Source organism: Myotis daubentonii, chromosome 13, assembly GCF_963259705.1.
Source record: "Myotis daubentonii chromosome 13, mMyoDau2.1, whole genome shotgun sequence".
NCBI classification, from domain to species: domain Eukaryota; kingdom Metazoa; phylum Chordata; class Mammalia; order Chiroptera; family Vespertilionidae; genus Myotis; species Myotis daubentonii.
The window spans coordinates 42,251,535-42,320,531 of NC_081852.1; the positions used below are offsets into that span (position 1 = coordinate 42,251,535).

General features: G+C 39.5%; 2 protein-coding genes and 1 pseudogene across 4 annotated transcripts; 2 read left to right on the forward strand and 1 right to left on the reverse strand.

The window, feature by feature from the left end:
- Positions 1 to 10,563: 10,563 nt before the first annotated feature.
- On the forward strand, positions 10,564 to 32,961 carry LOC132214550 (protein CC2D2B-like). 2 transcript variants are annotated; one of them, XM_059661918.1, is made up of 10 exons: positions 10,564 to 10,584; positions 12,146 to 12,244; positions 14,687 to 14,884; positions 17,032 to 17,118; positions 18,805 to 18,918; positions 20,944 to 21,078; positions 21,461 to 21,583; positions 26,368 to 26,426; positions 29,094 to 29,271; positions 31,088 to 32,961. In XM_059661918.1, the coding sequence occupies exons 1-10, from the start codon at positions 10,564 to 10,566 to the stop codon at positions 31,274 to 31,276; spliced, it is 1,203 nt and encodes a 400-aa protein (XP_059517901.1). In that variant the 3' UTR covers positions 31,277 to 32,961. The 2 variants fall into 2 exon arrangements, with proteins under 2 accessions (XP_059517901.1, XP_059517903.1); XM_059661920.1 differs by lacking the exons at positions 26,368 to 26,426; positions 29,094 to 29,271.
- A 3,963-nt stretch (positions 32,962 to 36,924) lies between these two features.
- CCNJ (cyclin J) lies at positions 36,925 to 60,062 on the forward strand. Of its 2 annotated transcripts, none has more exons than XM_059660915.1 (6): positions 36,925 to 37,065; positions 37,662 to 37,771; positions 47,818 to 48,028; positions 55,802 to 56,101; positions 56,189 to 56,348; positions 56,967 to 60,062. In XM_059660915.1, the coding sequence occupies exons 2-6, from the start codon at positions 37,703 to 37,705 to the stop codon at positions 57,376 to 57,378; spliced, it is 1,152 nt and encodes a 383-aa protein (XP_059516898.1). In that variant the 5' UTR covers positions 36,925 to 37,065; positions 37,662 to 37,702; the 3' UTR covers positions 57,379 to 60,062. The 2 variants fall into 2 exon arrangements, with proteins under 2 accessions (XP_059516898.1, XP_059516899.1); XM_059660916.1 differs by having other exon boundaries at positions 56,225 to 56,348.
- Positions 44,460 to 44,581, reverse strand: LOC132215023 (U6 spliceosomal RNA; annotated as a pseudogene).
- Positions 60,063 to 68,997: the final 8,935 nt, after the last annotated feature.

The following is a 68,997-nucleotide window of genomic DNA, read 5'->3' on the forward strand; positions in this document are numbered from 1 at the left end:
CTGAAATACTACTTGAGGCCCAATGGTTGGTACTCTGCCACTAAGCAGCCCACAGCACATCCTACAGGCTGACCTTCAGACTAGCATCTATTGCATGTCTACTGAAGTGCCAGCTGTATTATTAGATGCTAGGTATATAAAGACGGCTTACAGACACATTACTTCCCTCAAAGACTCCATTATATATTCACTTCCCCTACTCTTCCTTATAGCCAACTGAATTGTTCATAGAAATATGAATAGATGTGCCCCAAAATGCTTTCTTCACACCTTTATTCATGTTATTCCCTCTGCCTAGAAGGCCACCCATAGAGGCTATCTTATTCATCCTCCAAATCTGGTAAACATTTCTTTGGTAACCTCAGTTAAACATGTGCTCTTCTTTCCTTGCCCTCTTGTTAACTTTTTTTTAAATGAACTGTTATGGTTCTAATTTCACTCTGCCTTATGCTGTAGTCATTACTGTGTTTTATCCTTCCTTGTGGCACTACAGCAAATAAATATTTATTTCTCTTATGGCAACTAACACTCTTCCTTGCATGTACCCTGTACTCCCATTCTCATTTATTAAATAAAGCAACGCTTAAATAGATTATTGCAATTAAGTGTCCCTAGATCAGAGCCTCTCAACTGATGTGCTGAATTGATCACAGGCATACAGAAATAGTGATTTTCTCTCAGATTCCACATAAAAGTGAAATCATCTGGCATTTGTTTTTCTCTGTCTGCCTTATTTCACTCAGCACAGATCCTATATTCAAGTCTTTAATCCAAATTTGAGTTAATTTTTGTGTATGGTGTCAGAAAGCAGTCTATTTTCATTCTTTTGCATATGGCTTTACAATTATTCCAACAAGATTTATTGAAGAGGCTTCCCTTTCTCCATTGTTTAATTTTTAAAATTTAAATGTAGTTAGTATACAATATTATATTAGTTTCAGTTTACAATATAGTGGTTTGACATTTTTATACATTAAAATGTGTTGAAATAAATTTTTAATTAAAAATTAATATATATTAAGTCAAGACTTTTATTATTTGTGTTTTACAGTACATGAAACATAAAGGGAAGGATATCCCAAAGTATTTTCGTCTTGAACAGTTGCAAGAAGAATCAAGTTTTGTTTCTGAAGAGGAAATGAAAAAGAGTAAACGTTTCCGGCTATTGCAGCTTAGAAATGCAGGACAATTAGGTATTTTCCCTCTGCAGCAAATACCCCTTTATGACAGAGAGATTCCAGACTCAGTCTTCCAGGTACGTGGTTTCTATTTGAGTATAACTTATAAGTTAATGTTTTGCTGCTTTAAATCTGTCTTAATATTTTTTAACTGATAATCAGTAGACAGATCTCCCCCCTTTCTTTAAACCTTAAAAATGTACAGATCTCCTAATTCCAGAAAGTTCTTAGCTTGACTTTGCAACTTAGTTTTTCAAACAACGTATTTCAAAGCCGAAATCCTTTAGGTGTATTCTAAATTTATGTAAATACTGTATTTTTGCTATCGTAAAATGTAACACATTTAAAAGAAACTTTTGGATATAAGGGAAAGAAACACTACCACATTAAATGTATACATTGATTATAAAGTGCACCTCAATTTCAGGAACTTTAAAATGGGGGTGTGGGGACTTAGTCTTAAGCTGTGTGGGGGTGGTGTGCGGGAGCCGGCCATCACCAGCCGTCAGAGCCTAATGTACACCTTTTTCCAACTCCACCTTCAGTGACTTCATGTTGGCTGCTTTAAATTTGTTTAATTTGGTTGCTGGGGAAATATTTACACCATAAATCAACACATGCTACAAATCGGCCCCCCCCCCAACATTTCCAGATAACTGGTTGTTAAACACTTACTGGTACATCACTAGTCTTAAGATAGCGGATTGTAAGAGCTAATTCCTGTAGAAAGAACCAATTGTAATAACCATAGCATATTTATAGAATATTTATTAATCATCTTCACATTTTTACAATGGCAAATTTTTCTCAATCATTACTCTTTTTTAAAAGATGAAGGGACCACATCCTAGAAGCAAACAAAATAGAAACTGATTTTTAGCTAATTATCAGTGGGAGAATCTGAAAGAAATGTTTTCCTCTTTTAATGCCAGAATGTTGCCAATGTCTCCTACACATGAACTGAAATAATTAACATTTTATTGCAGCATGTCATATCTGAACTATGACATCCAAGAAGTGAAACTAACTTAATTCTCTGTTTAGGAATATGAAAGTCAGGTAGAGAAGGATATGTCCTTTTCAGATGTGAATTCTATTACCGCCCAAAGGATTAGTTCTGTCAATTTTCTGAAAAAGGTAACAACTGCAAAATAATATTAGCAATATGTTTGCATTTACTCTTATGAAAACTGGTCTGCTGGATGTTTGGTACTATGGGCTTCCCAGAGAGGCAGACAGACAAATCTACTTACTCATAACCTCTTTCTGATCAGTGGCGGGTTTTCTGTTCTGTTCACTTCCTTTTCAGAGTTAGCTACATACCATCTGTAAATGTACACTGTTGATCTACATTGTTGATGGAGAGGTTACTTCAATGGACAGCAAACTCATTATTAGTGCATATCCTAACTTTTTCTACTGAAACATGAACATTAACAACTTTGCAGTCGTTCTGACCCTGAAAGTTCATTTTGAGAAATACACCAGCATTTTGCCAGAATCTTTACTTTTACTAGTAATGTGGTAGTATCACAGCAGTTCAGGGGACAGAGGGAGGAAGGAGCTTAAATTGGGCTAGGATAGGTGTAAAAAGAGATAAGAACAGAGTTGAAGATGACATGAAAGGGTTATGGAAGGACAAAAAAGTAGAAAAACACACTTGCTTTGGTGTGACATGAATGTGAGAGTAGGAATTATTTTAATAATGGAAACAAGCAGAACCATATTTTCACTTATCTAATCCCCCTTCCCGTTCATTGCTTGCACAAATTAAGGGGTGAAAAAATAGTGGCACCAGTAGTATTGTAAATAGTTTATCTTAAATTATAAACTATGCATTTCTTAAATTCTAAATTTTTTTTGTAGATGAGAAAGATGGTAATGAAAAGAATTGTCAAAGTTAGCAAATTTAACTTATCAGATATTGTAGCTGATTATGAAGAAATTGTATCTACAAGGTACATATAAAAATTATTATTAAGTAAGAAATCTAAAGCTTTAAGTTAATACCTTCAAAATCCTCTAATAAGATCTCTACATTTATACTAATAAGTTACATATCAAAAGATGCAGTTATGCCCTAACTGGTTTGGCTCAGTGGATAGAGCGTCGGCCTGTGGACTGAAGGGTCCCAGGTTCGATTCTGGTCAAGGGCATGTAACTTGGTTGCGGGCACATTCCCAGTAGGGGGTGTGCAGGAGGCAGCTGATCGATGTTTCTCTCTCATTGATGTTTCTAACTCTCTATCCCACTCCCTTCCTCTCTGTAAAAAATCAATAAAATATATTTTTTTAAAAAGATGCAGTTATAAAACATGAAATGAAATATGGTAACTTAAAATATATTTGATCATTTTAATATGGCATTCTTGACATAACGATACGATATGTATTTTCAATTGTATAGTATTTTAGTTTTTTTAATGTTATAGCTTTTTTTAAAAAACATACTTTTATTGATTTCAGAGAGGAAGGAAGAGGGAGAGAGAGATAGAAACATCAACGATAAGAGAGAATCATTGATTGGCTGCCTTCTGCACACCCCCTATTGGGGATTAAGGCCGCAACCCAGGCATGTGCCCTTGACCGTAATCGAACCCAGGACCCTTCAGTCTGCAGGCTGATGCGCCATCCACTGAGCCAAATCGGCCAGGGCAGTATTTTAGTTTTTAATGCTCTCCTTATTGATGGTTTTTAGCTCAAGAAAGAAAAGAAATACTTATGTTTCAAACCTATTTTGCCCTAAGATTTTCCTGTCCTGAGACTGCTAGTGAAAAGTCCTTGCTGGTGGTACCACACACTAAGCTTATAACCTATCCCTTTCAAAACTGTGAGTCTTCAGCCCTACGAGAGCGCTGTGATCCACAGGGGGGGTCTTTGGCTGGAGCAATTCAATCTCATACTGTCCCATCTGTGAAACTCGGGGGCAGCAACAGGAGTAGAAATGCTTCTGGGAAACCACACTGGGGCCACTTGCAGGTTCATGGTATTACCAATAAGGGGTTCATTGGTTTAGGATGCTGAAATCTATTGTGTTTTATTTTCAGTCTTTGGGGAAAATGAGTGTGACCATAGAGCTATAATTTCATGGATTTGTTACCAGGGCTGACAGCATATGTAACTACTCTTTCAGATTCATGTAGAAAAGCTGAGTTTCTAACCACTTTTAAGAGAATGATTCTTTAAAAAAATAATAAAAATAAATTCTGAAAGAATATCATGTTTCATGGAATTACCTATCCTGCCCTTGTCTCTTGTTGGGTCATGTACCCAAAGGGCATGGAGCAATCACATTCCCTCTTAACATAAGAGTGAACATAACATCTCCTCTATGCTCAGAAAATGATTTCTTCCTTGAGTTTAAAACAACTGTCTCCTCTCCGCAATGGAAAAAATATGGCTTACAATAATGGTTTTATTTACAATAATTAATTTTAAAAAATGGATATCTTTTAAAACTAAGTTATCTTGTATATATGTGGCTGATCACGTTTACTCTTTAGCCAGTTGACACATGCAATTTGTAAGCTTGTTGAACGACAAAGAAAGTTAAAGCCTCAGAGGAAAGAAAGGAAAAAAGTGGCAGCACAGACGATCTGTGATGGAGATATTAAGATTCTTGTCAGAATCCTGAGGGCTTATAATATTCCCAGCAGGAAAACAACAGTTCACAGGTAAGGCCATATGCACCAATTTTTAAGATTACAAAAGATCTGTATTAAATGTAAATTTCCACACTGTCCAATTAGTATATCTTTGCACTTTATTAATGCTCCAATACAGAAACTGAGTGAAAGTTTGTCTTCATTTGCATAGGCAAGCTTATTGTCATTGCCATGTATTAATAAGAGTTTTTACAAATTTGAGATGCCCGAAGTATATCTTGCCTTTTATCTCTATTCCCTATTATGAAGAGTTGTGAAGCCACTGTTGCCAACTACACTATTCTCTGCCACTGGCCCCTCTCAGTATTGGAATTAAAACACTGGAGAGAGTAGAGTCTGTTTTAGATTTGTCATATTAGATGACTTCTGCAAAAATCAGGTCTTACCCATCTTCTCTGCAGGTGCTCAGGGGCTTTATTTGTGTTTCTGGTGTGGAGGATATGTGGGGCCAGAGTGGGTATCACAATTGAGCGATACCAAAATAAGGCATTGTGAATATTGATTACTCATGTATATTTAGTGTATCCTGAATATTGAGTGCCTCTTATCTATTTAATCTGGTGTGTGGTTCGTATGTAGCTATTTAGTACCCAGGTACCTCAGGAATATTAAGTATACCTCTCTATCAATATTTCACACATATATGCTCTACACCAAGCATGTCAAACTTGTGGGCCTCATGTGGCCCACAACGAATATTTTTGCGGCCCAGCCAATATAAATGTGTGCAGTTATTCAGTGTCTGGTAAGTTAATGTTCAAGAAAAAAATGTTAATTTTTATTAAAGTGTTCTATTATTTTATGTTAACAATTACTCATCTATTTCAGCCCTTTGTCTTCAGCATATTTTTATCAAAATAAACCTACATTTCTATGAAAATTGAAGCTATTGTTTTTTTGCAGCGTACATAAACTTAAACCTTGTTTATTTGGCCCGTGTTAGCCCTGAGTTTGACATGCTTGCTCTACACTCTACTTGTTTATCTCATGTTTACCCCATCCTATGAATTTTGCATATGAGCAACAAGTATAAATTAACAAGCTACTAATCTATAGTTAAAAGCTTTTTATGTTTTGCCTATTTTTATATTCAACCTTATTTATTTATAGAATTGATATTCTCAAAACAATGCACATTTCAAAGGCTGCTTGTAAAATCACATCATAACATCATCACCATTTCCCATAATCATCAATTCGTAAAAGAAAGAATGTTGCAACACCAAAAATAGGAAGGAGATCATCTCGACGTATCATTTGCCTTATTTTTCTCCTTTTGCTGAGGAAAACTTTATCATAGACTGGATCCAGTCCATATTTCAGCATTTAGGAGCTGCTCCTTTAGAGCAGTCATTATCAGGGATTTAGCTCTAACCACCTATGATCTGAATATCAAAGCAAACTGTCAAATCCAGGTAACTGGATTATATGTGTCCATAAGCATAGGCAAAAATCTGCTACTCCCACCAAAACTAACTGATATCTCTCTATTGTTTTTCTAGAAGGCCCTTGGATATATCTACTTCTCTGATATCCTCCATATCTTGCCTCAGACATAAAGAAACAATCAAATCAGTGGCCTCAGAAGAGATCTTATATGAGTTAAGTATTTAGTACTTTTATAAAGTGTAGTTCCAATGGCTTGCCCTGAATTGCTACTGGTTTCTCTGTCTCTAATCTGTTGGGATTCCAGTTTACTTTCCATAACACAATGAAGATGCTCTTTATAAAATGTAATTCTAACCCTTTCATTCCTTGCTCCCCTGCTCTCAGGGTCTTTAGAATACAGTACAAGCTCCTTAGAATGCCTACAAAAATCTGTAATGATGTGGCCCTTACCTACAAGTTAGCCAAATCCCATCTCTTTCCACCCAACAGCAGTATCAGACTACCACTTGTTCTAGAAAGCCTATGTACATGCCCTTTCCTTAGCCTGCAGTGGCCTCCACCCAGCTCAGTATTATTGGCCACATTACTGCTTAATGTTTCTAAGCTCAGGCTCAAGCAGTGTTTTCTCTGTGAAGCTCCTGTCCTCACCCCCAGAAATTTAATCATGCCCTCTCCTGAGTATTATACCTGGAATATATTTTTATTTTATTTCTCACATTTCATTGCAATTATTTATTTACCTGTTTATTTCCCCTAATCTTATATAATAAAAGCCTAATATGCTAAGTGTCCAGTCGTCCAGTTGGCTGTTCAACCAATCAATGCATAATATGCTAATGATATGCTAAGGCCGCTCAACTGGCCACTATGACATGCACTGACCATCGGGGGCAGATGCTCTGACCAGTAGGTTAACTTGCTGCTGGGGTCCGGCTGATGAGGACTGAGCGAGACAGGCTGGACTGGCCCTCCCGCGGTCCCTCCGCAGCCGGCCAACCTCCCACATCTCCCCAGCCCCGATCATGTACCAGTGAGATCTCTCAGCCTGGCCTGCACCCTCTCACAATATGGGACCCTCGGGGGATGTCAGAGAGCTGGTTTTGGCTTGACGGCGGAACAACCGGTCGCTATGACACACACTGGCTACCAGGGGGCAGACGCTTAATGCAGGAGCTGCCCCCTGGTGGTCAGTGTGCTCCTGCAAGGGGAGCACCATTCAGCCAGAAGCCAGGCTCACGGATGGTAAGTGCAGCGGTGGTGGCGGGAGCCTCTCCCACCTCTGAGGCAGCACTAAGGATGTCCAACTGATGGCTTAGGCCCACTCCCTAACTGTCAGTCGGACATCCCCAGAAGGCTCTCGGACTGCAAGAGGGCGCAGGTCAGGCTGAGGGACCCTCCCCTCCCTAGTGCATGAATTTCATGCACCAGGCCTCTAGTAAGCTATAAAATCTATAAAGCAAAGTTCCATTTATTTTTTTTTGTTAATTCTCACCCGAGGAAATTTTTTCCATTGATTTTTTTTTTAAGAGAGTGGAAGGAAGGGAAGGAGGGAGGAAGGAAGGGAGAGAGAGAGACCATTGTGGGAGAGAGACATTGATTGGTTGCCTTCTACACACACTCTGACTGGGGATGGGGATTGAACCTGCAACTCAGGCATGTGTCCTTGACTGGGAATGGAACCTGAGACCCTCCATGTGTGGGCTGACACTCTAACCACCGAGCCATACTGGCTATTTATCTTAGAAAATATCTATGTTAAATAGGACCAATAAATGATTAGTAAGTGAATAAGTGAATAATAGTTATCTGAAACACTAGAATAAGTAAGCCATCCAGTTTTCAACCAGCAACCAAGTAATTCCTTAGCTTTTTATCTTTTATCAACTATATAAAATATTACAAAAATCTAGTCAGTGTTTATTATGCATTTCAGGATACTGTACACCCTTTTGTGGAAGTTTCTTTTCAACACACTGTATACCAAACCAGTACTGCAAGTGGATCTCATCCATGCTGGAATGAGGAAATTAAAGTAGATTTTGTGTAAGTTGGAGTCCATTTTTTCTTAGCTCCTAAAAAAAGAACAATAAATAATTATTTTTGAGCCATTTATTAAAAATAATGGTTGAGATAAGCTTTGCTTTTTAGGCTTTTAAATAATGAAATATCTCTTACATAGATATTAATATATATGATGTATATACAAATATAAGTTCTCAGGAAAAATGATAAAATGAACACCTGTATATCTACCTTCCATCTTAAAAAGTAGATATTACCAATATTTTTGAAGGCTTCTCTATGCCAATTACTAATTATATCTTCCTTCTCTCCCTCTGGAAGTAAAAACTATAAATTAGGTATTTATGCCTTGTGTCTGATATCTGCTTACCTGATCTTTCTTACTGTTTGAATGTGAAAAGGAGTATTAATTGAAAGGGAAATAAATATATTATATTGTATAATATTATGTTAAGTAATTAGTATATAAAAGTATATTTTGGTTTAAAAGTTTGTAAAGATAAAATTTGGTTGTATGTGTAGAAATATTTGTGTATTAGACATTAGAGTTAGGAGAAATATACTGTATTAAATAAATAGATTTAGGATAACATGAAATAGTCAATAAGATAAACTTATATGTAAATGCTGTAGAGTAGTTGCATTCTTGAAATTATAGCAATGAAATAAGCCAAGAACACATTTAGAGCACAACAAGGTAGATCAGAGGGTTCAGCTAAGCCAAAGTCATTCAACTACCATTTTTCATTGCCTTGGATACTCCATTCTCTTCTCCACATGACATTTTAATGAATAAAAATCATGTACAAATGGGGTAGATAGTAATAATAAATAAATAGTAATTAGCCTTGTGAGATCTACTTTGGAGGAGAAATTGTGAAATTTGAGGAAAGTTTGAATAGAATACAAAATGCAAGATAGTGTAGGATTTGAGTGATTTAAAGGACATACTAAGTTGACACACTCCAAAGTGTCTTGAGGATGACAGTTATCATCTCTTCTGCTAATATCTTATATAATAAAAAGCTAATATGCAAATTGTCCCCTCGGGAGTTTGACCAACGGGAGTTTGACCACTCACTATGATGTGCGCTGACCACCAGGGGGTGGTATGGAATGAAGGAATGCCCCGATCGGCCCTGATCTCCGGCCACGCCTAGGGACCCTACCCATGCACCAATTTCGTGCACTGGGCCTCTAGTAGTATAATAAGTATGCATTGCCTTTTCTACCCTCTCTTAGACGTTGCAACATAAAAGGAAACTCTTGAAGGAGCAGGGTAAGGAAGTCAGCTTATCACTTAGAAATATAAGGAACATTCAACTTTAAAATTATTCTCTAAACTCAATGAACATTTTTCAGTTGTCAGTGTATCTGTAGGTCTCAGAAAGTTATACAAGCTATTGGAGATCCTTTGAAATAGTAGCTGTTTTCTTAAGCAACAAGCTTCAACAAATAATGTCAGTGGCAGTTGGTATAGTGAAAAGATCCTGGTCTTTGAGGCAGTTAATTGGGTTCAGATGAGGGCTCTCTCACTTGCTGATGACATTAGCTTGAGCAAGTTATTTAACTTCTCTGAGCTGTTAGAAGTTTGATTGAGATTTGATGTACAGGCTAGAGCTGATAGTGAAAGTTCAGTGCTTGTGATATACTACATTATTCTTTCAGCTACCTCCAAAAATTTCTCCAATCAAGTAAGCCATCCGCAGACAGTTTGAAAAATTAAATGCACCCCACTATCCCAGTTTCTGGTTGGAGAAAATAAATATGGGAAAGAGAATAAGCTTAGAAGAGAGAGGGGGGTCGGGAGGAGAGGGGAAGAGAGAGAAAGAGATCAGTTGCCTCCTGTACGTGCCCCAATTGGGGATCAAACCTGCAAACTTTTTGGTGTATGAGACAATGCTCCAACTGAGCCACCCCACCGGGGCTAGTTGGAAAATCTTAATGCACCATACTTCAGATAATTTGTTTGCAATGGATGCCTCTACTAGGAAGTCTTTCTGCTTGACATTTCAACATTTTTATTCTTCACTCAGTTACCTTAAGAGATAAAAAAGATAAATAACAAAGCATGTACTGGCTTTAATGAAAGATAGCAGATGTCTTAAAAGCACATAGTTTTTTCTTAGTTTACATGTTATAACAGAAAAGAACACAGGTGATTTAATAGTCCTTTATGAATAATGCTCTTATAAAATAAATTAAGCATCTAAATAAGTTTTTCTTATTTATAGCTCACCAGGACAAGATTATAGCTTCTCAAGTTTATCTAAAATAAAAGATAATATATATATCAACATTTTTGATGAAATGATTTTTGAAAAACATGAGGTAAAGTACAATTATAATTATGCTGAAATAATTCTAAGTTCTGACTGAATGAAGTCTAGTAACATATTTGTAAATTTGCTTTTAGATGCAATATTTATTTCTAACATTTTCTAAAAAGCATTTGGAGCAGCTTGGAATAAAATCAGACATATGACAAGACAGTTCAAAAATAACAGATCACAAACCATATATAGAAGGAAAAGGGATAAATATAACAAGAATTTGGGAGAAGTAGATTTCTGCAATTGAACATTACATTAAAATGTGAGCTTCCTGGTAGCCAAGATAGAAAGATAAGCTAAAAATGGGTTGTATATTTTCCACCGTCTGATCAAAGAAAATATACTCCTTCTATAAAAAATAGCAAATGATTCCTAAAACCCAGTTCTCTTCAATCTGACATTAAAAGTTATGAATGTCTTCCTCATAGATATAAGAAAGTTCCTAACACTGTGCCTAGTACCATAGCAAGCTCTAAAATAAATGTTAATTTCCTTCCTACTGAAGTTGACACTAAAAGTATAAAGATGCATATCCAATATACCTTCTCTCTTGGGGCTCTGATTAAATACTTTGATATAAATGTCTAGCAAATTATATGGCATCACTATTGAAGGAGCAATTAATCCTACATGGAGGGATTGGGGATTAGGCTCAGAGAAGTTGAAGCAGATCTTGATGCAATTCTTATCAAGATGCCAATGGCATATTTCACAGAACTAGAATTAATAGTCCAAAAATTTATATGGAACCACAAAAGACTCAGAATAGCTACAGCAATCTTGAGAAAGAAGAACAAAGTTGGTGGAATCATGCTACCTGATATCAAATTACACTACAAGGCCATAGTAATCAAAACAGCATGGTACTGGCATAAGAACAGACATACAGTATAGATCAATGGAACAGAATAGAGAGCACAGAAATAAACTCAAGCCTTTTTGATCAATTAATATATGACAGCCCAGCCAGTGTGGCTCATTGGTTGAACATTGACCTATGAACCAGGAGGTGATGGTTTGATTCCCAGTCAGGGCATATGCCTGGGTTTCGGGCTCAATCCCCAGTAGGGCATGTGCAGGATGCATCCAATCAATAATTCTCTCTCATCATTGATGTTTCTATCTCTCTCCCTCTCCCTTCATCTCTGAATTCAACTTCAAGTTTAAAAACAGTCCCCTAGATTAAAGAGCAAGTACATGAGGGAGTTGCAGCCTCCCATTCAGTATGAAGATGTTCACACCAATGCCAACCAGGATTGCTGCCTCCTGCAGGTCACCACCCTCAATTTTTTTATTTTCTTTAGTGAATTTTTTTTTAAGTTTGCTGCCCTGAGCATATCTACTATAATAAAAATATTGCATTAAAAATGTAAATAGCCATACATATGTCATAAACTCCACAACAGGTCATTATTTTGCTTTAATTTTTAAAGAATCAAAAAGTGAGAAGAAGATCTTTTCTATTTATCCTTTGTTTTATTTTTAAAAGAGAATAATTTTATACTTACAAGTTTTTGAATTATTCATCACATGATATAAAATATTATTTATTTTAACAGGATCACTGTTTCAGGAGCTGCAGTGGTCATTCATATGTAAGAAAGAATTGGCTTGGATCCATTGTCTTCCCTTTCTCTGCTCTTCTGCAACAATCTGAGGTAATAGAAAATGATAGTTTGCTGATTTTCTAAGTTTTTACCTCTCGCCAATAGAAACATTTACTGATGGGGGGTGGGGAGTGGGAATCACATTCTGTGATTGGCAGGTTGTTTGATCAGTTAAAGTGATCTTGTATTTGAGAGCCATTGGGATGTTGGAGTGTGTGAAAGTTTTAACTGTCTCTAGAACAGAAGACACAAATTTATTTCTTAAAGCTTTAAAGAGTGTATTGATAAAGACTGGGACAGCTAGCCTTAGGTCTTAAAGCAACATTTATATTTGCATGTAATAGTTTTATAGGACCAGATTCACAAATGTTCTGATCAGTGCTGCTGCTTTGTAAGCATGGGTTCCAGGAGCTTCAGCTCCTCAGCATTGTGTATCATTAATGGCGAGACTGATGCTTGGTAGGTGTGTCTGTTATATTCCCAGAGGGCCCTGCTGCTGGATTATGTAGCAAGAATATGCCTACCTGACCAGCAAAATATAAAAACTCCAGCCTAGACTCTGTTTGGAGCTCTGTTACTTACTTACAGAGCTATGTCATATATAGACAATTCAGAAATGATTTCTCTATCTTAGTGGAGTTCACTGTCTATAGAAGAAAACTCACATTTCAGTACAACCTGATACTGCTGTAGGGCTTTGGTAGGGGCATGAGATAGATACAATGAGACAGTAGGGAGCACCTTACTCTTTCTGGTTTGGAGCAGGAAGAAGGGGTTGTTCAGAGGGGTCGGGTGGATAGGAGGGGAATGAGGAGGAGAATGAAAGATCAGGGAAGTATTTACAGAGGAGATAACTTTTGAAGTGAGTCCTAAAAATGAGTTTGTCAAGCAAACAAGGGCATTTGACTCAAGCATTTCTATGTGTATTAATTATGTGTGATCCTATGCCACAGAAAATCTAACAGTGGCTGATGTAACGGGTCTATTTATTTCGCCCAAAAAGAAGTCTAGGTGTCAGAGCAGCAGCTCAAGAATCCAAGTTGCTTTTGTGTTTCTTTTCCACTGTCCTTATCATGTGGCTTGCATCCTTATCACTGCAGATCGTTCACTGCACCTCCAGCCTCATATTCATGATGCAGACAGGAGTCAGGGTGAAGCACGAAGTGGCAGTGCCCGTATTAGTAAAACAGACACTTCATCAGAAAATCCTGGCAGACTTCTTTATTTTGTTGATGCGACTTGACCACTTGTCATGTTGCCACCTAGAAACTGTTGGTAAGAAAGGAGAAGAGAATGGATGTTAGGGAGGAGAGTAGAAATGTCTGCATAATATGAGGGAGCATGCTGCAAATTTATGCTGCAGATAAAGAGCAACAGAGATTAAGTTATTGGGAGGAACATGGCTTCCTGCACTCATAAATCCCTGCAGGTGTTTCTCAGTCTCAGGTCAGACTCCAGGATAGACAGGTGGTTCAGAATGTGAGCGGCAAAGGTGGACAAACCTGAGCTGTATTCCTGGCTCTATTACTCATCAGTTGTGTTGTGATCTTACATAAGCGACGTAAATTCTTTGGGCCTCAGTTTCCTTATCTACAAAATAGAGAGAAGAGCTATATCTATCTCATTGAATGATGTCATCTATATAAAACACTTGGCACAGTGCCTTGCACATAGTCACTAACTATTAACTATGATTATTAGTTATTATGATTGTAAATTAGCTCCTCTACACACACACACACACACCCTCCTCCTGTGGACCTATAGGTTTTTTTCTCTTTCTAGACCCAATGAAAAATGTAACATTCTCTTTTAGCATTTTCTCTGAGCCTGAATTAGATTTTTTTATTTAGAGTTTTTAATACTCTGATACAGTAACTTCCTCATTTCATCCCTTTCTTACTCCTGCCCTCTTTGCATAGTACATACTAGACTGGGACCCAGAATGTCAAGGGTGTCCGTGAACAGATCGCCATGGAGAACTTGATCATCCTTGTACAAGTACATATTAGTAGAACCAGCACATACCCATGCAAGCCTGTTTCCTCCTCTGGAGAAGACTGAGCTGGGCTATAGTATATTTGACTGGTGTTTATTTTCATCGTGCAGAATCTATTATATTGATATATCCTTTCAGATTAATGGAACATTCCAAGTAAACATTCCACCAGTTTTGCTTGGGTATACTTGGAGTAAGACTTCTACATCTCCTAAAGAAGATCATAATGGGCAGAATTTAAAAGAATGTACCTTTTTAAATATTTTTGCTACCATTGAACCTCAAATATCATATGTCACCTGTAATCCAGAACTAGACAAGGTATGTTTTACTTTGAATTATTTTTATATATACTATCAAAGAAGTGTAAAGTATTTTGAAAACCAATAACAATAATTTCAAAGCTAGCAAAAAAACAAATATTGGTTCTTAATATTTCCCTGTGGGAACAATATGTATGGTACAATATTGAAATATTTTAAACTTGATTTTAGTTTTCAGATCAAGTAGATGTTTTGGAGAGAGCACACATTTTTGCAAAAAATTGTAAGGCAGTATTTCCCAACCGAAGAATCACAACAACTGTTTTTAATCATGATGGGATACAAATCTTAGTAACAAGATATATCAAGGCATTAAATCCACCTCAACAACTCCTGGATATATTTCTTCGTGATTCCAATGCAACACTTGTAAGTTATATTTATTTTAGTCGTTTTATTAAGATATAAATCACGTACCATATAATTAACCCATCTAAAGTGTTCAATTCAATGATTTTTAGTATCTTCCCAGAATTGTGCAACCATCTCCAGAGTAAATTTTAGGCATTTTTATCACTCCAAATTTATATTTTTAAACTTGTTTATTTTTTAATATTAATTTTTAGGATAAGTTTGTTACTAAAATTGTTTTGCCTTCAAAGACAGTTTCAGCCCAGCCATTATGGTTCAGTGGTTGAGCATCGACCTATGAACCAGGAGTCAATTCCTGGTCAGGGCACATGTCCGGGTTGCAGGCTCAATTCCCAGTGTGCAGTGTGTAGGAGGCAGCCAATTAATGATTCTCTCACATCATTGATGTTTCTCTCTCTCCCTCTCCCTTTCTTTCTGAAATCAATAAAAATGTACGTAAAAAAAGAACAACACAAAAACCCCATCTATGTTGCAATGTGTCCTCCTGAGCTCCAGATGGAAGACCTCTCTGCCCCCCTTTATTTCTGCCCACTTGGACTAGAGGGGCACTGTTGCTACACCACTTCACGTGACCATACTGGCTTCACAACTTTCCTATCAAACTTGGAAAAATGACACAAAACTTTCTTTGACTTCGAGGCAAAATAAAAAGTTATGTACGGAAAGGGATCGTGTTCTTCTAAGGATTGCTTCTCATTGTTTGTGAGAATGAAGAAAACTATATTATTCTATATAAACTGTGAACATAACACTTTCCACCCCACCCCCTTGTGACTTATGCCCATCTGTTTACCAGCTGACAAAAGAGAAATATATTCAACATTTAATTTTATATAAAATGAAGATTTATTCATTATAGATGTGAAAGAGGATATAGCTTCTTCCACTTTGAGAAAGGAAAATAAGAAGTCAGAAGTATAAGTCTCCCCTTTAAGAAAAAAGTAAGCTTTGATTAAAAGGCATGTATGAAAAATCACACCTTTTGTTTATTCTGGTTGGATTGAGTCAATTGGCTCTCCGCAGAATATTTATTTGACCAGTATAAAACTCCCTTAGCTGGACTCTGTAAGCTAAAATAAAATTTCTAATTTAGGTTGCCTTTTATTACACTCTGCTTTTCCATCCTGAGTTTCTTCCTACCGATGTTTCCTGACACCCAAAGTCCAAAGAGTGCTCTTAGATTTACTGCAAAGACAATATTTGTGTGTGCTTTTATTTATTTATTTTTGTTAATCCTTACTCAAGGATATTTTTTCCATGGATTTTTAGGAGGATGGGAGGGGTAGAGACAGAGAGAAACATCAATGTGAGAGAGACACATTGATTGGTTGCCTCTCTTGCATGTGCCCCTTCCAGGGCCGGGGATGGAGCCTGCAACCCAGGTATGTGCACTTGACTGGAATCAAACCAGAACCCTTCAGTCCTTGGGGCCAACGCTCTAACCAAAGAAAGAGCACTGCTAGGGCATTTGTGTATATTTTTTAAAATATGTAAATCCTAGCTCCTTTGCTTGTCACAGACTATGAAGGAGGTGATAATAGATCATAAATGGTGGCTATTGTAAATTAATGAAAATGTTAGTGAATTTTCTCTGTTAACTCGTTATTTATTTGTATCTTTTTCTCCTCTACAACTTTAAAAGCCTGAATCCTTGTCTCTCTAGTCCGGGTGGGGTGGGGGAATAATTAACAGTATAATTTCTGTTGCTTGAGAAAGCAGACTATACCAATATCTTCCTGCTACAGCAGTTCATAACAGCTTATATTAATTAAAATAATTCTGATTTTGAAACTGAAAGCAAATCAAACTTATGCTATTCTTCAGCATATTTTTTCAATTTTAACAGTTACATTCTAAATTATATATGTAATGTATCATGTTTAAAATTGTAAGAATGTATTACAGTGAAATGCAATGGTTAACAGGCACACTCTGGAGTCAGGCCAATTTGGGCTTATTCCTAGAGACCCAATATATAATGTTAGCTGTGTGACTCTGAGCAAGTTACCCTAGCCTCTTCTGTAAAACAAAAATAATAATAGTATTTATTTCATAAAATACACTAAATGTAATGATAATGCATAGAAAGCATTATGATGGGCATATAGTATGCACTCAGTAAATGTTATTTAATATTATTCTAGGACCTCATTGCTCATTTTGTATCTTTGATTCCTCTTATGCCTGACCTGGATGAAAATGATGGTTTTGATATATGGATGACATCAGAGGTAACAAATGACATTTTATAATTAAAATTTATAGTATTCCTTATTTATTTTTCTCTTAAAGAAACCTGTTTATTATAATGTAGTATTTTGCCTTATGAAATTTGAAATCATTTGATAATTTAATAAATAATTTTCAGTTCTAGTAACAACTTGTAGAAATAATTCTGAAAAACCAAAAATCTTACTCAGTGTTACAAGTGGTAGCTCATGAATATTTTGATTGAATTGAAATTTCTGGAGTACAATATTATGACAGTCTCCAGAGATAAATATGGCTTGTCACTATGGATCCTGATGTCTAGGGCAAATATCACTACTTCCCAGGTTTCCCAGTCTCCCCACATCTGAATGAAGAGCTTGTATAGCAGGGCTCTTTCTTAGCACCTGGATTAAAGTTCTCTTTAGATTGCTCGCCAACTAAAATACAAGCACTATGCAATTTTGGGGGTGTATTTATACTAAAATACTTGTTTATCTGAAATTCAACTTTAGAGTTGGGCTTTCTATTTTCCCCTCAAAATCTGGCAACCTTAGTTAGAGCACTTCTTCTATTCCATCTTACATAATATTTAGTTGCTTTTAGATTGACCCAACACCCATACTCTGTACATATACATCCCAAGTTAATCTCCTTGAATTAACAAGAAGACTTTATTCTTATTTATTTTTATATTTATCATTTATACACTGCTTTCAATTTCACAAGCATTCCATAAATATTTTAAGTGGAAAATATTAATACAATGGGAGCCTAAGAGAGAGGCACTTTCCATCTGGAACTGATAGTCCTAGAATGTACCTAGAATGTTTTAGGGCAGGGTTTCTCAAACTACGGCCCGCAGGCCACATGCGGCCCGCCGAAAACATTTGTGTTTTTACTTCAAAATAAGATATGTGCAGTGGGCATAGGAATTTGTTCATAGTTTTTTTTTTTAAACTATAGTCTGGCCCTCCAACGGTCTGAGGGACAGTGAACTGGCCCCCTGTTTAAAAAGTTTGAGGACCCCTGTTTTAGGTGCTAGATTTGAGCTGAATTTGATTTAGGGGCACAGGGTTAACTTCATAGGTAGGTTACTCTGTCTTTGGCTTAGTGATAACCAGGGAGACACAAGCATGTGGTCCTAGTGATTCAGTGATTCCAACCTGGTAGAACTCAAAGAGTTGTCATTAACTCGACCCTTCTGAGACTCTCTAAACTAATCAGAATATGTTCAGGGACATTATGGTCCTGAAGAACATTGAAAGAGAGCCTCTAATATAACTGAAAATAACTATTCAAGCAAATACTACCAAATGCTCCTTGCCCCTATGTTCCAAGTTAACATTCTCTCCTCCTAATGCCCTAGCAGTGGTCGGCAAACTGCGGCTCACGAGCCACATGCGGCTCTTTGACCCCTTGAGTGTGGCTCTTCCACAAAATACCGACTTCTGTGCATGGGCCACGAAATTTCACTCGCATTGTACGTGCGTGCCCGCACCTGGTATTTTGTGGAAGAGCCACACCCAAGGGGCCAAGAGCCGCATGTGGCTTGCGAGCCGCAGTTTGCCGACCAGGGCCCTAGTGTTTTATCAGGCAAATGGTGCCAGAGCTTTCAGCTTTGCAGTTGTCCTCGTATTAATTGCATTACTCAGCTTTCTCTCCCTCACCTTTTTGTTGTTGTTCTTGTTACTTTTGTTTTGCCTTAGCGCTGCATCAGTTTGGCTATTGGAAATAAGGAGGAGCATGCCATACTTCTCTGTAATTTCTTTTTGTATTTCGGAAAGATAGCTTTGGTCCTCCTGGGAACCTCAATTTTAGAAGTAAGTGCTGGAGTTAATATTTAAATAGTGTAAGTAAAAAGAATCAGTCAGCTATAAGCTGCAAGTTTAAAAGACTACAGCCTCAGGTTTCCATCTTTTCACAAGCTAATTAAGGAATTTTGTGGGCAAGCAATTATTTAGTTAAGAGGATAACATTGGTTCATCAAAAGTTCTACAGTGTAAAGCAGGGGTCCTCAAACTTTTTAAACAGGGGGCCAGTTCACTGTCCCTCAGACCATTGGAGGGCCGGACTACAGTTTTAAAAAAAACTATGCACAAATTCCTATGCACACTGCACATATCTTATTTTGAAGTAAAAAAACAAAACGGGAACAAATGCAATATTTGTATTTGCATGTGGCCCGCGGGGCCGTAGTTTGAGGACCCCTGGTATAAAGGATGACTTCATTTTGTTTTTCTTCTCTCATAATAGTACTACTTCATGGGGTTACTAGAAATATTAAATCACATAGTAAATATGGAGCACTGGGAGAGCACTTACTCATGGTGAGTGCTCAGTAGTGGTGGTGGTGGTGATGTAGCAATAGTTAACAGTAGTAGTTGTAGTGGTTGTTAACCACTATCACCACCATTGTCTTCTGATGTTTCTAATATTATATTTTAAGACCCTTAAGAAATACATCTCCCTATTCTCCATTGCTCAGTTTTTACTCGTACAAATGGGCCAGAAATTCATGTTCATATCTGAAATTTTTACAACTTAATTATATACTGCATTCATACCTCCAGAAAGCTGTCTTCATTCTAACTATTTCTACTTCAAGCTGAATATATTCATCAGTGTCAAAATTTCCAGTCTTGTTTTATGGTTGTTGGTTTTGTTTTGTTTTTTTCATGATCACATATTTCTCTATATTCCCTTGACAGCTTATTTCTGTGTCACGATTATGTAGCTAAAAGCCTATGGTTAATTTCCCCATATGTTCCTGTTGTTGCTCTAAGTGCCGCTAGATGGCAACAAACAAACAGTATTTCAACCAACGATTGCTTTTAGACCTGAGTCAATATCCTGGGTGGCACCCCTCAGCTCTGTGGTTGAGGTGAAGCCTCCTCTTCACTGTAAAGGAGACGCACACAGTCATAAAGAACAAGAGCTTTGAAGTCAGGGAAACAAGGCTATACAGTGCAGTAAGAGTATGGGTTTGGGGGGCTGGTCAGAGAGGGTTTTAAAACCCAGTAATGCCATTTACTAAGTGTGAGATCTCATCCTTTGCTACTTTCTGAGGTTCAGTTATCTCTTCCCAAAACAGGAATAATACCAGTACTGTTCCCCTAGACAAGCTCCTTAACCTCTGATTTTTTATCTGAAAAATAGTATAATAATCATCCCTACCTCACAGAATTTGGAGTGAATCAAAACAAGAAAATTAGTGTTAATGCTGAGTAGATTATTTGATGCACACAAATATTCAATAAATGGCAAATAGTCAATTATTATTACCTGAATTTTTTATTCTTTGCTAAGAAAGATTTTCACTTCAAAAGGTATGTGCAGAGAAATATCATAACATAATGACTTTTATTCTTCAAATGGTTTCCTGATCTTGTTCTCAAAATTAATTGAATGGCTTTTTTACTTCACTTGGCTTTTTCAGAGCCTTAAGCCAGTTTCTATTCCCTGACTCTGTTTGGTGCCCACCCCTAGTCTCCTAAGTATATTCTGCTCAAAGCAGGGCTGGTTCATATAGCACCATCGTGTGAATTAGACAACAGTGTCCCAACCCGCATATACTTTTGGACCAGCTGTTGGGAAATCGCTGTGAGGGAACTCCTGCAGGACCATACAGGGCAGCACTGGCTCAGAAGTCCTGTCATTTGCATCCTCATGCCAGCCTGGGCCTAAGGATTTTTGGAGCTCTGGCTTCTTTCCTTTCCAAAAAATTGTAAAGGCCCTGGAAAACGCTTTCAGAAATCAACAAGGTCACATGCTTACATAGTAATTTTCACATTAAAAAGTATGTTAATTACTCAACCAAATGACTTTACCTTCTTTTCCTCATACAGGGGCATGTAGCTTATGTATTAACTCATGAAACTGATGAATATTTGCTTTGGAATCCATTAACTGGTCAATGTCATAGGCAATTTGACCCATTTTGTCCTTTACAAAGTGTAGACTGTTTGTTTGATGATGGAAATGTAAGTAATGGGGAGAAATCTTACTTTGAGCTATCTCCTTGAGTCAAATCAGTGATCCTCCACCCTGGCTATCCATTGGAATCATGTGAAGAACTTTGAAAATATATAAAAGTTTAATTAGAATCCCTGGGTTGTGGGGCCAAGAAAATATTTTATCCCTAAAGCTCCCACCCTATAATTCTGTAGTGCCTCCACTGTTGAGAACCAGTGAGCAGTCTAATGCTCATGTAAGCCTGGCATGTCTTTAACTTCTACCTCAGAACCTCCCTTGGCTTCTGCCACTTCATTGGGTAGCAGGACTGTAAAATTTTGCTTCACCTAACCAGCCATGGGCTTTGGGCTCCCAGGGGTCTGTGCTGATTTTATGTTAATGTTTTAATAGGTCTGGTTTAATATTCAACAAAATAGTACACCAATGGCTGTATATTTTGACTATTCAAAGGAAAGTTTCTGGAAACAGCTGCTTCCAAAAAATTTGCAAGGGACACAAGTACAAAGCATACAGGTAAACATATTTTTCCAGGTGTGCCAGTATCAAAGTTACCCTTGGTTCTAATCTTTAGTAGTTGTGACAGCTCTTGTTATGTTTATATAGCTGATTGTTTATTGACTCATTTGGCAGTATTAATAAAATCTAGTTTTCCCTGCCATCCATCTTGAAAAAATGGGGAAGGAAAGTGGCAGACTCACTGTCTGAGTCTTGGAGGCAGACCAAAGCACAGACCTAAGTTCAGGAACTGACTCAATCACCGGATGGGTCAGTCAGTACACCTGTGACATATCCAGTATCCCTTTATACTCACTATCCCAAAGTCCATCTCTACAGCTGTTTGAGGGTTGAGGGTCATGGTATGGCAGGCTGCAGGCAAGTGAAAAATCCAAAAACTACGAGTTATGAGCCCAGGGGGAGAGAGGGAGATGAGATAAAGAGCAATAGGCAGAAGACATTTTATAGAAGCAGAAACTTGAATGCTCTACCTTGCCCATAACCAGGGAAATACAATTTAAAACATGCATAAATGTGACAAAAATATTTTTAAGTGTGACCATACCAAGTGCTGGCAAAGAGGCAGAGAAGTGGTGCGAGCATACATTACCCCAAGCAGTTTAGAAAGCATTGTGATATCTGTAAAGGTGAAGATGCTCAACCCTTGATTGCTCCAATTCAACTTCTAAGTATATACCCGATAGGAACTTACCAGGGAGACAAGCACAACAGTGTTCATTACAGAATTGCGTGAAATAGAAAAAAAAGGAAACAATTCCTCAACTAGAAAATCACTATATGAGTTGTGAAGTATTCATACTATGAAAACTTCTGTGCAGCAGGAAAAGAATGTATGAACCAATTTACAATAGTTCCCAACTTGACTGTACATTCATTGCATCAGGATCTCCGAGGGAGGGTAGAACCCGCACATCAGTATTCTATAAAGCTCCCAGGTGATTCCAGTGTGCAACCAGAACCACTGACTCAGAGCCATGTACATCATGAATGAATATTAAAGATGTAATATGAAGCAAAATATAGAAGATACAATACAAAGCCATTTACCTGAAGTTTGAAAATAGTATGTTATTTATGTGTGTGTGTGTGTGTGTGTGTGTGTGTGTGTATATATATATATATATATATATATAGAGAGAGAGAGAGAGAGAGAGAGAGAGAGAGAGATGTAGTAGTAGTAGTATAAAAGCATTTATAAGAAAGATAAATACCAAATTTAATTTAAAGGTTCCTTTTGGGGAAATAAAAAAGGAATTAAATCAGAGAGAGGTACACAGAGTACTTCCTTCAAGTTTAGCTGTACTGCTTTACTTCTTTTTGAAAAATCTAAATCAAACATGAGGGAATGCAAAAGATTATATAAAACTAGGTTGTAGGTATGTTGTGTGGATGTAGATTACATTAGTCCTTGTGCTTGTCTGTATTTGAGACAGTTTACAATACCAGAAAGAATTCATGGTTGTTTGGGGGAAAAGATCAAATAGTACCAAAGCATACAAAGTGATGAGTTTCACCCGACCTAGTTTGGCCCAGTGGATAAAACTTGGCCTGTGCACCGAAGGGTTCTGGGTTCAATTCCAGTCAAGGGCACGTACCTTGGTTGTAGGCTCCTCCCTGTCTTAGACCCTAGGCCAGTGATGGTGAACCTATGACACGCGTGTCAGAGGTGACACGTGAACTCATTTTTTTGGTTGATTTTTCTTTGTTAAATGGCATTTAAATATATAAAATAAATATCAAAAATATAAATCTTTGTTTTACTATGGTTGCAAATATCAAAATATTTCTATATGTGACACTGCACCAGAGTTAAGTTAGGGTTTTTCAAAATGCTGACACGCCGAGCTCAAAAGGTTCGCCATCACTGCCCTAGGCCCTGGTGTTTCTCTCATATCAGTATTTCTCTCTGTCTTTCCCTCTCTCTTCCACTCTCTCTAAAAATCAATGGAAAAATATTCTCGAGTGAAGATTAAAAAACAAATAAAAAAAAGAGAGACGAATTTCTCTCCCCTTCCACATCTTTTTCCCATTGTGCATCCTTCTAAACATTCTCCATGCAGCTACAAGCATATATTTATATGCTTTATATATGTATATATGTATAAATACACATATATTTATATATTTCCTGTTTATAAAGTTATTTTAAAGAGGGGAAATGTGCTTATCTCTCTTGAGAAAACCACATTTACAGCGTCCACAGGCCATATCTTGCTTTTCCCATTGCAATGCCGTGAGTGAGGCATTATTGTCTTCTAGGAGAGAATGATATATTTAGAGATGAGGTTTTTTTGTTTTGTTTACTATTTATCATTCCATTATTCATTCAGGTAATATTTGTTGAATGCCTGCTATGAACCAGCGCTATGTTAGGTATGGCTACCACAGGGAGAAATGTCTCTTGGGACTCGTATTCTAGAGAAAGAAACAGCAGGAAACGAGCACTTTCGGTGCAGAGTGATAAGTGCTATCACAGAAACGAATGTGCATTGGAAGGCATATAGCAGGGCGCCTGATGGGAAGGAGAGGTGCAGGGGCTTCCTGGTGGGAGGGGGGAGTGATGATCAGCACAGTGAGGAAGGGGGAGCAGGAGCTGGCCTAGAACCATCAGGGAAGAGAATGGTCCCCGCAGAGAGCAGGAACAGCAGGCATGAAGAGGTGCAGTAGCTAGGCGCTGTCAGTCAGGGAGCTGAAAGGCCAGCTTGGCTGCTGCCAGGGAGCGAGCAGAGAGGAGCTCAGGGGTGAGCGGAGTCCTGGTAGGGATTTGGGCCTTTATCCTCAGGGCAATCAGAAACTAACATTACCAAGGCAAGGGCTGCCATAATCAAAGTTGTGTTTTTAAAAGCCACTCTGCCTCAGGGAGGAATCTAAACCTTTTGCCAAGTTGAATCGATAAATGTAAAACTCATAGTTGCCTAAATCTCTACTGATTTCTTGCCCTTGATCTTCTGCCTTCCCACACACACATCACAACACTCCTATCTATAGTGCACACTATGTTTATTATCCCAATAGAGAACACAAATGTGAGTGTGCATAATGAGAATGTGGGGGTTGAGAGATGAGTTAACAAGAAAGTCTTGATGTTTTAAAGGATATGAATTCACTGAAAGAAAGGGGTCTTTGCCAGAAAAAGAAAGTGGATTAACACCCATAAATCTGTCAAGTCAATGTAGCCCAGGCCTCTTTCTCAGGCCTGAAGGGGACCTAACTAATCCATAAATTGCCTGGATTGGGGGTTGGGAAAGAGGGAGGAGGGGTTGGGGAGAGGGACATGGGTTGGAGGGGCAGACAGTGGTTGGTGACAGCAATCAGGGAATTCAGGCCCCTGTCCTGTCTGGAATAGTTGGTGGCCCCTGCAAGGTGATGCTGGATTTCTTACTTTCTCCAGTCTCTCCCATCTCCTGCCATGTTCCTCCCCTATTTCCTCATGTAGTGGTTCTCCAACCATGGCAGGCATCAGAACCACCTGGAGGGCTTGTTGAAACACGAATTGCTGGGCCTTATCCTCAGAGTTTGTCATTCAGTGGGTCTGAGGTGGGGGCAGAGAATCGGAATCTCTAATTCAGATCATCACCTGACAGACTGAGCCTTCTCAGATTACTCCTGAAATTTTCTAGGACCTAGAGGCCTAACAAGTGTTGCCCCCTTTTTAAATGACAACCTTCATTCCACTCATGAGGGAGAAACATCTGTTCCTGTCTCTCCATCTGCCTCCATGTCTCAGCTCAGAAATACCCAAAGTAAAAACTGAATTCAGCACTTTCCTCTAATCCATGTGAGCCCTGCAGGGAGGGGAGAGCTGGGTTTAGGGTGGGGGTGGGGTACACTTGAGAAATCCTGCCCTCCTCCCTGCAAATCCTACTGGCGGGGGAAACATGATGGAGCATTGCTCTCTGCTATAGGTGGGGTGCCTGAGGAAAGGTTTGGAAACAGGAGATTGAAATGGACTGTGTATCTGTGTGTGTGTGTGTGTGTGTGTGTGTGTGTGTGTGTGTGTGTGTGTGCGCGCGCACAAACCTGGCTCTTGCCAGGTGAAAGAAGCAAATACACAAAGAATAAAGATGATAAACCATGTTAAAGGACTGATAACAATAATATCTGATATTTATTGAGCAATGTGTGCCAGGTTTTACATGTATTACTTTATTTTAAAATTGTCACAAACCCCCAGAGAAGTAGGAACTATTATTGTCCCTCTTTTAAAGAAGGGGGTCCTTATATGAGGTGACAAGAGAAGATTTGACTTTGGGTGGTGGCCACACAGTATTATATACAGATTTTGTAACATAGAAATCCACACATGAAATCTATATGTTTATATTGACCATATCACCCCAATCAATTTAATAAATAAATAATAAATTTTAAAGTGATTTTAAATAAAATTTTAAAAAAGACATGGTGACTGAAACTCAGACAGCTTAATTAACCTCACCAAGGTCACAGTTAATAATTGGAAGATACCTGTGCAGCTGCCAAAGATTATCAGTAATAATCATGCCAAATGCTTGTTGGAATAAATGGGGGCAGCAGATTTGTCTTACCCATGAAAAACCTATTTTGTGACTCCATCTCCCCTCCTATGCTCTGGTGAAGTAGTTACAAAATCAAAGAAAACACTGTGATCTATGTTACCTTTGTGCCTCTGTGATTCTGGCTTTTCACCACATGAGAGAGGTTTGGGTTCCCTGTCATTATAGGTAGCACTACAGATGTGACTGTGATGGGAAATTGGTCTCCCTAGAATCTTCTCTAACTTTCAGTTGTCTTTATTTCAGCCTGAAGAAATCATTTATTCTGATACTAATAAAAGCATGGTAGATGATCTAAAGAACAGGTATGATCTGTAAAATTACATTAAGATTATCAGGTTTTCTCCCAAATATCTCATTCAGCCACCTTTTTAAAAAAATTTTATTAGAGTTTATTTGAGCTAAACTAACAACATATGTTGAGTAGTAAGACCTTAAATACTCCCTCAGCCACCTTTTTAAAAATATATATATTTTTATTGATTTCAGAGAGGACGGGAAAGGGAGAGGGAGAAAGTGATAGAAACACCAATGATGAGATGTTTGGCTGCCTCCTGCATGCCTCCCACTGGGGACCAAGCCTGCAAACCAGCATGTCCCTTGATCAGCAATCGAACTGTGACTTCCTGTTTCATAGGTTGTTGCTCAACCACTGAGCCACACCATCCGGGCTCATTTAGCCACCTTATAGTCTTCTTGTTACTGGTCCATAGATCAAATGCTGAACACTTCAAAAAGCCAAAACTCAAATTGTCAGTGTTTGGAGTAAAGAAAGGTTTATTGATTGAGAAGGTGCCAACCGAGAAGATGGGAGCCCTACTAGTTTCTCAAATCCATTTTAAGAAAGTACAGAGTTCAGGCTTCTTTTAGGTCAAAGGAAGTGGAAATGGGAGGGGCAAGAGGTGGTTGACAACCAACTGCAGACATCTGGGTACCAGCAGGAGTCTGAGGAAGACTAAAAAATGTCTAAATCTCTTTGTTCCCAGACTATTGACCCCAGCTGATTAATCCGGTCTTGAGGCTCCTGCAAATGTTTAATAAACAATCATTATTTTTGTACACATTTCCCCTATCTCTACTGGAGAGGCACCTCTGGCAAGGGGCTGTTTTTGTAAAAACTCAAGCTGCAAGCAGAATTCCTCTCATGATTAGCATGTCTATATGCAAGAACACAGCAGGCTTGAACAAGATGGAGTCAGAGAAGTTGAGCATTTCACTCCGTTACACTCTAAACCAGTCTCTCCAAATACCTATTAGATTTAGCCACAGAAGCATGAAATGGAGATTGTAATAATTATTTCCATTGAGTCAACTCCTCTGCCATCCCAGATGCTCCTTGAAATGACAGGCAAAGTTAAAAATGGTTGCCTCTGATAAATATTGTAGGCTACTGTTGGGAAGTTCTCAACACAGGCACTTGTTGAGCCTGTAGTAGTAATGCTCTAGCTCAGCAGTTCTCAGCCTGTGGGTCGCAACCCCTTTGGTGGTCGAACAACCCTTTCACAGGGGTCGCCTAAGACCATCCTGCATATCAGATATTTACATTATGATTCATAACAGTAGCAACATTACAGTTATGAAGTAGCAACGAAAATAATTTTATGGTTGGATCACATCATGAGGAACTGTATTTAAAGGGCCAGAAGGTTGAAAACCACTGCCTAGCTAATACTTCTTGAAAGGACATGACGGTACCTGGCCCACAACTTGGTAAAAATATCCAAAGTGGGTGGTAGAAACATCAGTATCGTCTCTCCTAGACTCTTGCCCTTCCCCAAACACACACACACACACCCTAAGTTGTTGTTCAGTCAAGCCCAGAGGGCCACAATCTTTGCAGCAGGCCTTTCCTACTCCAGCTGTGTCAGAAGCTTCTAGATTTGACTGTCTCCAGTGACTCATGCTGACATAGCAGGCTGGCATGTTAGCCACTGCCAACTAATCAAAGCAGAGCATGACACAAACCATTTTGACACTCTCTTCTTTTACTACCACATAATGCCCACCGCATATCCCCCCCCCTTCTTTTCTAATTCTTTTTTCTTTTCTTTTCTAATTATTAACAAAAAAAGGAAGAAATGCAATTGGGAAATGGTTTCCAACGCCTGGTTTTCACCAGAATTGCTTCCTGAACTATTTAAATATACAGGTGTCAGGGTCCCAGACCAGACCTATTGAATCCATATCTGGAAGTGAAACATTTTGATAAAGTTCTACAGGTGATTCTGATGCCTAGCCACTAATGAGTTAGTAAACTCCAAACTACTTAGTTACACTGAAGACTCAGCCAAGGGGGACTCCCAGCAGCTTCTTCTGTAGCATACACTGGTTCTGCACAGAGGACAGGCTTCCCAGGAGGGCCCCATCAATCAGCCCACACTGTACCCCACCTCTCTCCCTTCCTGGAACAGTTCATCACCAGGCATTGTTTTGGGGGCGGGGTATACAGGCAAAAATCCCCACCCTTATGCAGTGTACATTGTTTTGGGGAAACTGATCATCATACTTACCAATCCAGTGACTCATTTCCTCCCAACCCTGCTTACTCAATTAACTGATCTAATAAACATACCTCTGCTAACATTGACCCAGACCAGATATCTGAATTTTTATAAAGGCAGTCTCTTGGAAACCCAATGTCTTATGTCAAAGGAGGGTCTTGGAGAATAAGAATGTCAATCCACTAATCAGTCAAATCATACCTGGTAGGTAGCAGCCTACACATAGGTAACTGGAAAAGAGATGTGCTTTTGACATCTTATTGCTGGATAACCTGGGAAGCTTCTTGCCTTCCCAAGCCAAGCAAGAGCCTGCTTCTTCCAGACTTGATTAATGTGAATGATGCAGATATTCCTAGCCATAGAGGTCTGGTTTCCTCCTAAATAAAAAAAAAATGTACCATCCTCATGCTTGAGTAAAAGTTTAAAGTGACAAAACTCTTCTCACATTTGTCATAAATATAATCATTGTAGGATTGAAAGGACTCTAAAATGTAAAATTATGGAATGGCGACCTAAGCAGCCAACACGTTGGAATCGACAATGTACTTCTATTTTGCGACACATTCTTCCTAAGTTAGAACTTGGCACTGAAAGATATGTTTCCTCTGAAGAAGAGAGTGAATTTGAAAGACTATTACAATTTTATTGGGTGTGTATATGATGTAATACACTAATGTCATTTGTTTTATTTATGTTGTTAATTGCCAGGTAATAGTAATCTTAAATATCTCTAAAATGCCTATCTTGATCCTAGATGATAGATGCTATGTCATTAAAATGCATTTATTTATAGACCAAGAAATGTAAAATATAGTGAACAGCTCTTACTATGGCCACATTGCATGACGTTTCCTTGAATCAGTCTTATGTTGTATGATATGTAAACCACAAACTTTGGAAAGAGATGCCCAAAAGAAAACCACCTGCAACTGAGAAACTAAAAAATGGTCTCTAGATGGTAATAATAGAATGGATTTCCTGTCCTTGGTTCTGGGCAAGAGGACTCCAGGCAAGCTTTAATATCTTCTATATTCAAATTACTCTCAAATTTATACACACATCCTCAGCTTCTCTCCTGACTTCTCTTATATATTTGCCAACACATTTGACATCATCCTAGATGATAAAAAGCCATCTAAAACTCATCAAGTCCATAACCAAGCATGGTGGGCACTTGATATATTATTAGAATGCTCCCTTTTCTTCCCCTACCCCTAGTTCTGGGAATCCTCTTACCTCCGCCTCCCTATGAACTGGTCCAGTGGGTTTTCAAAATGCCCAGCCTCCCAAGAGTGAGATTTCTACCCCCTGCCATCTCGTAGAATATGGCTCCTCTGAGAGAAGAAAGGAAGGAATCCATTGGGATTTGAGTACTTAGGTTGCCAGGGAAGGATCTGCAGTCACTATTCAAGAATAGGGAAGAAGTTGTTTTGTTTTGCTTAAACAAAAAAAAAAGAGTAAACTGATAAGCAAAATATAGTTAAATATATGGCAGGGTTTAAAACATGGAGTTCCTCTGTAAAATTATCTGACTACTTAATAATACACAATCATAAACCTGCACTAAATCCTGTAGCTAGGGTTCAAATCCTGTCTCAACCACTCACTAGCTTTGACCAAGTTATCTAACTTCTCTACATTTTCTACCCCATTGGGCAAGATAGACAGGGATAAAAATAATTATCTGATTTGTGGTTGCAAAGGTGAGGATAAAGTGAGGTAATATTTATCCTAGCATCCAGCAAATGTTTGTATATGTTAACCATTATTTGTATTCTATGTGCCCAGGCATTGTGCTAGGTACTGGGGTTGTACATTCACAGAGACTATGGGCTAGGGACTGACCAGAAAACATGTACGTAATTGCAACATATTTTATTATGTAAGCTAAGGAAGGACAGTGTACTATGCAAGCATATAGAAAGAGCATGTGAACAGATTGAAGGAGCAGGGAAAGCCCCCTGACATAAACAATCTCTGAGGCCTGAAGGAGGTTTATGATTTGTCTTAGATAATTTTACATAGGTCTGTGTTCCATTACCCTTTAATGCTGTCGCACAGTTACCAGTTAATAAATATAAATGGAATCAGTGTTAGATTAATTCTTCCAAAATGCTCACTTAAATCCCTCATTTGTAAGACCAAGTGATTTCCTTGTTGGCAGTTTGCTATTCTAGAAAGAGGGCAAGTATGTGGAATGCTAAGGGTGCAGGCTCTGGCCGCAGACATCCTGGCTTTGGTCCTCTCTGTAAAGTAGGGATTACAATAGAACCTACCATATAGGGTTGTTTGAGGATTAAATATGTATATGAAGCATTTAGCACTGTACCTGGAAATTAGTAAGCAACCACAAAATTACTATTATTTTATGACCCCAGTTTCTTTGAGGCTTCTGTAATCTTTTTGCATAAAATCACTTAACATGATTGTAATGTGGGTTTACATGTTGTTGTCTTTTGGTCCAGATTGCAGGATTTCCTATCCAGATGCCGTACACTAATGTACAGACAGTGATTGATGCCATGTGTCAAACTGGAATCCACTCCTCGGAATTTCCCCAGACAGAATTTGCTCTCGCCGTATACATTCACCCATACCCAAACAACATATTATCTGTGTGGGTCTATTTGGCTTCTTTAACTCGGCGACAGTGAAAAGGAAGAAGGGAAAGGGAAAAGTTGTACCCTGGGCTCTCAGACCAGAAGCAGCCAGAACTTTTCTGGTACTTTGGGATTTTGCTACCTCTCCTCCAGTCCAGCCAAGTGTGTACCCACTTTTTGGTTCACTTGAAGATCTGGGCCCCATGGAAACTCACTCCCTGAGTCCTTGAAGATGAGTCTAGATGACCTCTTCACCAGACACCTCTTCAAAGAAGACCCTGTCGGAAGTTTGGTGGCCTTGGATTTTATCCTAGGAAAGAAGCAATTCTGGCCTCTTTCTGTAAAGTCCGTGTTTCTCAAATTGTGGGCCTCATATTACCTCCATCAAAATCATCTGGAGAGCCCTGTTGAAAATGCAAATTCCCAAACCCCACTCAAGGCCTACTGAGTCAGAGCTTCTGGGAGTGGAGCTCTAGAATCTACAGTATTTTAAACAACCTCCCCAGGTAATTCTGATGACCTGTTAAGGGTGGCCTGCCTTACAGAATGTTATAATAATGAAAGTGAGGCTGGTGTGTTTGATGCTGGATCTGATGCAATTCCAAGTAGAAGTTATTCAAGTAGAAACCCCAAGGTCATTGTCTCTCATAAAGAATGATTTCACTGGTGAAGAAAAATAGGAAAACCTGCTATGTTGGGTTGAGGGCTGACGTCAGCTTCTGGGGGCTTCTCAACTTGGGATGCTACTGACGTGAAGTCCTTTCAGCTCCGTATATGTGTAAGGGATTCCCAGGAAACTAATGTGCTTTCCTGATTCTGTGAAAAAGGGAGAAAGTGGTTGTACCAAATCTCAGGGCTGCTTTTTCCTCAGTGAACAGCTCCCCATTATGCATCTGGCACTTTTCCTGCTGCTTTCTTTTCCCAAGGGGTGGCCCCAAGGAGCCCATGGAGATCCTAGGAGCCCCTGGAGAAAGAGTGGTAGGAAGCACTGTACTTTCTGGTAGTTTTTTATTCTGTGTTTCATTGAGAAAGGGTATTTATACAGACTACTTAAATGTTCTATAACAACTTGTTTAAAAATATCAAAGGATACAGATTTTCAAAGTTTGAGGAGAATAGTTTTACATGAGGGTAGGGTAAGAGAAAGAAAATTCACCTCTTGAATTGCAGGAGCACTGGAGCTTCTTGGGACACTCCCACAAGCAGAGAGCAGGGACCCCCAAACTCATCCTCAGGGATCCTTCAATTTATATCCTCTTCATAATACACCTGCATAGGCTGGTGCTAGAAAAGACCTTGTTTATTGGCAGAGATATTAGTCTTAGACCAAACTTGAGATTGATAAAAAAAAAAAAAAAATGGAGGGGTATGGGTGAAAGAATGCCTTATTCTCCAATGTTAAAACCTAACTATGCACAAGAAAACTGATTAAAATTTTTGTTTTTATTTGGACAGTGTTTAAATTGTATATGAAGTTTTGTTATTAACAAGTCTCTCACTTTGATTGGGTAGCACAAGATGGTATCTGTGGAAAGACGAGGTTCCCAAAGAAATGCTGCATTCATGCAGTTCATTTCCGTGGCACTTAGAATGTTATATAGCTATTTTATTAGTTGCTTATGGTTTTAGAATTGATAGGCCACTTAAGAGTAAGGTAGAAAGTGTTCATAGACAAGCACAGAAGCCTTTTTCTGTGTTATATGCATTTTTAACCTGTGTACTGTACGTTTCTTAACTAAATTTTTTCCTGAAAATTGTGTAATTGCAACGAATCATTTTTCATTTAAAAAATAAATTTTAAATGTAACATATAATTTTAAAGTTCTTTAAATCATTCCACAAATAATTGTAGAGCATTTTTATGTACCAGACACTCCAGAATGTAGTTGTGTATTATCATATCATGTATTATGTACTGTATATAATTGTGCTATACTTTTATACAACTGACAGTGCAGTAGGTTTGTTTACTCAAACATGTGAATAATGAGTTGCTCTAGGAAGTTGTAACAGCTATGACATCACTAGATGATAGGAATTTTTCAGCTCCATTATAATCTTATGGGACCACTGTAATATATGTGGTCCATCATTGACTGAAATGCCATTATGCAGCACGTGACTGTATATGTATAAAGAGATTTTTATTATAAAGAACTGGCTACGAGATTATGGAAGCTAAGAAGTCCCAAGATCTTTAGTTGACAACCTGGAGACTCAGCCAATGGTATAATTTCTAGTCTGAAAGCTGGCAGTCTTAAAATCCACAAAGTGCTATTATATTAGTTTGGGTCTAAAGATCCAAAAAGACCTATGTTCCATCTCAAAGCAATCAGGCAGGAGGAGTTCCCTCTCACTCACAGAAGGATCAGCCTTTTTGTTGCATTAAGGCCTTCAACTTATTGAATGAGGGCCACTCACATTAGGGAGGTGTGATATTGTGATATAATAAATATGTATTTGATCTTTGTCCCTAGTTCCTGACATGAGAATTGTCCCCACTTCCTGAATCAGGGTTCTAAAATCCTTGGAATGTTCTGAGTGATAGGTTTGAGAGGTGTTATCTACTGATATTCATAAGTCTCTTCAAGCAACACCTGAGTTTATGCTAATAAGGTGACTCTTGGTGGACCCCTAGATAGCTTCATGATGGGGGCTTCTCCATGTAGGCTCTGGACATTACCTTATACCACCTCCCTATTCCCTTGGCAGAAAATTAGAGGGTTCTGCTTGGAGGAAATGACCTATCAAAGAGAAAAGATTTGGGGTGGGGGCTCCCAACCTAGGGATTCCTGAGAATCCCTTGATTCTTACAGTGAATCCTGTCATTCAATAAGCCCTATTCGTGTACTCAGAGGTTATAATCATCTTTTTAATGCCCCACTTGTAAATTTGAACTGACAGCCAAGGATCACCACATATCTGAGGAAATGCTCTAATATAGGAATCAAACATTATAACAAAAAAAACCATGATGAAACAGACAATGAATTGACTTAAAAGAAAACTTTAATATCCTTACAATAGCAGAAATATCTGTAACAAGAACAGAATGCTATATATAAAAAAATCTGAGACCATAAAAGAACTGTTGGAAAATAGTAGAAACTTTAAATCCAATTTTTAAAAATCCAGAAAATGTGTTTGTATTGAAAGTTGTGGAAATCTCCCCCAAAAGAGAACAAAGGACAAAGAAAGGAATAATAGGCAAACAAAAAGAAGAAATTTAGATCAGCTTAGGACATCCAAGATATGAATCATATGAGTTACAGAGAGTGTGAAATAAGAAAATGAGAGAGAGAAAATTATGAAATTCCAGATAATCTCCCGAACAGAATATGTAAGTCTCAGAATAAAAGGCCCCACTGAGTACCTAGAATTATGAATGAAAAATGACCCACACCAAAATACATATTGTAAAACCAGTCACCAAGAACATAGAGGAATCCAGACAGAATAGGTTTCAGGTTTCTTATAAAATAAGAGTCAGCCCAGCTGCAGTGGCTCAGTGGTTGAGCATTGACCTATGAACCAGGGAGTCATGGTTTGATTCCCGGTCAGGGCATATGCCCAAGTTTTGGGCTCGATCCCCCGTCGTGCAGGAGCCAGCTGATCAATGAGCCTCTCTCCATCATTGATGTTTCTCTCTCTCCCTCTCCCTTCCTCTCTGAAATCAATAATAATATATTAAAAATAAATAAGGATCAGAGCAATATCTGAAGCAAATCCAAAAAACAGAAAAATTTCTGAACAAATTATCTCCCAGTGAATAACATCTTCAAAATAGAAACCATGAAAAAGAACCTATCTATTTACACAATGATTAGTCTGTGACCCATTTTCCTGAAAGGGTTCTTAAACCCTGGACATTTAAGTTATTGGGAAGCCACATTATTGTTATAAAGTTGCATAGTGCACATGAATTGAAACCTGAGGAGATGGGTACTCTTTAAATGCCATTATAAATAGCATGGAGCTTTCAGCCTGTGTCCATCTCCTCTCTAGGGAAACCCTGCAACTGAGATAGGCCAGGGCAGCCTTTCCCTAGACAATGCTGGGCTAGGCTGGGCTCTGCCAACTTCTGCTTCTGAGTTTCCCTTGTCTTGCCATTGGTTCCTGCAGCCCTGCTCTTCTGCACGTAAGCATGGTCCTCACATATCTGCTGCTGTCCTTCAAGTGTATGATGTCATTGTCAAGTTCACGTAACATACATTCATCACTTTATGGTAGTTATCGTGTGACTTTTGGAACAAAAGATTCTAACTAAAAGGGGTAGGGTTCTATGGTTTATTTTTTTAATATTAAAAGAGATTGATTACATTTTCATAAAGATGAGGATCACTGTCCGGGGTTGACTATCCACTTCTGTTGTGATATTTCACCAAGCAGGTTAAAATACAGTTGATTAGATGTCTGCTCATCACATTTTAGACCCACATTGCCTTATTTATTTTTTTAAATATATATATTTTTTTATTTCAGAGAGGAAGAGAGAGGGAGAGATAGAAACATCAACAATGAGAGAGAATCATTGATCAGCTGCTTCCTGCATGCCCCACACTGGGGACCAAGCCGGCAACTGGGCATGTGCCCTGACGGGGAATCTAACGGTGACTTCCTGGTTCCTAACTCCACGCTCAACCACCGAGCCATGCCAGCCGGGCCGCATTTCCTTAATTGACGTTGGAGTGTTTCCACACTTGGGTAGTTTCCTGAAGAGGACCACAGGTGGTTAATGACATCCACTATGGGATTGACCAACTAGGTCACTAAAGGTCATCTTCTTTCAAAGCTTTTAGGGGTCTCTAAAGCAAAGGAAATAAGGAAGGGGAAGAGATTATTCAGGTTTCTAGAAGGAGTAGGTTTTAAGATGGAGTTTAAAAGCAGAGTTTGACAAGAGAAAACGCTTGAGGGACTTTCGAAATGACCAGAGCACATATGGAGGACCGGATAATTCCGCCAAGCAGCCGTAGGATGTAAGGGACTGCTGTGAGAAGAGGCCTTCTGAATCCATGATGCAAGGGTTTGTTGGTGGTGGTTTTTTGGTTAATCCTCACCCGAGGATATTCTCTCCATTGATTTTGCAAAGAGTGGAAAGGTGGGTGGGGAGCTGAGAGACCGAGAGTAACATCTGAGAGAGACACATCAATTGGGTGCCTACTGCAGGCGCCCCGACGGGGGCCTGGGGGTTGAACCTGGAACCCAGATACATGGCCTTGACCAGGAACACCAACCCGAGACCCTTCGGAGCTCGGTGCCACGCTCCCACCACGGAGCCACCCCGACCAGGGGGCCTGTGAGCGGTTTTAAACGCCACGCTGAGGCTCGGCCATCACTCTGCCAGGGTGGGGAGCCATGGAGGGTTCTCTGCAGGTGAGTGGCATGACCGTGCGGGCCCCGGACCGAGGAGCGACGCTGCCCTTTCCCCGGTGCTCTCCTCCGCCCTCTGCCCACCGCTCGGGCGGGCTTCCGGGCGGAGGTGTGGGGCCTGGGCCGTGCGAGGCGCGGGGCCGAGCCGGGCCGGCCAGGGATGCTGCGGGGCGCGACGCCGGCGGGCGAGCCGTCACCCGGAGCGGCACCTGGGCCCGGCCGGCCGCCGATTGGACGGCTCGGGGTGACCCCGCTGTATCGCGAGACGAGATTGGCAGCGGCGGCCGCATGTGCCCCCGCGCTGGCTTTGTACGCGGAGCCGCCTGCCGGTCCTTTAACAATGGGCGGCGCGAGCGCCCGGGCGCTGGGTCCGAGTTGAGGCCGGCGCTGGGCGGCCGACTGTCTGCAGCATGAGCGGGGCCGGCGTCCCCCGCCTGCCGGCGGGGCTGGGGCTGTGAGGGCCTCGGTTCCGGGTAAGGGAGGCCGCCGCGGGACCGGCAGGCCCGGGCTGGGCGCCGGACACCAGACCCGCCCGGCCCGGCCTTTTGTTCGCCGTTCGGGGGGCCGCGCGACACCGTGCACCCCTCAGGACGGGGAGGAGGCGGCCTGGTGCGGGCCGGGCCGGGCCGGGCCGCGGGGAGGCTCCGGGGAGGAGCGAGCGCCCGGCCGTCTGCTGCGGGGACTCGGCGCTGGGCGGGCATTCGCCTCCGGGTTTCTCCGCGGGAGGTTTTCACCTCCGTGGGCTGTGACGGGTGTCAAGTCGCTCGGCTCCTCAGGGAGAACTCGAACCCCGCACACGGAGCCGGTCCTCCTCCAGCTTGCACCCGGGTCTGCGCGGTGGGAACGCGGGGTCCCCATTAGCCCCATTTCCCCGGAATCAGCCGGTGCCTCCTGGCCAGGGAGCTCGGCCCTCCGAGCGGCGGCGGGGATGGGTTGAACCTGCCGGTGTGAGGGCGAGTCCGGTGAAGGTGAACAGCCGCTGCGGGTGGCCGGAGGTCACACCCCTCCGGAGGGGCGGGGGGCGTCCGGAGGGAGCTGGCCGTGACCGCGTCTGGGCTGTGTCTTGCAGACTGAAGTGGCCTCGTCCGGCCCGGCGCGCCGCCCGGTCCCATGGAGCTGGAGGGGCAGTGGTGGCGGGGACAGCTGGCTGCTGATATTCACCAAGCCCTTCGGTACAAGGTAACCTGGGTGCCCGGCCCTGCCCCCTGGGTGCTTGGTGCCTCCTGAGTGTGAATCTCGGCCCCCTGGAAAGTCAGGTTCCTGGACCACTAGTTTCCAGAGCCGAAGAGGCGAGTTTGCCTATTGGCTCAAAGTTAATGAACTTCTCGGCTTCCCCGGATGTCAGAAGAACCTGCAGCTTCAGTGAGGGGTGTGGGGTGGAGTGGGGGCGGGTAGGTTGGGGGAGAGAAGGTGTGAAGAGACATGCTGATGTTGTTTCCAGGTGGAACAGGGGTTTCGTCTTATACTTAAAAAAGCCAGCAGACATCATTTTGGGGGGCAGAGCAGCCTTCCTTGGTCTGTAGTTGCTGTATGCAGCTGTGTGTCATGTCACATTTGTCCATAAATAATTCCCCAGCCTTTCCACTAGCTTGCTGTGAGACTTCGGACAAGTTACTTAATGTTCTGTTTCCCAGTTTTCCCGTCTGTAAAGTGAATAATAATAGGATGTGCCTTCTGGGATGATTGTGAAGATTAAACGAGTTGCTGCTGTACGTGTATTGGAACAGTGATTGGCATATAGTGAGCACTAAGAAAGTGATGACTTGTTATTCTCTACCCCACCCTCCCACCCCAAGATTTGGGGCTGTACAAAAAGCCTTAAAGCCTTAAGGTAGAAGGAGTTACCTACTGTTTCCAGCAAATATCAAGGGCAGACAGTAGACCTAATATACTTAATAGATATGGGTGGGAAAGGAGGCACTTTTCTGGCACAATGCAAAGTGTTTTGTTGTTCTTAAGCAACAACTTTACTCTTTATGTCACATCTCAGTTTAATGATCAGCTTTGCCTCTTTGATAACCAGAAGAGAGACCAGGTCCAAAATGATCTCTAATTTGCATCAGTTTCATCATGAATAGAGGAGCCATTCATGCGGTATAGAAAATTAGAAAGAAGCAAAACAGCTGACTCTAATAAAGAGGATGCTGACTGTTGGATTGGGAGATCCAGAAATGATAATGAATTTATATCTTGACTTTTAAAATCAGATTAAGGAGAATTAGAAAACCTAATTTTGACTTAAATTGTTGCAATTGTACCCTTTTTAATTATTGAGGTTTCTAAATGCTACTTATTAATTCAGACACAATATATACATCCTAGTCCTGTAAGTGGTCGTACCACAGAAAAGTCTCAACCCTGGGAATGGTTCTCTGGAATGTTTAGAGAATTGCAGGTTTCCCACTTTGAAAATTGTCCTGATACTTTTTTTGGGGGGGGGGGGCGGGGGGGAGGTAGATGTTGTGTTTTAGTTTTAAATGTTTTTCTTTTCTAAGTGTTAGCTCTTTATCGCTCTGGTATATGGTGACGTTAATTACATATTTTTTTAATGACATGAAACTTAAAATATTTTTCTTGGTTATTTCCATTTTCCCCCCATAGGTTCTGATTCTGGTATTTTATGTGTAATTTTAATTCTGAGTGATTACCTGCATTAATTTTATCAGTTTGAGATTGGAAGTGGATTCCTCCCCCCGCCCCAGTAAATTTGTTGAATGCTTTTGTGTATTAGGCTCTAGGGAGGATCTAAGGAATTAGACATAAGTGAACTAAGGTTGCTTCTGAACTATCAAAGGACAAGATAGTGCAGGAATGCCATGGGAAGTTATCTGGAGCTACTTGTGTCATGGTGCCCTGGATTAGCTTTATTTTTATCTTGAAGCATTTTTTAAGCCAAATGTTATGATTTCACACAGTGGCTACTCTTTATAAAGAACTTATCAGTAAAACTTGAACATGAGGAACTGGAGAGACCACCGTTTATAATACACTAAAGTCAAGAAAAGTTAAAATGAACTTTTATTGAACAAATGCATGTTAATTCCAGGCTGTTACTTAAATGATTTAGTTGGATAATCATATGCTTATTTATTTACAATATTTGAGAGCCTACAATGTTCAAGGTACTATGCCAGGTGGTAGAGTGGTAACAGTGAATGAAACAGACATGATTCCTGCCTTTATGGAGTTTCATATAATTCAGAGTATTGGAATTTAGGTCTTCCTTTGTGCAGTTGCCATTTAGACATGAAAGGTGTTTACACGCTAAGTTTGTAGAGGAATAATTGATGTGACTAGCATTATATCTAGTAAGAAGGAGTAAAAATGCCAGCTATACTGTTTTTTTGTAAAATATAATTACCTTCCTCCATGCAATTATCCCGTCCCCCTACACAGTAGCTGTCCTCTTATACCCTGTGTCATTTTCTTTTCCTTCTCATTGTTTTGCTATGCATACTAGTGTCTTAGGATGCATCGGGGAGTATTTTTAGGATCCTTTATGGCAGATGGAAGCAATGCTAGTTTTGTAAGAAACCATCCCCAGAATTATACTTACACTTGTGAGTATTTCTTCTATGCCTTTATTTCCATCTTGGCTGGACAGTTATCCCATTCTTGGAAGGGGGTGGTACTTGGGATGGTGAGCTGAGGACTGGAGATGGAGATGACAGGTGAACCCATGGGATCCTGAGAAGCAGATGGAAACAAGAGTGTTCAATTCTAGGGGATCAGGAATACACAGAAAAAACTTGTAAGCTGAGAGAAGCCTAGGTTATTTTCTCATGCTTGTACAACTGCAGTACCTGGAAAAAGACAACTAAATCTGACAGCTATCTGGTGAGCACTTGTACTTTACCATTTAAAATCATAAAAAGAGAATATATTGAACACATTGTTTAAAATTTCCAGTTGATGACCCTTTGTTTTAACATAGTTAAAGATAAAGTCCACCAGTACTTTCCAGCGGTTTCCCAGTGAGTCTTTAAGACCTTGTTCCGGCCTCTTTTGCAGAAAACCTATTTGGGCTTTGTTTTTTCCCCAACAACCCACCCCGTGAGCAGGATTAGATCTTTCACCTCAGTGTTCCTTTAATACCCTGTGATTACTATATCATATTCTAATCTCTGTATTTTGGTTCACCTACTAGAGAGAGGCTTGAGACCATTTTCCAGCTTGTATCCATGGGGTTAGCACAGTGTCTGCTACATGGATAATGCTCAATAAGTGTCATGTAATGCAGCAAAGATAGGTGAAGTTTGAAACTGTAACTCATTTACACCATTGTAAAGATCTACAGAAATAGTAAAGGAGAAAAGAAAAGCCTCAAGGGTACATAAGAAATCCCTTGATTTGGAAAAATTAAATTTTTTATTTTTATCTTCAAAGAGCCAAGCCAGCCTAAGCCATCTTGTAAATCTTTTTATACAAAAATTAAAAACATAAAATGGCCCATTGGTTTGTTTCATCAAAGTTGTTGAATTTATTAGTATAGAGTTCTTTGTAGTAGTCCTTTATTTTTCCTTATGTCTTCAAAATCTGTAGTAATATCCCCTATTTCATTTTTTTTATTTTAATTTGTGTTGAATTTATTGGGAAGACATTAGTTCATGGAGTTCTGTGGATTCCAGATGTACAATTCTATGGTAATAAAATAAAATGGCCCATTAGCCTGTGTCCCAGGTAACTACTACTAAATTTTTAAAAAATTTATGTAATATATGCATATGGTTGAAAAAATTGGGGGATAGTATAAGAAGGAGTAAAATGAGTATACCTCAATCCTCACTATTTCCTGATCTAAGGTTACCACCATTATCGTGTTTTGTTTTTTCTTGAAAAGATACCCAGTAAATTAGTATATTTGCAAATTATTTTTGTTGTTGATAGAACAGATCAAATATATAATCACTGTTCTATACCTTCTTCCCACCTAACCTCAGTGTATCAAATTTTTACATATCTGCCCTAGCCAGTTTGGCTCAGTGGATAGAACGTCAGCCTGTGGACTGAAGGGTCCCGGGTTCAATTCCCGTTAAGGGCACATGCCTGGGTTGCTGGCTCAACCTCCAGTAGGGGGCATGTAGGAGGCAGCCGATCAATGATTCTCTCTCATCATTGATGTTTCTATCTCTCTGTCCCTCTCCCCTCCTCTCTGAAATCAATAAAAAAATAAAATTATATTAAAAAATTTTCCATATCAACACATACAGGTCTACTGCCTTTTAGTTTAATGTCTGCATTGAATCGATGTCCCATAGTTTATGTAGCCAGTTTCCTGTCGATGGACGGCAAGCTTTTTTCTAATTACACTTTTATTTTGAGATAATTGTAGGTTCACATACAGTTGTAAGAAATAGTACAGAGAGATCCCCTATATCCTTTACCCAGTTCCTCCAGTGGTAACATTTTGTAAAACTATAGTACAGTTATTACAGCCAGGATATTGATGTTTATATAGTCAAGATACAGAATATTTTCTATCACCATGACATTTTCTTGTGTTACCCTTTTATAGCCACACCATTTCCCCTTCCACCCACATTTCCCCCTCCCCTTAACCCCTGGCAACCACTAATCTCTTCTTCATTTCTATAATTTTGTCATGTCAGGAATGTTAGTTATATAAATGGAATTAGACATATGTGACCTTTTGGAATTGGCTCTATTCACTCAGCAAAATTCTCTGGGGATCCAACCAGGTTGTTGGACATAAAGCTTTTTATTCCACTATCTTGCTATTAAAAATGGTGCTACAAAGGACTGCCTTATATATAGAGTAAATTCCTAAGCCTAGTGTTGCTAAGTATCTGCAGTCTGCATTTTAAAAAGTTTATATTACCTACTTATCCTCCAAAATGTTATATTTTCAACCTGACCAATAACTGGGAGTTCCTATTTCCACTTTTGATATCATAAGCAAAAATTAATAAAATGTAATGTGGCAAGTGAAAAACTATAATTGTTAAATTTTGAATGAAATGAGACATCTTTTTATGTTTTGACCCTATTTTATTTTTTCTATAAATTCTCTATTCATATTTGTTGCCTTTTCTTACTCATTTGAGTTCTCTAAATATTAAATTAGCTCTTTATACTATCAGAAATATTTATTAAATTAATCTATTCTTCCCTGATTTGAAATGCCATTGTTATAAAATAGGTCCTCTATCCGAGAAAAAGGAATGTCTTTCCATGTATGCAAGTGTTACATACTCCTTCAGAATTTTAATGTTATACTCATATAGTACTTGCATATATAGATTTATTTATAGGTGTTTTAATTTTTATAATTACTATATGTGGAAACATATTTTTTAAACAGCTCTTAGCATACAAAAAGCTATTGGTTGTTTTCTATTAATTTTATAAATAGCCATCGTACTGAATTCTTACTGTTGCTCCTTATTTTTCCTGTTGATTTTTCTTGTTTCTTTCTGAATATAAATTCTGTCATCTAAAACAATAACAACATTGTTTCTGAGAGTAACTTTGATTTTTCCTTTCCAATAATTAAATCTTTTCTTCCCTCTTTCTGTTTGGATTGGTTAGTATTCACAGAATAATTTATATATATATAAAAGCCTAAGCGACCGTTCAACAGTAGCTATGACATGCACTGACCACCAGGGGCAGACGCTCCTACTGGTAGGTTAGCTTGCTGCTGGGGTCTGGCCTATCGGGACTGGGCGAGATGGGCTGCACACACCCTAGAGCCCTCCTGCAGTTTCTCCCTGGCCCTGATTGTGCACTGGTGCGAGGGACCCCACCGGTGCACAAATCTGTGCACCAGGCCTCTAGTGTTTAATAATATTTCAGTAGTTGGCACTAGAATGCTAATCCTTTTATTATTTCACATCCAAGTGAGTTGCCGGCTTTTATATTTGAGATTTTTTTATCTCCCTTCCTTCATCAAAGAAATATGCATCTGTTATTTCTCCCAGGGTTACTTTTGTCCAGATGCTGTTTTGGTATCTATCAAGGTGATTGTGCATATTTATGTGTGAATTCTTATTATGATTTATATTAATACTAATGACCTGGTGCACAAATTCGTGCACATTGAAAGGAAATTAATTAGAAGGTGGCCAGTGGGGTGTGACTGGGTGAGATAGGCCAGACATGCCCTGGAGCCAGCCTCCCGTGGTCCCTTCCCAGCTGGCCACACCTGGGGTGGTACTGTGGCTCGGGGGTGTCTGCGGAGTGAGCGGGTTCTCTCTGGCAGGTGGGGTCCCTCGGCCTGGCCTGCTGGGATCAGGCCAAACCTGGCTCTCCAGCATCCCTCAAAGGGTCCCGGAGTGCAAGAGGGCACTCTGCAAAGTTGCTGTCATACAGGGTGTGGATTGCAAACACAAGTATACAGTAAACCAGATTTGGGGCCGACAGTGCCCCAGCAACAACATAAACCGTGAACGAAGGTGGAATCGTGCGGCCCCGCAAGGAATGAGGCTCCTTCCTCTCTGGTTTTGGGGTGCGTCACCTGAGAACCGCCGCTGCCAAGTCACTGCAGCTCAGCAGCTCCTGCGTTGAGCATCTTCCCCCTGGTGGTCAGTGCGCGTTATAGCAACTGGTCAGATGGGCGGAGTGACACTTAGCATATAAGCCTTTTATACATATAGATATTTTCTAATGTCAAACCAACCTTGCATTCCTGGGATGTGCTACAATTAATCATACATTCTTTGCATATACTACTAAATTACCTTTGATAATTGTTTTATTTTCTATTTTTAATTAAATTTATTGGGGTGACATTTTAAAATAAGATTATATATGTTTCAAATGTGCAATTCTATGACACATCATTTGTATATTGCATTGTGTGCCCACCACCCAAAGTCAAATCTTCTTTTGTCACTATATATTACACAAAAATATGGGATGCTTCATGTATTTGCATGTCATCCTTGTTAATCTTCTCTGTATTATTCCATGCTAATCTTTTCTATATCATTTCAATTTTAGTGTATGTGCTGCTGCTGAAGCAAGCACACATTGAATAATTTATCTAAATTTTTAAATCTTATTAAGTTAGATAATGTAACTTCCATTTTTGCGGGGGGTTTTTCTTTATTTTATTTTTTCCATTTTTGTGTATGTGTTTTTTATTTATATTAGAAAGAGGAAGGGAAAGAGAGAAAAAGAAATATCAACTTGCTATTTCACCTTTTTATGTACTCATCATACTATTCCACCTTTTTATGCACTATTGGTTGCTTCTTGTATGTGTCCTGACTTGAGATTGAACCTACAGACTTGGTGCATTGAGATGATGCTCAAATCCAGCTAGGGTGTTTGCTTATTGTTGTGAAATGTGTATAACAAAGTTTACCATTTAAACCATTAGTGACATTAGATACATATGGCTACCATAACCATCATCCATCTTCAGAACTTTTTCATCTTCCCAAACTGATATACCCATTAAACAATAACTCCCCATATTTCTTGTCCTCCAGTACCTAGTAACCATAATTCTACCTTCTGCCTGTATGACCGTGAACATTCTAGGTACCACATACAAGTGGAATTATACAATCTTTGTCCTTTTTTGTCTGGCTTATTTCACTTAGTATGCTGTCTTGAAGGTTCATCTGTACTGTACCATATATTAGAATTTCATTTCTTTTTAAGTCTGAATTAATCCATTGTATGTATATACCTAATTTTTGTTGTTTTTATTTTGTTTATTCTGTTTTAAGAGAGAGATGAAGGGAGAGAGCGAAAACATCGATTTGTTGTTCCACTTATTTATGCATTCATTGATTGATTCTTATATGTGCCCTGACCAGGGATCAAAACCACAACGTTGGTGCATCGGGATGATGCTCTAACTGAGCTACCAGCCAGGGCCCACATTTTGTTTATTCATTCCTTAGTTGTTGAACACTTGGGTTGTTTGTTTCCACCTTTTGGCTGTTGTGAATAATGTTGCTGTGAACATGAATGTACAAGTATCTGAGTCCCTACTTTAAAATTTTTTTGGTATATACCTAAAAGTGGAATTGCTGGATCATATGGTAATTCTACATTAAATTTTTGGGGGGAATTGTACAGTGGCTACACAGTTTTGATTCCCACTATACTCCAGGGTTCTAATTTCTCCACATTCTTGCCAATGTTTATTTTCTGTTTTTTGTGGATTTTTTGTTTTTTTGTTTTACAATAGCAATTCTGATGGGTTTGAGTGGTATCTCATACTGGTTTTTATATGCATTTTCCTAAGTATTTGTGACATTGAGCATTTTTACTTATTTTTGTTAATCCTTACTCGAGGATATTTTTCCCGTTGATTTTTATTTTATTTATTTCTTTAAGCAAAGGTGGAAATTTATTGAAGAACAGGTACAGGCTCCCACGTGGGAAAGGGGAAAGAATTTCACAGCACAGACTCCCACGTGGGGCAGGGGAAAGAGTCCCCCCCCCCACATTGATTTTTAGAGTGGAAGGGAAAGGGAGAAACAGAGAGGGAAACATCGATGTGAGAGAGACACATGTTGAGCATCTTTATATGTGCCTATTGGCCATTTGTACATCATCTTTGGAGAAATGTTTATTTAGGTCCTTTGCTCACTTTTTAATTGAGTTGTTTGTTTTTTGTTGTTGAATTGAGTTGTACATATAAAAGGAGTTATTTATATAATCTGGATATTAACCCTGTATCAGATATATGATTTGCAAATATTTTCTCCCATTCTGTGGGTTGCCTTTTCACTTTGCTGATAGTGTCCTTTAATGCACAAAAGTTTTTAATTTTGATAAAGTGTAATTTATCTTTTTTTCCTGTGCTTTCGGGGTCATACCCATGTTATTTCTATAATGATACCTATTAGGTTTAGTATTGGTATTATGTTCATCTATACCAATAAAAGCCTATGTGGTTGTCACACCATCACACCATCACACCATGATGCTCTCATGCTGTAACAGCCCATCACCAGGAGACTGCGTGCACAGTGTGCGCACGTGTGGTTGAGCGGGGCTGCGTGAGCTGTGAGGTGCACGCGGGTGGGCAGGGACTTAACCAGGAGGTGCATCGGGGGAGCGGATGGCGGCTGCCGCTGCCCAGGGCTGGCCTAGGGTCAGGCAAGCTGCAGATGATGGCTGCTGCTGCGAGGGCCCAAGGCTTAGGCAATGAGGGCCAGGCCAAGGCTTGCGCAAGCCACAGTGGCTGCGAGGGCCGAGGCTCAGGCAGCCTTGCAGCCAGCAGTGGCAGCAGCAGAGGTGTGATGGGGGCGTTACCTTCCCCTGATTGCTGGCTCGCCTCCCACATAGGGAGGCCAGAGGCAGCAGCAGTGAAGGTGTGATGGGGGTGGTGCCTTTCCCTGATTGGCTGGTTTTCTCCTGCAGAGGGAGGCCAGACGGCTGCTTAGGCCCGCTCCCCATAGGGAGAGGGCCTAAGCTGTCAGTAGGACATCCCCTGAGGACTCCAAACTGTGAGAGGGGGCAGGCTTGGCTGAGGGATCCCTCCCCCCCCCCCCCCCCCGTGCATGAATTTTCATGCACCAGGCCTCTAGTCTCATAAAATAAACTTAGAACCTTACCATCTTTCTCTGTGTTCTAGAAATACTTTAATAGAATAGAATTTCTCTAATTTTTAAAAAACAAGTTCATTTAATTCTGAGATTGAACAGTGATAATGGGGAAAATTTTAGGTGTATGAGAGGATGATAGCAAAGGAGAGATCATAAAACTGCTGAAAGGGAAACATAATTAGAAGAGACTAGTGGATGAATAATACTAGTCTCTACCTTCCACATCCCTGCAAGTATAATACATACTAGGATTATGTCCATTTATCTGTTACCTTCTAACCAAAAGCTTTGAGCTTCTTGGAGGGAATGTGTATGTGTGGTATCGTTAGGTTTTGGGTAAGGATGTTTTTCTGAAAGCAGCTGGTAGGGAAAATAGGGTTCCCTTATTAAAAATTTTGCTTAAGTACATCTATTTTGTAATCCAAGAAACACCTATAATTGGTCATGTCAGGGGTGATTAAGGATAAGGAGAAAAGTTTGGTTTAAATTTTAAATGACATTTCTTATTCTTCCACTCAACTTTTGCCGGGGTCCAGCCCCAGCGGGCCAGGGGTTTTCATTTTTGTGTTTCATTCAAGAAAAGTGTGCTTTAGGCACTTGTAACACTAATGTATTAGGGGAAAAGTGATCTTTTCATTGTGGGAACATTTCTGCTACTGGCTATTTTAACTAAATGTTGTTCCTTTTGATTAGGAGCTGAAGTTACCCTCCTATAAAGGCCAGTCCCCTCAACTAAGTCTCAGAAGGTATTTTGCTGACTTGATTGCCATTGTGAGCAATCGCTTCACACTCTGCCCTTCTGCCCGACATCTTGCTGTCTATTTGCTGGACCTATTTATGGATCGGTATGACATCTCTATCCAGCAGCTTCATTTAGTTGCACTTTCCTGTCTGCTTCTGGCAAGTAAGTATGAATCTGATCTACATGATTGGAAATTTCTATTGTTTATAAAAATGAAATAAATTTATGTAAAATATCAGTGAATATCAGAACTCAGTAAAATATCACCAAATTCTATTTATTCCAGTTTATGACTATCAGAAAGTTTGGTGTTGAAAGTTCTCCTTGGGACAATGATTCTTAGACATTAAAATGTGGCTCTGGAGTCTTTTAAAAACATATGTGCCTAAGCCATACATCCTGCAGATTCTGAAATAAATGTCTAGGCCACTCCAGAATCAACATCATGAGGCCTAGGTATTTAACTTTTTGAAAAGTTCCAAAGATGATTCTGGTGTCTTTCCACTTGAGAACCATTGTCTTAAAGCAGTAGTTTTCATCCAAGAGTAACTGTGCCCCACAGGGGATTCTTGGCAATGTGTGGAAATGGTTTTGGTTGTCATCACAACATGAAAAGATGCTACTAACATCCAGTGGGTAGAGGTGGGGCAGTACCCCAAAACAGAATCATCTGGCCCAAAATGTCAATAGAGCTGAGACTGAGAAACTGTCTAAAAGATACCATACTCTTCTATTGTTAGAATACCTTCTTCTGATTGTATAATGAGTAGCTTAAAAAACTGAAGGTTCACATGCAGCTGCTACACATGTGGACGTCTTTACTTATGTCATAGGCACAACTATGTGGTAGGTAGGCGGCAAAGTGGAATCTGATATAGCCATGCTTGTTACCCAAGGCAGAATGTGCTATTGGGCTTTTTGGTACCTCTTGCTCTTAACATCTTCCTGTAACTCATTTCATTGTTTGTTAGTACCCCAACTGAAGAGAAAGAGGGTGAGTAAAGGAATTGAAATGGAGTTTTTCTTCTTTTAGTAATGTGAGAAGATTGTACTAGATATGGGAGTTGAATCCATTATGTAGTTTATATATTACTTATGTAATTATACTAGAAATCTAAGCCCCACTTCAAAATAGTATTTAGAAATATCTGCTGCCTTTATCTTTAACCCCAACTTGAGGGTTTGGGGTCTATTGTGGCTGCTCTCTAAAGAGCATTTCCCATACTGCGTTCTTTCTAAAACATCTTTGTGCTTTTACTGCAAATAAACTTAAAAGCAAATGCAGGCCTCTGTGGTATTATTTCTGGTACTAATTTTTTCTCATGCTTTCTTTACCTACCCTAATTCTTCCTTTGAGCTGATGACCTTAATTAACTACTTATTTAGTCTCCTTGGAGGTCTTTTTATAAGTTATTTCAAATCCTTTGTGGACCAAGTTGAATATAAATAGATGAAGACTTCCCACTGCCTGTTGATTAAGGAAGAAACTCGTTAATGTAATATTTTGACCCTTTCATCTGAACCCAGCCACCTTTCGAGTCCCATCTTCCAACCCTATTCCCATGTACTTTGAGCTAAATTCTACCAGGATACTATCTACTTCCTGAAAAATCTACATTTATCCTTTAATCTATTTACATGCTACTCCTCACCAGAAAGCCAGAGAAGTAATGCTTGTATATTTATAATTAACCTTTAATTTAACCTTTAAGGTTTCATAAGCAATCATGTGTACAATTTTGTATGTGTTTCATCACTGGCTGTGAAGCCTTTTGTGGTTTAATAGTTTGCATAGAATTGGAAAAACGCATACTTGGCATATCAGATATGTGAGAGTCCACAAATGGAATGGTTTCTTGTTATGCTGCTAATGTTAGTAATAATTATTAGGGGCTCAGTTTATAGTAGAGACACGCTGGAAATCACGTATGCAAGTTACGTTATTTTTAAAATTTGGGATCATTAATGAAAAATAAATTTTTGCCTGCTATCCTTTAATACTATCAAGCCCCGCCTTCTCTATGCCTGTAGTTCTTAAAGTGCTGTGTGGGCCACGTGGGAGACTCCTCTTGGTGGACTGTGAAATTATGTATGATGCATAGTCAGTTTATAGACCAATTTATATTTGTGACTAAACTTTACTTAATGAATTAGGGATTATGAAAGTTGATATTCATAAACAACATTTTAGTACCAAAGTTTACTGAGAATACTAGTTGAATAATCTAGTAAGAATTCTGGCCACCATGCAATGCTTGGGATTGGTTCCAAGTTCCTGCAATTTTCACAGTTTGGGAAAAGGATACTTTATTTGTGCACCATCTTAGGTTGGTTGGAATGGAGTTTTTAAATTGTCTATTACTGTTAGTTTAAAGTGTCATGATCAATTTATTTTATTTAATATTGATTTACATGGTAATATGTAGTTGCTTTTTGCTTATTTTCAAGGAGCTAGGCTTTAGGATTTATATTTGCTGTGGTTCAAATATGAATTGTTTATCACCTATTACTGAAAGAGTTGGTTACCTCCTTCCTTTATTCTATTAATACCTCCTAACCCTTCTTTCCCTAAGAGAGAAAAATTGGTTTTATATTATTATTCTCCACTGGAGAGTGAGATAGGTATCCCCCAGAGTCTCATCCCCTCCCAAGTAGGCAATGCTCAAAAGAGTTCAAGCTGTCAGTTCTATACAAGGAATCAAAGAAGCTGGCTCTTAGAAGCTACCTGCAATCTCTTCTCACTCCAGTCGGTAACTTTACTACAACAGAAGTGCTTAGGATGCTTATAAACTAGTAGCCTGTTTTCAGTACCTGATATGCTTTGTATTTGTGGAGTTCATTCTAGTGTTTCTTACATTCTTACACTCTATCTTCTTACATTTGGATACTAATTGCAGCTCTCCAGTTTAATTATCATAAACTTTATTCAAATAACTAGGGGCCTAGTACATGAATTCATGCACCTTGAAAGGAACTGTGGGCTGCGAGGCTGCAGTGGGCACAGGGGCAGGTCTCAGCCCATCCTCTGTGCTCCACCCAGCCCTTCCCACCACAGCTACCCCCACTACTACCACTCCCTTCCCCTGTCTGCCGGCAGCCCCGTTCCTGCTGCTGCTGCTCCCACACACTGATGGTGCCGGCCCCTCTCGCACCCACTGACGGCACCGAGCCATTGGGGCTGGCATTGAGTGCTGGCAGTGAGTGTGAGTGGGGCCAGCGCCGGCAGCGGGTGCAAGCGGGACCAGCATCAGCAGCAGGTGCGAGCACCCAGCGGGACCATGGCGCGCAGGAGCAAAGAATGTCAGAAGCCACCCGTTGATAGCAACCGGCGCCCTGCCTTGGTCTGGCTCCCCCACTCACCTCCACCATCCCGCCACAGCTGATGTCCGCCATGTTCCGTGCTCTGCCGCCTGCTGCCCACCATGTTCTGCACATGTCCCCTGGTGGTCAGTGCATGCCATAGTGACCAGTTGTTCGGTTGTTCCACTGTTTGGTCTATTTGCATATTAGGGTTTTATATATATAGATGATGGAATTCTGTGTGTTACCCTTCCCCTGCTTTGGGATGGCAGTCTGTTGTATAAAAGTGAAGAACAGTTTACAGATGACAGTTGGATTCTAGTTATCAAATAGGTTGGGAGGCAGTCAGTAGTTTGGTCAAAGATGGAGCATAGCTTATAAATCCTAGGTACTAATGCATATCTAGGTACCGGAGTGTTTGTACTATTAGAGGTAGGAAGAAAGGTCCTACAGATTATCTGTTTAGAGTGTGTTGTGTAGTGTTGTAGACCAGGGATTATAGTGATGGATTGTCTGCGTTTTAATCTCTTGTCAGCAATATGAATTTCAGCAATCTTTTTGAAAATATACATATATTTTTATTGATTTCAGAGAGGAAGAAAGAGGGAGAGAGAGAGATAGAAACATGAACGATGAAAGAGAATCATCAATTGGCTGCCTTCCACACACCCCTCACTGGGGATTGAGCCCACAACCTGGGCTTGTGCCCTGACCTTGAATCAAATCGCAACCTCCTGGTTCACTGATCAACAGAATTTCAGCAACCCCTGAGTCTCAGATTATCTCTCTGTAAAATGAAAGTAGTTACTTATAAAGTTGTCTTGATAATCAAGTGGGGTAATATGTTTAAAAACAGGTAGGAATTTTTTTTTTTAAGTAGGTAGGAAATTGAAACATAAAAGTTAGCATCACAGTCCTGGCCAGATGGTTCATTTGGTTGAAGCATTGTCCCATACACCAAAGAGTTGCTGGTTCAATTCCCAGTTGGGGCACATACCTAAATTGCAGGTTCATTCCCTGGTCAGGGTCTGTACAGGAGGTGGCCAATCGATGTTTCTCTCTCACATTGATGTTTCTCTCTCACTTACTCTCTCTAAAAAGCAAGAAAAGCATATCCTATGGTGATAACTAAAAAAACAAAAATGTTAGTATCTCATTGATCACTCTTCCATAAACTGTTTTATAATCCCTATGGTTTTGGCTCATTCCAGAAAAGACCGATTTATCCTAAGAAATTCTCAAATTTTAACTCCTTGACATGTATATCCTGGCTTTCCTTGGCTTCTGTGATGAGCATTGACTCAGCCATGAGGCTTTTGATAATTTACTCAAGATCTGGTTAACTAAGAAGTTATCTTGGACACGAGATGAAGCCAAAAGTGAGAGTATAGGCTTTTAGTAGTAAAAATTTGTGACAAGTGCTTGCTTCTCCTTGCTCATCAATACTAGGTTGACAGAGCTTTTTACTTTACTATCTGATAGGTGAAAAATTGTATCTAACAGTTAATTTGATTTACATCTTAATTTTTAATGAGAATAGAGCCTCTTTTTTTCCTATGAATTATCTCTTCCTGTTATTTATTCATTGTTCTGTAGTCTTAGAAATTTGTGAAAATTCTTAGTATATATTGGTGACATTTTTCCCTACTTGATAATAAAAGAACACAATATAGGTTGGAAGAGCTCACAGTGACAGCAGATCCTTGCCCTACTACCACATACTTGCCATTCACTGCTGGCTTTGAAAATATGCTCGTATCCAGGGCTGACTTGAACAATTCCTATAAAGGAAAGACAACCTGATATTTGTTTCTTTGTCCTTTAATTCTTTATTTTCTGGGAAGCAGACATGAATTTCCTGTGCCCTTATTTCCTGTTTGGGGCCTTTATCAATATAATCACATGGCTTCTGGTATTTCCTTTCAATTGAAGAAACTGAGCTTTGTGGGCTTTGTGGATACATACATTTAAAATATCCAAGGACGTAACATTCAGCACAACAAAAACTATGGCTATGAATGCAGGTACTCATTGTTGCTGTCACACACTTTGAAATCCTTTAATACCCCTGTATCTGAGTATTTATATCCCTATATATAATTAAAAAGTTAAAAAACACTTAAACCTGAATTAAAATCCAAAGTATGGTTATTTATGCATATGCAATTTATTTTTAACATTGTGAATCAAGATACAAAGGCTTTCACACTTGTAATAGCCAAGTACTTTATAAATATAGAAAGCCCATAGATGTTTAATAATATAGAAGTCTGTCTATTCTGGTAGTTGTTGTCCCCATATAACCCAGTGCAGTTCCTTTGGTCTAGCAGTGCAGATTTGGGAATTTTTTTTTTTTTTTTTTTAGATTTGGGAATTTAAACGTATATTTTTCTTTCGGCTTCCGTTTTCAGTTTGGCTCAATTTACTTAAATGAATTGGCCAACCTCACTATCTTAGTTTCTTAAGCTGTGAATTTGGTCATACACAATGTTGTTTTCAATGCTGAAAGTTTCAAGTGGATAATGTGAAACATTTTTGATCCTTGACTTAAACACTGAATTATGGTATATTAATTTCTTCAAAGGAACTTCAAGCATGATATAAGTAAACCCATTAATTTTTACAATATTCCTTTGAGGTATGCTGCCAATGTTGTTGCTGCTGCACAAATGGCAGGGCACTTTGAAAGCCTTAGTGATTCATCCAGAAGTACTGAACTAAGTTCATAGGTCATTCTACTCTGACGAATTCCACTCTGTTATTCTGAGGACAGTGGGTTCCTCTCCTATATCGCTATGCAGTGATGATGCTAGATGACTATGTCATAAGGACCATTTTTAGTGCTTTGAAGTGTACTGAGTATATGCTATTGGGAAAACTTGTGAGATTCACCTCTATGTGATTTGAATTGGGAAGGAGTATCTAAATTTATGAAAAGTTTGAATTATGTAAAAATATTTTTTGTTAACTCCTACCTGCAACAATATTTAGTTGAGTAGTTTAGATCTAAAGTTCAATTTTTCTGGAGCAAAAGAGGAATTAAATGCTTCTTTAGGCTTTCTTCTTTACGTTATCTTACAATCTCTTGCCATAGGAGACAAAAGCTTCTACCCTAGTTCCCCCTCCCTAAGCAAAGAGCGAGGTAGTCAGCAGTACTTCTTCCCTAGCCCTAAGGCAGGCTGACTTGAACAAACCCCTCTGGCTCCAATACATTAAGCATGTGGACTGAGTGACCCTGGCCACTACCATTTGTTGTAACAACTTCAATGTGTGGTATAAACCCATCTCTTGTGGAAGGGAAACTCATCTAGTTTCTACTGCTTTGGCAGTCATTCTGGCTCTTAAAAACATGTTTTTAAATGGATAAAATAAAATTATAATGTTTCCTAGGAAACCAAATATATTGGAAAAGTTATAATAGTAGAACAAAAATTTTTATGTAATATGTAACATTCTAATAGCTATCATTTTGAACAAGTATAAGTGTAAAGCTATTGTGAAAAATCTATAATTGTAATATAATATGACTGTTTTAAACCTTATCGTAAAATAGAACATAATACTAGTTGGTAGAAGGTTTTAGTTGTAATTTCTCTTCTCCTATGGACCACCATGGAACAAAGAGACTTGAAGACAACTCTTTTAATCTATTGGTGCATCTGGAAAATCATAAGAGTACTCGATAGTTTGAATTCTCTCCAGCCATGGGCTCTAGAAATACCTAAAATGAATGATATATATTAAAACACTTGCTTGGAAATTAAAGTGTAAGAGGGTATGTATTCTATAAAAAAAAAAAAAAATATTCTGGGGATGGAAAGGGAATTATATTCCTTACCTTGTACATAAGGATGAGTATTTCCTGGGGAAAAAAAAAAAAAAAGTGAATGCCTTCAAATAATGAAGTTTTGTCATCAGATCATTTTTACTCCTATTCTGCTTTGAGTAAAGGGATAAAAAAGTGTATATAAAGTGTCCCCCAACCCCTTCTTTTTGGTAAAAGACTTAACTAGGTTTTTGTTTTGAATTCAGAAGAAGAGGGGTAGGGTGGTGGTGGTGGTTGTTGTTGTTGTTTGTGTGTGTGTTTAATTGTGGACTGAGAATGCTTGTGTTATGTATTCATCCAGCCCCCCCCCTCCCCCCCTTTTATCTCTGGTATTGAGATTGTGTTGAAAATATGCTGAGATAACAACACTTGAAACTTAGCTACTTTTGACTTGAGATAACTCTATGACATTAAGTCCTTTAAACTTTCTTCTGTTCAAATAAAAGAATTCTCTTCCATCAACTACCCAAAGAAATTGCCTGAAAAAAATCAGCTGGTGAGATTTCAGAGAATTATTTTTTCCATTGGCACTCATGTGACTTTTTTTCGTTACACAATAGGACTTAGATAAAAATGTTTACATGTTCAAGTTTTTTTAGTGGAGGGTGAAGTGGGGGCGGGGGGGGACAGAGGCACTGGGAGAGAAAACATGCAAATATGACAACCACAGAGTTCTGGCACAAGGTGGGGGAAAGAATGTCTTTGGATCTAAATCTTTGTAATAAAAGGCAGCAAATTCCATTTACTTGACTAGACCTATAATGATCATTGCCTAATATTTTCTCTATTTTCCCCCTTTTTCTTATAAGGTAAATTTGAAGAAAAAGAAGATAGTGTGCCTAAGCTAGAGCAGCTCAACAGCCTGGGTTGTATGACTAATATGAATCTAGTATTGACAAAACAAAATTTGCTACATATGGAACTATTATTATTAGAAACTTTTCAGTGGAACCTCTGCCTTCCAACAGCTGCCCATTTCATCGAGTATTATCTCTCTGAAGCAGTACACGAAACAGATCTTCATGATGGCTGGCCAATGATTTGCTTGGAAAAAACTAAACTCTACATGGCCAAGTATGCAGATTACTTCCTAGAAGTATCTTTGCAAGGTGAGTGGTTGTGGATGCCAGTAAGTGACTTGTGAGCTTGTGACTTGTGTATTCTGTTGCTTAAGTTCATTTTTGATGTCTCCACAGATTATGCCTTTCTAAATTATGCACCTTCTTTAGTAGCTGCTGCATGTGTGGCTTCTTCAAGGATTATACTTCGTCTTTCTCCAACGTGGCCTACAAGACTTCATCGTCTTACTGCTTACTCCTGGGATTTCTTAGTGCAGTGCATTGAACGGCTATTGATGTAAGCCTCTCTGTTCTTTTGTTTGCAATTTCTCATAAATATTTTTCTTCATGTATAAGGGGTCTTAAAAGCAACTTTTCAAATGCATGGAGCTTTTAGGGTATTTGCTCTGATAGCTTTTGCTGCCATGAACAAGCTGTTGTAAGAGTGATACTTGGTGGAAAGGGAGCCCCTTTTCGCTGTTATCCAGGTTGATGCCATTGCTAGTATGATTCTGAGTACATGATAAGGAAAGAAGCTGCTCTGGTGCAAGCCCATGGTTATGAGATCAGTCCAGGCAAATCTTGCTTTGCTCTTCATTACCACATCTTTGAATCATTGAGCCCCAGGATGTCACCAAAGTAGGGGTTACAATTGCTTATTGTAGATATATCTCCCAAGCTAGAAATAATCTTTAAAGCTACCAGAAGCCGGTTCCCTAGGTTTGTACTAAGGGAAGGAGCTCTTAGAAGGATAAATGAGATCTCACTGTTGTTGAAATTGTGGTTACAGTGACAGCTTTCTAGGTATAGTGGTGCTGTCTGTGGAGTCAGCTGTGGAGGAGTTGGGGGTGGTGCATGACTTTCTACAAATTCTTCTCAGATAACATTAGCAGTTTCCTTTCAATCCATGTTGTAGTGCTCATGATAATGATGTGAAAGAAGCAAACAAACAAAGAGGACAAGCAGTACCTCAGCCAGCACAACTAAGTGTGTTCCAGACAACATCCCAGCCCTCTCGGTCAGTTCACTTTCAACAACCTCAGTATCTCCATCAGACGCATCAGACCTCACTGCAGTATCGCCATCCTGTATCAGAGCAACCAAGCTGTCAGCAGATTGTATCTACCACACACACCTCATCTTACACACTACAGACATGTCCTGCTGGGTTCCAGACTAGTGTTCAGGGCCTTGGGCATGTGCAGACTGGTGTTGGGATGTCACTGGCAATACCAGTGGAAGTTAAGCCCTGTCTAAATGTTTCTTATAACCGGAGTTATCAGCTAAATGAACATTTCCCTTGCATTACTCCATGTTTTGAAAGGTGATTTTGTGTGATGGTAATGGTAACACCTAATCCAGACTGTTTTGTGACTTGAAGCTGTGGGCCAGCTTTTTGTAAACTTCTCTAAAGGGATTCAAATTGCATCAGAACTCTTTAAATAGCAGCACCAGGAAGACTGAATATCCTTTTGAATGCACCATGAATACCGGGAGGACTAAGCACACACTTTAACAGTATGTATGTCAAATTCTCTTAAATAGCTACATGACAAAAATTTTAAGCCCCTGCTGAGGGTCCAAGTATTTCAAAAATATTCAATACAACAAAATTTGGACAGTTTCTATCCATTTTGCTGTTTTGAAAGTTGACCTGTGGTGGGCTCTGCGCCTAATGTTGGCTTATATTGTCAGAGATTAATAGTTGTCTGTGTACTTGCCAAACAGTCTTTTTATGAAGGAAAGTTACAGTATTAATTTTTGAAGAGGTCCTTTTTTTTTATTCTGCAGTTTTGAGTTATATTCTTGTTCTACAAGTGATTTTTTGACTTAAGTTTAAACTCATGAATTGCCATACCGATCTGTACAGTAAAAATAAATTTTTTAGATGATTCTATATAACTTCCTATCACAAGATGGTATAGGTACCTGATTTATGTACTAAAATTAAGGATGAAGTAGATCTCTTAAAATCATGGCCATAAATTGTTTTTTTTCCCTAAGTGACCAACCTCAAATCTTTAGAATTAAAACACATTTATCTCAGGGAATTTGTACTACTTGGAAACACTTAACTGTAATGCAACATGTTTTGGGAATGTTTTAGTATGAGCTACCTTTATAACATAGGTTAAAATACTCCTGCTAGGATGTATTTTCAAATGAGAACATAATTGTAGCTTTGAATGAATGAAATGGTGGTTTCTATCCTTCATAATACATATATAGATTTTGCATTTCTCAGTGCAATGATTTATACTCAGATTTGATTTTACTCTAAAGAAGTTTTTTTTTTTTTTTTAAGATACTCAGATTTGATTTTACTCTAAAGAAGTTTTTTCAAGGGAAGGCATAACTGTAAAATGTCAGTACTAGAATAAAGTTTTGTAGGTTTCTTTTTAAGTGAATGTGGCCAGGGTAGTTCTCAGGTTGTGCTAGAACAGCACTTTGTTACATGGAAGACAGGTTTTATAAGCAACCTTTGTGTCCAGCTAGTCAGTATAAGCAGGCAAGAGTATTGATTACTAAACTTCAGTAGCCATTTTCAATAGATTGGCCCCAGAAACTGCCCTGGGACTTTTCACTATACTGGTAATGAGTGAAAACAGCAATAATAAGTCATTACAGCAAGGGCAATTTGAGGGTAATGAGTTTGGAGGGAGTAAACATAAAAAGAAAAATCATTGTAATAACTGAAACTATATACATTGTGCTCTTATCTGTGGGAGAAGAGAGATTTGGTGGAGGGAAGCTTTCTGATTTAAAAATTAGTAAGGTGTGTCTTTTTGTTGGTTTTTTTTTTTTTTTTTTTTTTTTTAAGATAGCACTTGAATAGAAGGGAAACTGCATGGCAGGTAGGCGACCGCCACAATATGCATTGAAGACAAACATAAAGATGTGGGTATGCAGCAAGAGTCTCAGTAAACAAGCCAAATGGCTTCTGTTAGGAAGGGAAGGGACTCAAAAACTGATCCAGATGGCTCCAGTGGATGTGTGGGTGGGTGGCTTCTGCCAGTGTGAATTCTTAGAGAATGTCCTTTCCTTAAAACAGAGGTAACCTTTATAATTAGAGTACATAGGGCATGATGTGGATTTATTAGTCTGGTAGATAAAAATAAAAAATTAAAAACCACTCAGGTAAGAACACTTACATGGCAGTTTTCAAGCATGAAAATTGTTTTCTGAAAGTATCATCATTTTTCCTCTTTATAGAAGGCTGCTAATTGAATTTTGGTAGTTCTTACCTTAAGAGAACTTGAATTATTTTGGGGAAAGTGGGTTCATTAGAATATATCTTTAGTATTCACATTCAGAACCCAGCAACCTGGAGTCCAATTTTCAGTGTTTTAACTACCTCAGTAATACTATGAATGTAAGATACTGGGATAGAGATCCCAACTTGAAACAACAACTGGTGCCTATCGTAATTTAATGTATTGTCAAATGCTTTTATTGATTGGTTTAAATGTCATTCTTGTTATAGAATATGCCTTTTTAAAAAGCTTATAATAACCCACTCCCAGTTTATATTTAAAAAAGCTAAAGAACACTGGATTACTTTGGGGGGGGGGTAGAATAAAATAATTGGTTATTATTGCTGCATACCCAGGGTGGGGTGGGATGGGGTTGTTGGAGAACCAGAACTATTTTTAAAACATTAGATTTCAGTATGAATTCAAGTCACAACTGCTAGCTTTGGGAGGTGTGGGTGGGGGGAGTTATGTGGGTTTTGTTTTGTTTAACTTATTGACTAGTCTTTAAAGTAGGTCTTCTTTTTTTTTTATATATTACTGGACCATCATTAAATGTGTACTGTGAAGAGATTAATGATGTGTATAAAGGGCTTTACCAAAGTCCACTGAATAAACACTACTCAAATACAGACTGCAAACCAAATGTATCTGTTATAACATTAAAATGCAAATGGCGAGTATGGTGCTAAAGTCTACACCAGTGGAGTTAGATGAGTGCTATGCACTTAATTTTAAAATAAAACTAGTTTTCAATAAAATGGTTTTGGTGTTTTGTTTTTTAAATGTAAATTTGATGTATACTTGCATCTTCATTGAACCATGTCATCATATAAGTCAGATTTGAAATCACGATGATACTTGCTAAGAGGCATCTAGATATAGAATATAACTGTAGTGGTGGGAAGCATTTGTCCATTATGTTTTCCACACTGAGCATCAAAGCTCACAAAAGTATATTGAACGCAGTTTTGGGGCTTTTGAGCTTCCAGTTAGTTGTATGTTAGCAGTGTCTAATTAAACAACGCAAGCTTCAGAAAATTGAAATCTAATTCAAAGAAAATAGTCAAGAGTGTGAGAGGGAACAGGGTCAACAGTGAGTGATAATGGTCTGTTCACCTAAGTTTAAGTATTATTTGCTACTAATTCAACTTAAAACTTAGATATAATTTTTTCTGAAGAGTAAAATTTTCACAGGTTTATGTGTGTGGGTTAGGAATTCACACTCCTAGAAAGCATTTTTTAAATTAGTCTTCTGTATTGTCAGTTGCTCTACAATACTGTGGCAGGGTTTAGCCACAGCCCTTACGAGAATCAGTACACAATGATCTTTAAGGCTGAATTTAAGAAACAGCAATAAGCATTCCAAATCAGGACAGGTAGCTTTACTTTGAGGTGATTCTGAATCCCATGTGACATGTTTTTAATCATCAACAACTGTCCTTCTCAAGTTCATGATAAAAGATTTACCTCCCTAGCCATAAGCAGCTTATATTGAGCTTGATATGACTAGCACACTTGAAACAATTGGAATTGTATAGTCTAGAATTCAGTTTAATATTATCTTGATTTCAGGATCACTAACTTACAAAGTGGTAGTATCATTTTGCCTTCCCACAAGCATTGAGAGTTCCTGTTGCTCTACATCCTCACCAGCCTTTGGTGGTGTCAGTGTTCCAGATTTTGGCCAATAGATGTGTAGTGGTATCTCATTTAAAAAATCCCTTAGATTAAAAAAAAAAAAAGTGGCCACGCAGGCGTGGCTCATTGTTTTGAGCATCGACCTATGAACCAGGAGGGTTCAGTAAGCAGGAGGGTCAGGGCACATTCCTGCGTTGTGGGCTCAACCCCTAATAGGGGGTGTGCATGAGGCAACCAATCAGTGATTCTCTCATTGATGTTTCTGTCTCTCACTTCTCTGAAAGCAATAAAAATATATCTTAAAAAAACATGTGACAAGTACAGTTATTTGAAGTAAACCATCAAGACCAGACTGCCTTCCTATGGGAAAGATACTTGCTGCTACCCTACCCCACTGCGACTGTTGTGTGTATTTTTAAGACTGTTTAGAGCAGTTTTAGGTTCACAGCAAAATTGAGAGGAAGGTAGAGATTTCTCAGGTACCTCCTGCCCCACCACATGCACAGCCTCCTCCATTTTCAGCATCCCCCAACAGGGTGGTACATTTGCTACAAATGATGCAGCTACATTCACTCATCATAATCACCCGAAGCCCATAGTTTACATTATGGTTCAGTCTTGGTGGTATACATTCTTTGGGTATGGTTACATACAAGTATTTTAACTGCTGAAAACCCTCTATACCCTACCAATTCATCCTTCCCCATACTGTTCCCCAACCCTTGGCAAAACACTGATCTTTTAGTCTCCATGATTTTGCCTTTTCTAGAATGTCACACAGTTGGGATCATATAGTATATAGGCTTTCCAGATTTTTTTCCCACTTAGTAATGTGCATTTACTAGTAAGGTTCCTTTATGTCTTTTCATGGAGTGATAGCTCTTTTCATTGTCTGGATGGATCACAGTTTATCCAGTCATCTACTGAAGGCCATCTTGGTTGCCTCCAAGTTTCAGTGATTATGAATAAAGCTGCTGTAAACACTTGTGTGCAGGTTTTACTGTGGGCATAAGTTTTAGCTCCTTTGGGTAAATGCCAAGAATCACAGGGTTAGAGTATGTTTCATTTTATAAAAAACTGCCAAACTATCTTACGTAGTGGTAGTATCATTTTGCCTTCCCACAAACACTGAGAGTTCCTATTGCTCTACTAGTACATCCTCACCAGCCTTTGGTGTTGTCAGGGTTCCAAATTTTGGCCAAATACTAGTAGATGTGTGGTGGTATGTCATTTTAATTTGCATTTCCCAAATGACAATTGATGTGGAGCAACTTTTCATATGCTTATTTTTTATCTGTATACCTTTGTTGGGTTGTGTGTTAAGGTCTTTAGTTCATTTTAAAAATCAGGTTGTTTGTTTTCTTCCTGATTTTTAAGAGTTCTTTGTATATTTTGAATAACAACCCTTTATTAAATGTGTCTTTTGTAAATATTTTCTCCCAGTTTGTGGCTTGTCTTATTCTCTTGACATTGTCTTTTGCAGAACAAAGTTTCTGATTTTAATGAAGTCCAGCTTATCAATCATTACTTATAGAAGGGAATTACAGATACTAAAAGTCTGACTAAATAGAGAATTGAGGGTATTATACAATCAGGGCATTACCAAGGTAACTATTGGAATAAAAATTAAACCTTTCTAATTATCAAAAGAAATACAGCAAACAAAGCAAGCAGTCTATGTAGTAGTAAAATATTTTTAAAAGGTATAAATACAGAAAGTTTAGCAAAATACTGTGACAGAACTAAGACCAAACATTACATCAAAAAATGTAAATGGGCTAAAATCAAGCTATTAAGAGAAAGAGAATTTTAGACTAAATCACAAAGCAAAACTCAAGTCTGTGCTATATAAAAGACCAACAAAAAAAATGATTTACAAGAGTTGAAGATACAAGGATGAGTAAAGAGATATTAAACAAACAAAAAGCAACATCTTAAAACAGATAAGGCTGAATGCAGTCCCAAATGTATTAAATTAGACTAGAAAAATGGAGGGGGGCGCACACTATAATGTTAAAGGCTACAATCTATATACATAAAAAGCCAGCAACTGGAATGCTGTAATGACTGGAACAACCAGTCACTATGATGCCCACTGTGGCCAGCGAACTACCTGATGGTGGCAGGGGCTGGCTGGCCAACCTCCCTTGGCTCCTACCCCCAGCCGGCCCTGCCCTTGATTGCCCCTCCCCATGGCTGGCCCCGCCTCTATCAACCCCCCCACCCCAATTGGCAACAGGGCCCGCTGGCCAATCCCCCTCGACCCCTCCCTGCAGCCTGACCAGCCCTGATCAGGCCCTGATCAGGGGTGGGCCAGCCGGCCAACCTCCCACCATCTCCTCCTCCCAAGAGTCCCGGCCCTGATCTGGCCAGCCAGACCCCACCCATTCACAAATTCATGCACTGGGCCTCTAGTTTATGATAAAGATGAACATTTATGAATATCTGTGGATCAAATAACCTTGCCACAATATTAAGTAAAAACTGTAGAGGATATAAGGAGAAATAAAAGAAAAACATGGGTAGTAAGAAACTAATTCATCTCAGTCTATGATGATCAAAAATTTAAAAATTAAGTAAAGATATAGAAAATCTTAACATTATGGAGATCTGATAGACATATATCGAGAAATTCTTAGAAGGGAAATGGTACAGATCTGGCATAACTAAAATGGACAAGATAACAAAGGACATGACAGACAGAACCTGTCACCCATATCAATAGCAACACTGTCACAGTCTTCTGAAAGTCCTCAGACAACTGGAATTGCTTTCGTTGGTTTACCCATCTAAATGCATAAGATCAGAACACACTGCTAGCTGCCAGGTAATCCTGCAGCTCACCCAAAGGAAACAGTATCTGTTGCCAATCTGCAGAAGTATTCCCATTTTTGCCTTCATTAGATGAAAGTAATCCATTACTGGTTTTCCTTATGCACAAGTAAGTAGTGTACTAATACTAGTAACTAACTGTACCTAAGTTTGCCTTGGTAATATTAAACTCCAGTGTGAACATGCATATAACTTGACTCTGCATTAATCCATAAAGAAAACTGCAACCAATCCTCAAAACTAGAATTACTGTAGAAAACATACTCTCATGAAAATGCAATTAATAAAATATATAGAATAGGACTCAAAAAACCCCAGACAATCCTTCAATCAAATAAGAAATCCAACCCCAAATTTCAGAGTATCTGTAGAATCACTATAATGAAAATTCTACACATCAGAAACTCAGGGATAAAACTAAAATAATGCTCAAAAGAAAATTGACATGCATTGAAAAAGTCTAAGAATGAGCAAGTAAACCAAACAAAAACTGAAGGAAAAGAATAAGATAAAAGCAGAAATTAATAAAAGATAAAAAATACATGTATGCAATGCAGCTAGACAAAAGAAAATAGAGTTTAAAAGTTGCAAAGGAAGAGGTGAAATTACCACTATTTGCAGATATAATTGTAAACCTGGAAACTCCACGATAATCAACTGAAAACTATTACAGACAATAAGTGAATTCAGTAAAGTGGCTGGGTACATAATTAAAATAGCTTTTATATATACACACAACTATCAGATTTAATAAGAGATATGCTCAATTACTGGTATGATGGCCACCAAAAGAAGATAAAATGCCTAGCAATAAATGTAAGAAATGTACAAGATCAATATGACCAAAAACTTTAAAATACTTCTGAGTTACACAAAAAAGTACTTGAGCAAGGCATACCATATTCTTGGATAGGAGGTATCAACATCATAAATATATTGATTCTCCTTAAATTAATTTATAAATTTACAATCAAGGTAATTTTTAAAAATAAATGAGCAAAAAAAGAAAAATAAATGAGCAAGAATGATCAGGAAACACTGAACTCTGATATATTAAAAATATTATAAACCTGCAATAAATAAAACTATGCTACTGGCATATGAGTTAACAGATAATTCAGTAATACAGAATAGATTCCAAAAATAAACCTAAACATGTGGAATTTAACATGCAATAATTATGGTATCTCAAATCAATGGAGGAAAATATGCATTGTCCAATAAATTAAGTTGGGAAGCCACCTGGAAAAATAAAATGGCTCCCCATCTTAAAAAATTTAATTTTGAAAGAGAAATCATGGAAGAATTATTTCATGACTTCATAATAATTATTCATAACTTAGAAAAGGGAGTAAGTTTTCTAAGTATGTATAAGAAATCTAGAAGCAATAACATTTATGTAAATTTTTTTTCCTGTATGGCAAAAATCACCATAATCAAAGTTAAAAGATAATAAACAACATGGGTAAAGTAGTTGCAACTAATCTCCAGGCAAGGGCTAATTTTCCTAACATAAAGAGGGAATAATATAAATAGGCAGTTCCCAGAAACAAACAAACAAATAAATGTCTTGGAAAACAAAATGTTTAACCTCATTTTTAAGTTTGATAAGAGTGTTACGGTGGGGAGGCTTCATCCTACATTACTTATGGGCATTTTGAATTAATCAAATCTATGAAGGACAATTTGGTAATACGTATCAAAATTACAAATGCAAAAATATTTTGACCCAGAAATTCCACTTCTGGGAATGTATCCTACAGGTAGAGTTATATACATATGAAATGAGGTAGGCATAAATTATTTCACCATTGTTGATTAGAACAAAAGATTATAAACAACTTACATATTCATCAATAGAAGACTTCATTTTATTATTACAATGGCATTTAAAAGAATGAAGTATTTTTTTATACAAACTGATATGGACCATATTCAAGATGTATCAAAGAGTATAGAGCAGTGATAACGAACCTATGACACGCGTGTCAGAGGTGACACGCGAACTCATTTTTTTTGTTTTGTTGATTTTTCTTTGTTAAATGGCATTTAAATATATAAAATAAATATCAAAAATATAAATCTTTGTTTTACTATGGTTGCAAATATCAAAAAATTTTTATATGTGACACGGCACCAGAGTTAAGTTAGGGTTTTTCAAAATGCTGATACGCAGAGCTCAAAAGGTTTGCCATCACTGGAGAGTATGCTGCTATTACACCAATGCTTACAGGATCACATGAATTATCTTTTTGGCTTAATGTTCTCTGCTTTTCTTTTTTCTTGTTGGTCAACATGTAAAACAAAATGGCACAACTTATACTTTCCTTTTCGTATCTTTTATATATATATCCCAAAATTCACGCAAGAAGTAATTTTGATAGAAAACACAGGTTTATAATTAAAAATTGTAATTTTTTTATTGATTCATAAAGTATACAGTATAGGGTTATGTACGGAATAGCATATCAGGTAAATGGCCTCCACGGCTTTGCTGACACATACGCACTCTTTTGTTAGTGCCTGAGCAGCCGCATTTTCAGAGAAGAATGGTCCGATGATGCTTCCAGCCCAAAATCCGCACCCAACAGTGACACGTTGTGGATGCATTTGTTTCTCAACAATCACTCGTGGATTTTCTGAACCCCAAATGCGACAATTTTGTCAATTAACCAAGCCATCAAGATGAAAATTAAGCTCATCAAAATTCAGCCACATTTATGCAAAACGGTCATGAAAAATTTCAACAAAAGAGTGCATATGTGCCAGCAAAGCTGTGGAGGCCATTTACCCGATATGCTATTCCATACATAACCCTATACTATATACTTTATGAATCAATAAAAAATTTACAATTTTTAATTATTAACCTGTGTTTTTTATCAAAATTACTTCGTGCGTGAAATTTGGGAGACCCTTTATTTACCTGGTCTGCATACTGAATATCCTATCTAATAAAAGAGAAACATGGTAATTGGCGTACAACCGCTACCCTTCCCATTGGCTAATCAGGGCAATATGCAAATTAACTGCCAGCGAAGATGGCGGCCGGCAGCCAGGCAGCTTAAACTGAACATGAGGCTTGCTTGCTTCAGTGACGGAGGACTGCAACGTTCCCTGCCTGCCTTGCCGGCCTCTGAGCTTGCAGTTTAAGAGACATTGTAACATATAGAAGCTAAACAAAACCCCAGAAACCAGCTTTCAGCCGGCTGGGATCTCAGAGCTGGAGTTGATACAGAGTTTCGATTATAGAACCTAAACAAACCAGATACCTTCTTTCAGCAGCAGAGGCCTCAGAGCTGGAGCCAAGCCTCAAAGCTAAAGCTGGCCCAGAATAAAAAAGAAAAAAGAAAAAAAGGAGCAGTTGGGAGCTTCAGCCCTCAACCCCTCACCCAGACTGGCCAGGCACCCCAGTGGGGACCCCCACCCTGAAGGGGGTGTGGCCAGCTGCAAACAGCCATCATTCCCTCACCCAGGCTGGCCAGGCACCCCAGTGGGGACCCCCACCCTGATCCAGGACACCTTTCAGGGCAAACCAGCCGGCCCCCACCCATGCACCAGGCTTCTATCCTATATAGTAAAAGGGTAATATGCCTCCCAGCACCGGGATCAGCATGACGGGGCAGCGCCCAAACCCCCTGATCGCCCTGTGGCTCTGTGTGTGACAGGGGGCGGGGCAACAACCTCCCTATCCGCCCTGCTCTGTTCGTGACAGGGGAAGGCGCCCCAACCTCCTGATCAGCCCTGCTCTGTGCCTGATACGGGGGAGCTCCCCAACCCCCTGATTGACCCTGCGGCTCTGTGTGTGACAGGGTGCGGCGCCCCAATCCCCTGATCGGCCCTGCTCTGTGTGTGACAGGGTGCGGCGCCCCAGCCCCCCCTCCCTTCACAGGCCCTGCTCTGTGTGTGACAGGGTAGAGCCATAACCTCCCCATTGGCCCTGCCCTGAGTCTGAGAGTGGTGGCGCCCCCACCCCCTGACCGGCCCTGCTCTGTGGGTGACAGGGGGCGGTGCCCCAACTCCCCTATCGGCCCTACTCTGTGAGTGACAGGGGGGAGCTCCTCAACCCCCTGATGGGCCCTGCTCTGTGGGTGACAGGGGGCGGTGCCCCAACTCCCCTATCGGTCCTACTCTGTGAGTGACAGGGGGGAGCTCCCCAACCCCCCTGATGGGCCCTGCTCTGTGTGTGACAAGGGGGAGCTCCCCAACCCCCTGATTGACCCCGCTCTGTGCATGACAGGGTTTGGAGCCCCAACCCCCCTGATGGGCCCTGCTCTGTGAGTGACAGGGGGCAGCACCCCAACCCCGATTGGCCCTTCCCTGTGCGTGACTGAGGGTGGCGCCGCAACCTCCCCATCGACCCTGCCTTGAGTGTGACAGGGGGCAGTGCCCCAACCCCCCAATCGGCCCTACCCTGAGCGTGACTGAGGGTGGCATCGCAACCTCCCAATCTGCCCTGCTCAGTACATGACAGGGGGTGGCGCCCCAACTCCCCAATTGGCCCTGCTCTGAGCCCGACCAGGGGCTGCACCTAGGGATTGGGCCTGCCCTCTGCCACCCTGGAGCAGGCCTAAGCCAGCAGGGCGTTATCTCCCGAGGGGTCCCAGACTGCGAGATGGCACAGGCCAGGCTGAGGGACCCCCCTTTCCCCCGAGTGCACAAATTTTTGTGCACCGGGCCTCTAGTCTATATATAATATCCTAATATGCAAATAGACTGAACAGCAGAATAACTGAACAACTGAACAACTGGTCGCTATGATGTGCGCTGACCATCAGGGGGCTTGCAGGGAATATATCAGGTGGCGGCAGCAGGTGGCAGAGCGTGGAACATGGTGGGCATCAGCTGTGGTGGGATGGTGAAGCAGGTGAGCGGAGGCGCCAGACCAAGGCAGGGCACCAGTTGCTGTCATCGGGCGAGCCTCTGGTGGTTACTGAAAATTCTTTGCTCCCACATGCTGCAGTCCTACTGGGTGCTCGCACCTGCTGCTGGCGCCCACACCTGCTGACAGGGCCAGAGCCGCTGCTTGCACCCTCTTCCAGTGCCTGGCGCTGCTCCCAATCGCTTGGTGCTATCAGTGGGCATGAGTGGCAGCTGCTGGTCCCAATCACCCCTCAGGGCTTCTCCACCTCCCCCAGCTCCTGAGGGGCGATTGGGACCAGCAGCTGCCTCTTCCACCTGCTGTTGTCCATAGGCCCGCTCGCACCTGCTGCCAGAGCTGCT

Excerpts from the sequence above, each read along its gene's own strand:
- CCNJ (XM_059660915.1), top strand. The coding sequence starts at position 37,703 with ATGGAGCTGGAGGGGCAGTGGTGGCGGGGACAGCTGGCTGCTGATATT. Across the intron at positions 48,029-55,801 it reads TTCCTGTCTGCTTCTGGCAA|GTAAATTTGAAGAAAAAGAA; the intron begins GTAAGTATGAAT and ends TTTTCTTATAAG. Across the intron at positions 56,349-56,966 it reads TGCATTGAACGGCTATTGAT|TGCTCATGATAATGATGTGA; the intron begins GTAAGCCTCTCT and ends TCCATGTTGTAG.
- LOC132214550 (XM_059661918.1), top strand. The coding sequence starts at position 10,564 with ATGATTTTTGAAAAACATGAG. Across the intron at positions 21,584-26,367 it reads CACAAGTACAAAGCATACAG|CCTGAAGAAATCATTTATTC; the intron begins GTAAACATATTT and ends TCTTTATTTCAG. Across the intron at positions 29,272-31,087 it reads GACTATTACAATTTTATTGG|ATTGCAGGATTTCCTATCCA; the intron begins GTGTGTATATGA and ends CTTTTGGTCCAG.